We start from the raw sequence: 60,270 nt of genomic DNA on the forward strand, positions 1-60,270 counted from the left end.
GTGTTGCACAAGTCCCTTGGGAGAACGATACTTTACTTATCCACTGTATTACTTGTAACGATTTGGTATACTTGCCAAAAAGTTANCAAGTTTTTGGCGCCGTTGCCGGGGACTTGTGTTCCAACACAAGGCANTTTGGACATTTGTGACTCTTTTAGATTTTGTTGTGAGTTGTTCGTTTTGAATGTTGTTGTGTAATGCAGTTGTNACTACAGATGTTTATACTTTCCATTGGTTTGGTTTGTGCTTAAAACTTGTTTCGGGGTACGCCTTAGAACATGATCTAGTTGTTGGAAGATCCTAGGGATGGGATTTCAGCAGNCGAACTAGCTAAATNAACCCAGATTTTGCAAATTANCANGGATGNGATTGTGAGTTTGGGCCCTCACTGTTCTGGTTCTTAATGCAAGTTTTGATACATTCTTAGGCCAAGGAATTGGGTGAGATGTGTCAAGCTTAGATAGGCACAACAAGAGGGATCTGAGTGTTTTTACCTTAGAGAACAGGGAAAGTAATATTCATCACCTTAGGAAAGTACTAAGCGATCTTGCAATAAGAGGGATCTGAGTGAGGTTATTTAGGAAATCCAATTTGATCATTCTGCATATTAGAACTGTTGTTTGGTTGGTGTGCTCACGTTCTGCAATTTTTGTTATTTTTCCTTGTCTCTTTGTCTGTGTTTTTCCTTCTTCTTTCTTATTTCTTTATATGTTACTTTTATTTTTATCTTTATGTTTTAGTTTTTGTAAGCAATTGTTGAAGTTTCTGTGTGTTGATTTTGTTTCTGTAATTGTTGAAGTTTTTGTGTTGGAGAGGAGGTCTGGAAGAAGCTTGAATGTGCTTTTGTGACGCTCCAGTCGCAGAGCGCACAGCTGAAGTGCGCTCAGNGACCAGAGTATTTTATAAGACAGTGATTTGCTCACACAGGGAACCACATGCGCTTTGCGAGAGAGAAAAATATTTTGATAATTATATTGAGGTTCGCACAGCGCACCACATGCGCTTTGCGTTCCAAAAATTTAATTTTCTCTGATAGGCAAATCGCACAGCGCACTTGATTGGCAAAGCGAGAAGAATTTGGGAGAAATTAAATGTTTAATTAGCATAGCGCACATCTTGCGCTATGCTAACAACAGTTTGAGGGGCTCTGTCAAAATATTCGCTTTGCGAAATTTGACGCATAGCGAAAATCAATGAGAAGAGGGTATTAAATTTTAATTCGCACAGCGCACAGCTAAGGTGCGCTCTGCGAATTCTGTTCCTGTTTAAAAAAAAAATTAAATAAATAAATAAATAACCAAATAAATAAATAAGTTAAAAAAAAAACAAAATGAAAACGCATAGCGCACAAATAAGCAATATGCTAATGAAGCCATAAAAAAAATTAAAACTTAAAAAAAAAAAAAAGTGATCACGCTAGGAATAGCTTACATGCTTTTGGTCATTCTGAACATCTGAACTCAATGCAAAATTATTCATTAAATTAATTAAGGAATTAATAAATTAAGGAATAATTTTAGAACTTGTTTTAAGGAATTAAAGCAAGATATCAACTTGTGAATGCATGAACAGGTCATATATTATACAGGATGTTACTGAGATGTTAGTCTGAAACCAATTCCAATGATTGTTCGTATCATATTTTCATCTTAACTTTTACATTGTTAAATTTTGTGTTCTTTATGCAAAAATTCAAAGCAACTTTCATCAACACGAATTGATCTTGATATAATTTTTAAATTAAATAACGTAACACAAATTCCCTGAGGAGAACGATTCTTTTCTTATCACTGTATTACTTGTAACGATTTGGTATACTTGCCAAAAAATTATCAAGTTTTTGGCGCAGCGAAAATACTTACCACTATACTACAAGGAGAAGAGGGATAAAGAAAGAAGAAAGAAAGAGAAAGAGAAAGAGAAGAGAAAAAAAGAGTATATTTAAAATTTTTTTTATTGCGAAGAAAATCAAATTCCAACCCTAATCAAATAATTTTATTATAAATGACTAACCATTAGAAAAGAAAAACTAAAAATAATAATAAATAACTGTTATTTTGGCCTACAAAAATCAAGTGTAGCCCTTTTGTATCAACATAGTCTACTCAAAACAAAGAAACGTAGATTTATTTTCTGGAAATATGATGGTTGAGTGGGATGTGATAAAAGTGGGTCACTATCATTTTCCCTTTAAGAAAAAACGACATGATATCTTGAGGGTTTGATGGTTTTTCTTTCTTATATTGGATTAATCGCCTCTAATTATTTCGGTCTGCTATAATATAATCCAAAGCGAATTTCAACAATGGAGAACAATGATGAGATTAAACTGGAACACAATAACTGGTGATAAGATTAAACAAAATATATCATTAATAAAAAAAAGAGTTAAGCTAATTAAGAATTACATAAATATCTCCTAATTCTAAAGAAATCCCACTTAATAAAGCTATAAATATTATTCCAGCAAACCGAAATTTGTCTCTATCAAGGCAATAATTAGCTAACTCATCATAAACAAAACAGTGACTTCTGCTTCATATATCAACATAGATAAACATCTCCATCCAACACAATCTCCAGAAAAAACAAATTGTACATTTTTAAAAGATTCAATCATCAATTTTACTTTCACAGCTTATAACCTCCATAAAGTGATAAATTTACAATTATATAAAAGAAAAAGATTGTAAAAGGACGGAATAGAAGTTATAATTTCTCATTCTATATTTGTTTCATTGCTTCAAAGAATATAAATGAGAATTATAGGAATCATAAATTGCTAAACGTTAAAGACTGAGTTGAGAGTCTATTATTAAATAAAAATAAAAAAATTGATTAGTATGTAAAATAATAAAGATCCACAGACGTTAGGTGTTAAAATAAAATTTTATATTAAACGTGATATCACATCACAGCTCTTATATCTACAATTTATATCTCACAAATAAAAATTTAAACAATTATTTGTCTTATTGTCCTACTCAGTTGTAGGAAGACAAATACGTTTCTTGCGGAAATATTCAATAGAAAATTTTCTAACAAAGATTGTTTTATATATTATTCAAAGTTATTGCCAGAGTTTCTTTCCCAATCAACTACGACAACGCCGATTTGTTTAACCAAACTCTTCTTTGAAAAAATGAACTCAGTTTACGAAAGGAGATGTCAGGTCAAATTTTGGCACCATTGGACAAAATAATTTTAACAGTATTAATTTAAAATAAAAAGAGAATAAGTAAAATAATTATAAAAAATAATTTGGTTTTAAAGTATCACCATCCCAAAGTTTACATACCCTAATTGCAATGTCGTATTCATTTTGGAAATTGGAGAATCCTCTCGGATATCGTCATAAAATAATTTCTCGAAAGCACGAGATGCCAAACAACCATGAAAACAACAGAGTTTCACTTAGAAGAACAGGAACTCAGAAAAATATCATTAAAGATATAGTTTATAGACACATTGTTATAAAAGCTGAGAATGAAAAAAAATAAAGATTACTAATAATAATCTCTAAAAAAGAATAAAAATAAATTCAGAATATTTTTAAGAAAAAAATAAAAAAAGAAGTATGAAACTAAGAGAAGAAAGACAAAACAAGAATGATTTGTGATAATAATTTCGAAATGATGAAATGTTTTACTTATAAAACTGGTAAACCAGATCCACAATTTAAAAGATCAAAAACGTATGTCAAAATATATTTTAAGAAATTTATTTTTATTTCTTAAATAAAATAGAAACGTTGCAATTTATAAAAACGTTGACAGCTTGCATATTCGAAACTATCTATAAGGACGCCGATGCTTTGACAAGAAAAAAGACAAAATATATAAATATGAGAAGTTCAAATAATAATATTATAATTATAATTATATTATTTTTTAATTTAAAATCATAATAAATATTATTATATTATTAAAATTGATGTCAAATCATTATTTTTTTAGAAAATAATATTTTGACACCAATTTTTTGATATTATTTTAAAACTGCACACGTGTCAAGATGTGATTGGACGATTTTAAATTAAAAGAAAACTTTGATTTTTTTCTTCTAAATATGTTATTATTTTAGTTTTTTAATTTGAAATCATCCAATCACGTTTTAACACGTGTGCAGTATTAAAATAATGTCAAAAATTGATGTGAAAATATCATTTCCTATTTTTTTTTTAACATGCGTGTCAAAGTAACTTTTCTCTATCTATAAAACAAAACATTGGAATTAAAAGCTTGCTGTACAAGGTCGTAAATGTCTTCCACATTTGATGGCTTCCGCAAGTGATTGTACGAAGATTTTGCAATATTATATTAAAAAATAAAACATGTAACCCCCGAAATGGAGACATTGTTTATACAAAATGTCATTATTAACATATTTGAAAAATCAACAAGTCGAAGGAGGCCCTTGAAACACGTCACAGTTTGGAAATGAGAGATTCCTGCTCGATATCACGATAAAAAAATCTCTTGAAAGCATCCATGTGAGATGCTTGGAGGGAGATGGCCACAATGATCCCATCCCCATTAGCGTCATTCAAAAGAAACGCTTTTCCTTCAGAATCCATGTATCCAGGGCCAAAATACACAGGTTCTCCCCATCCAAAATCCGCATCCTTGAAAGAGAAATTCATCCAACTCACAACAAAAAGATTAGGGTTCCCCTTGTATGCTCCCTTATGAACACTTGGGGCAGGGTAGTGAAAATTGTACCTAATCAAATTCATGTCTTTCTCCTTATCTATGTAATCAAGTGCAGACTCCACAAACTCCCCCGTCACTCTTTCAATCGCCGCCCTCACATTCCCAACCGCATAACTCAATGGCCTCTCCATGATTTCACCAAAAGAGCATGCTGTCATTGTAGGAAATGCTGTGTTCCCTGCGTAATCTTCTGGAAGAGGTGGCTTCATTCGGTGCCTACAATTAACCAAAGTGGTCAACCTCGTAGGTTGCTCCCTTTTCCCTGCATAACGTGCTTTACTCACACATCTCCACAAGTGCCCTGAAATAACCTCAAAAGTTGAATAACGTTGTGAACTAGAACCAGAATTCCCCTTGTGCTTGAGCTTCTTCACTTGTTCACCCGTCAGCTTCACTATTGCAACCGCCACCTTGGTGTCTTTCTCCAATGGACCTAACCAAGGAGGAGGAGGGTGAAACTCCGAATGATCGTGCAACCCCGAATGAGCCTTGTACGAATTCAAAACATTTCGGTCATGGCACGGTGCCCTTTCAATGTTCTCTCCCCGAGCCAACTTGGCCCAGGTGTTCATGAACCGCATGGTTGCGATTCCGTCGATGGCCCCTCGACACAAAGCCGCTCCAATGGTAACGCCACCACAGGGGAACCTCGTAAGCTGCGCAACCAACAACGGCGTGTCCTCAATGGGAACGTCATAATCAATGTTTGGTATGAGCTGTGACACCAAATGGGTAGGCACAAAATCATCCAAATCATCCAAAGTGACATCTTTGCAAATGGCTTCCAAGAGTTGGGCACCCTTGGCGTTACAGTGAAGCTCCCATCGCCCCCCTTGGATCCAACGCAACCTACCCGCAACTGGGTAATAGATTGTCAAGGCCTGGCTTAGAGAGTGCCTAAGAGTGTTGAGAAAAGTTGATGCATCGTGATGAGGGTGTGGCTTGAACACGTAAAGGAGTGGCGCGTGAGTGCGAAGCTTGATTTGCTCGCACAGGGAGAAGAGTGTTTCGTTCGGGGTGGTGTCTGAGGGAAAGACAGTGTATCGAGATTGAATGCTCACCATTCTGTCTGTTTCATTCTTTTCTTTGGAAAGGACGCTTTATAGTACCTTTGATGCCTCCGTTTGATGCTTCCATAGGTTGTGCTCTGCTTTGACACCTCATGCTATATACGTACGCAGAGACGTCATGTCTTGTAAGACACCATGCTTGATTTGAATTCTCGTACTCTTAAATTATTGAAACTTTGAAAACGAAATTAGGCAGGTTCAATTTCAATTCCGTGAGCCGATTTATTTTTCCTTGTTTAATTCTTCATTTACATGTATATCTTACAATATAATGACAATATTTTTTATAACATTTGAATATTATTTTTATATTATTTTGTGTTTTAGATAAATAATATGTAGATAATATTTAAATATTATAAAAATATTATATATTATTATTTATCTTATAACATTAATTCTATCATTCACCTTATTTTCTTGAAAACGGGAACATTTTTTTACAATCTTTTTAAAAATAAATTTGCAATTATAATATGCTATCAATAATTATGATTTTTTTCCAATTTTATGTTTTTATAATTTTAAATTATTTTTATGTTGAATCTTTTCTTATTTTAAGCTAAAAAGAAATTTTCATAAGAAGACATTAAATGCTTCTCCTTATTTAAATAGTGCAATCATTGAAACAACTTATGACAATATTTAATACTGTTATCCAGAAGATGGTATTTTAAATTGAAACTGCAAAATTGAGTTTCATCCTTTTAGTGTGGCTTAAATATTTTTTTTATTTAATAAAATTACCTTTAGTCATGTCAATGCACTGTACACTTGGCTTGAGACAAACTACGACAGATTTGTTTTGTCATATAGCTTCGCTGACAAAAGCAAAACCCTTTATGCGTTTTAAGTAAAAGACAGAAAAATTTCAACTACGTATGGAAGTTATTACATGGATTTTTTCAGCAAGAGTACTGTCACACACTTAAAATTTAATTTTTTAAAAGAAGAATAAAAAGTAAACAAAAATAATATCAAATAAATATAAAAATTTTATGTTATTATTTTTTTTTTTGTATTTAGGAAATTTTGATTACTTAAAAAAAAGTTAAATTTTGTTAATAAGTTAGGTAATATTTACTGAACTGAAAAAGTGGTGATAGCATGAATAATTTTAATTTTGACCAATATTAAAAGGTGAATTATTCATCTTTCATATGATGTTTTTTCTACATTTTTAATCATTATAAGAATATGTAGTTGATTACGTAATGCTGAAATTGTTAGGAGATGTATAACTTTTCTGTATAATTGATTATATATTCGATTACTAAGGGTGTGTTCACTTGGAATGATAGGAGGTGATTGGGAGAGAGTGATTTAGTGGATTTGAAGATAATATTTTTTGTTGTTTATTTGATTGAATTTGGAGGTAAATGAGAATGAATTTTGAAGTAAATTTTTTTAATTTGTCATAAAAACTAAATCATACACTAATTCTCACAAACTTTATTTCAAAATTCCCTCTCGTTTATCTTCAAATTCACTCAAATAAACAACAAAAAAATTACCCTCAAATTCACTCAATCACTCTCCCCCAATCACCTCTGATCACCCTCAAATGAACACACCCTAATGGATGTAATTCAAATTACAAGTAATTGTAATCGATTATAATAATGTTGTAATCGATTATCAGCGACAAAAGATTGTGATAGAGTTTATATAGTTATTAATATTGTGATTGTGATTTATGGTTTATATCCTATTATATTATAAGGTGTCTAAGCGTATAATTAGGTTATAATTGATTATGATTTAAGTTTTAAGTAGATGAAGAGAACCGAATAACATCAATAGAAGTGAATAAATTCATCCACTAAGAAGCACTTTATTAATTCATAAAAGTCAGTGCAAAAACTTAATCATAAAACAAAACATAATATAATCAAATTTAAGAAGGGTTTGGTGGCCCAAAGTGATGGTGTAGATAATTCATGTCTTCTTTGAGGTGTGTAACTCGAGCATCAATGTTATCAAATATGCTCCAAACAAAGTTTGGAAGATTACAGATCTCATTTTTGTCAGCATAACAAAAGAAGAGTCTTGTCGAGGTGGAGATGGTGGGCGGTCATTATGAATTGGTTGGGCATCATCTTATCTATGAAATCATTGTCCATATGTGTTTTTAACAAAACCAAACAAACAAATAACTTCAACACCAATTTTGAAAGACTTCTTAACTGGTACATAAGGCTCATCATCAAGACACTAGTACAAAAATCCCGTACTACGTCACGCAGTCAAAGTCCAATAACATAAAAGACAATGTTAAAAATGACTAATGACATTTTTTTAAATAAATTCAATCGCTCCACGTCATTTACGAAAACAATTCGTTGTCTAAAATGTATTAACGTCAAACAAGGCCCAGATCGACGTAAAACAATGAAATAGTGGTTTGTTTCTTGCAGTACTACTCCTACCCACATAATGTCAGCTAAGGAAACCAATATAGAGCGTCAAATAAGTTGGAGTTAGACATGATGGTCGTTGGTGTATGCAACCTTAATAATCACATAATGTCAGCTAAGGAAACAGCTGACGTCTAATACAAAATAAATAAATACTAAATATTGATGTAATTAATATGACGTCAACTGTAACAAAAGAAGGACGTTGTATATTACAACCAACAGTTTTTTTTTTCTTTTAAATCAACCCATAAAACGTCAGTTTTATACTAGCTTTGACGTTTTATTATTTAGTTCCTTTTTTATTATTTTTTCATTTTCTTTTCAAGCAACTACAGATTGTCGAATTCTTCTATCCATTCAACATTTTATTGGCCAGAAATTATGTTTTTAGTTTTTTCTTTTAAACCAACCGATAAAGCGTCCTTGTAATAGTGGTTTCGACGTTTTATTAAACGGGATGAAGCCAAAGGGTCATTGCATATCACATCGAATTTTGTAGGGATTGGACGTGAAGGTCTCCCACCAATTATTGTTTTTATATAAACACAGTTTCGGAGCCTTGGATAACCTCTACACCTCCATCTATAAAATTTCTCGTAAGAACTCCTTCAAGGTTTCTTTGTGTTAACTTTTTCTTTGTTTGTTTATCAACTCTTTCAAGATGACAAAAACGAGTCATTTCTTTGTGGTTTGGTTCTTTGTCATGTTAAAAAGCTTAAAGGAGTGATAGATAAACAAAGAAGAGGTTGATACATTTGGATTTCGCACCCTTTCAAAACCTTACAACTTTCATTTTGTAAAATTTTTCATAACAATTTGTTAACTACTTTCTTTGTTTTTCTATCAAATCTTTCAGAATCACAAAAGCTAATAATTTCCTTGTGGTTTTAGGGATGCTAGAAAGTATGATAGAAAAACATAGCAGAAAATTAACAGATAATGAAATTACGATATGTGAAAATGGATTCATATGCTAGCTTAAAGCCAAAGGGTGATTCCACATTTTTCCCTTTTTACTTTTTTTTTTCTTTTAAATCACACTAAACGTCGAACATGTTAGGGATATGGTAGAGGAGCATCGTCTCTTAACGCCTTTTGCATTCGATGTATGAGCCCAGTTAATCTCCCTTGAAGTAAAAAGTGTCCATATCAAAATATGTGTAATTGATTACAATGTAAGTGTAATTGATTACTAGTGACATTTTGTGAGGTCCTTTGTTTATGTGCTTGTGTAAAAATTGTCTAGAAAGTAGACTATCTAAGCAACTTAGGTTTTTATGTTTAAATAAACAACATTAAACGAAATATTGGTGTGAAGGAAAAACTATGTAAAACAATAGTGTCCAGTGAAGAAACAGTTCATAACGTCTGAAGACAAGAGTTGAAGTAATGCTTTCAAGATTAAACTATTTAAATGAATTAGAAAATCATAAACAACGTCTAAGAAAAAATGTCTCTCATTGATATCTCTCAATGACCTTATAAGCAAACTTCTTATGAAAACAAAAGTTTATCTCTTATATAACATCAAAGATAAAAAGAGACGTTTCATTCAAAACAGTGTTATATCAAGCAAAGCCTTCTATAGAAAATATTGTCTAATAAGTGATCACCAAATGCTTTAGCCTTGAGAAAACATCTTATGTTTATATCATTTGATGAATATATATTCATCTTTCCAAACGATGCATTTATTGATGAAATGAAAAATGATAAAATGTCATGAACGTGCTACACTACTTAACGTTTATCAACGTTCAAAACATTTAATACACTATACGAAAAAGTACTTTGATGCTTTTATACTTTGTCCTTAATATTTGTGTAGATCAATAAAGTAGAAAGATGTTATCAAAATCACGACACCCAAGAAAACGACGTTATGAGATAAGAAGAACATTCTGGGAATATTTCCTTGAAGCCATTTGCTCTGTCACATCGTACAAGCTCAAGTTTCACATAAAGGATATAAGAAAAAGCTTTGGATCCTACAAAATAGACTAAAGTCAGAATTCACATCGAAAGGCTACCAACTTCTCAGAAGACAACGTTGACTAGAAAAGGATATTTTTCTTGTAGTGAATTCTTGGTCTAACGATCATATTTCAAGAGAAGCTATATAGAAGAAAGCTTGAAGAGAATATGTTGTTAAAGAAAAAGCTCAATAAAACATAAGAAGAATAGCAACGTGAAAATAGAGAAAAGCTTAAAGTATTCTTACATTGTCTAACACTCAATATCTTTTGAGAGAAAAATATTTGTAAAAAGAGAAACAATTTCAAGTATCACAGGTTGTTTTGTATTTGAACATATATACTATCGCCGAGAGTCATTCATCTGTACCTTGTACAAAATCCATTTTTGGATTTATTGTAAGTTCTAGAGAGAACTCAAATACATTTTTTTGCTCAGGTTGAGTTGAACTTCTAGACATTTTTCTAGGGTTAGATTCTGGAGAGGCTAAACTCGATCTAGTCAAATTGACTAGGAAATCAAGAGTGGTATTAATAGTGTGCTTTGTCCTCACTCACACACTTTCCGGGAAAACTTCCCGATTTCCCGGAAGGTCATCCATCCCAAATTACTCTAGGCTAAGCACGCTTAACCATGAAGTTCTTATGAGTTAGGCTACCGAAAAGCAAATGCATTTGTTTATATGAGTAGCCAAATCAATTCTTTTAAGCTATCCTTCAACTGTATAGTCTCATACCTATACAGTCTCTAAATCCCTCTCATTTCGGTGTATGTTCGATTCTTCCACGTGCCCCCCCTTCCCCTTAAAAGTTCTTAAGAGAGAACTGGATGTAAATTGGGTTGAGTGAACCAGTATAAAAATCTGTGGTTTATTGTTTTCTTAGTTGATATGTTTTTTATCTACTCGTATTATAAAACATAGCATCTACTCACTCTAAAGCTCTTACACATTCTCTTTGCAAGATGATAGATGTTGTCCTATGAAAAGCTTTTGAAAACACTATTTACCCCCTTTAGTGTTTTTACTGTAATTTCAATGTAATCGATTATCAGAAAGAATTTTAGCATCTATAACTATTTTGGACTATGTAATTGATTATGAAAAAGAAATATCACTTATGATATTAATTAAAAATAATGGATAACATTTAAGAAATACAAATACAATAATTAATAATAAGTTTTACTAAACATTTGCAATAAACACCATTAAAAAGTAATAAAAATTTAAAATATCCATTTATTTCTTATATTCCCTTGTTCATTTATGAAACTTCATGATTTTATATCTTCGTATTTTTCAATAGCTTTTGCGAGACAAATATCTCTTGTTGGGATGAAAAGTTTATAATGTTGCCAATTCTGGAGACATAACATTGATCGATCAATAGTTTGCGTTTTATTCCACCAATATTTGTACAGTATCAATGTCACATTTTATTTGAACCGTGTCATCCAAAACGTGGTTGTTATGTAAGTTTATTAGACATATGGGACCAATCATGGGTTTGGAATGAATGAGGTGGAGGGTGAACAAGGCATTCAGAAAGGTTATATTTTCAGTGGGACCAAACTTTAAGATTAAAATCGGTTTCAAAAAAACATCCTTCCCAACAATTCAATCTAGGATTTCGCTTCAGACTTCCGATGTGAAAAAGGTGGCAGACTAGATAGAAGGAAGCGACAACATACGGATTCTTGCAAGAACCAATGTCTGTGTTTGTGTGTGGTAGACCATGAAGAATAAAAATGATCCTGCTGCTTTTCGTTTCATTCACGTACGGGGCTCCCCAATTCAAGATATTTTCATTATTTACCTCACACGTCTGATTTCTTTTGTTTTTTTCATTTTATTCCTTCATAGTTCTTCCTCTGAAAAATAATAATTACTCTTATTCTACCGCCAAATATGGATGATATTTTGAGTCTGTCAAGATTTTGGTTAATAAACACCTGCTATTATAATAATATGTCTTATAAATTATATATCAAAATTTCAGCAGTGAGAATTGGAGTTTTATTAAAATAATTCAAAAAATGAAAAATAAGGAAATCATAGTCTTTAATTACAGACTTTACTTCAGATTTGTCCATTATTCAGAATCAATACTCTAACACATATTCATGGTGCTTATTAATTTCACACCATCATAATTTTAGAACATAATTTCATTAACATTGTGATCGTTACTTGATAATTTCACTTAAAACATTAGCGGTAGCACTTTCATAGTTTCAATATAAGACCATAGAAAATTTCCATCAGTTCACTCAGAAAACCAAAGAGCAAGGTTAGCTCCCCTTATTTCACACCAATATCAAATCATCAATTCATATTATAAAATAATAACAGAAAAATGTCAGCTCCCTTACCTATTGATGAACTACTTTGATCCTTTCTCTATAAAATTTGAGCATAACCTCCCTTCTCTACCCTTCAAATATCCTTTTCTGCTACTAAATTCTTACTATCTCTTCACAACTTTCACTCTCATAATGAAAAACGTCATTTTCAAACTTGTATTTATAGTTGAAGTTAGAATTACCATAATTTTTTTGTACTTTAAAAAAAATCTAACATCTCTAATGTAACTATTTTCAAGGATCTTATAGTCAAATCTTTTGTTTGTTCGATCGCATCATACTTTTGAGAAATAGAAATTAAAATTTTCTCAATAATTTTTTTTAAGAATATTTTTCCCATAGGCTCTCATCTAACTAACTATTTCTTTTATTTTAGAATAGTAGTCTTTAATGGTCTCATATTCTTTCATTCTTATTAATTCAAACTCTCGTCTTAGATAATGAAGTTTAACATTGTACCTCATCACTTCCTTGAAACTCCTCTTATATTATGTTCCAAGCTTGCTTTGCACTTATAGCACCAATTATTCTTGAAAAAAATGTATCATCAACTTCTTGTCGAAGAGAAAATAAAGTCCTTGAATCCTTCTATATGTTTTCCTTCAAGTCCTTCTGAGTTGGAATTTATTCTAGAATAGTGAATCCCTCTTCTATGATATCCCATAAATATTGAAAGCGGAAGAATGTCTTCATTTTAACACTAAAAATCATAATTTTCTCATGTAAATATTTTGAAAATCATAATAGCCATGGGTGTGAGAAAATACTTTTTAAGTAATATAGAATGAGTTATAATTTTGTTTGAGGTAGTTGAAAATTGGTATCTACATCCAGTATATGACCAAACGTAGTTCTGATATCACTGTTAGTAATTTGAGGTTATGAAATAAATAGTTGGTAGAGAAAACATGAAGATAGTAAAATGTGAAAGTAGTAATTGAAAGAAATGTATTTTATAGTTGTCTTAGTTGTTATTATAGATGTTATCTTTCTTCAAATAGTGGAATATATGAATATTTATAGATTCGTAGATTATTTTAAAACTTGCTAACTACAATTTGTGAAATATCCTAAATTTTTTTTCTATCTAAAATATTCTTGATTGTTTTTTCTTCTTATTTTAACCTTTTTCTACAATATTCTAAAACTTTAATTGCATTTTAATATTTCTTTTCTACAACTTTCTATATTCTTCCATTAGTTTAATATTTACTGACAGCTTTCTTCATATATTTTATTAATCTTACTCATTTCTTTCTTTCTTTCCAACTTGAATTCCATGTGTAAATTTAAGCTATTGCATGCATCGAAAGATGCTCTTTGTCGGCATCAAACTGATGATGGTGGACCAAACTCTGCGTCTCTATCAGATTCTTATTGCAAATTCAAGTTTAATCAAGAAAACATTTCTCTTACTGTTGCAAAATGACAACCATCATGTGAAGGTTTCTGCATAATCTAACAAATAATTCGATTCTGTTTGAGGTGGAGCGTTTTTAAAGATTTAACGTTCATAGGGAAAATGTCATCTCTAGATTATATAATGGTGTGTATTAATGCCACCTGAATTTAATAGATTATATATATATATATATATATATATATATATATATATATATATATATATATATATATATATATATATATATATATATTTATTGTGTATATATATGTTTTCCGTTAACGTGATAAAGTTATAAGAAATTAAGGAAAATTTAGTATCATCTTTTACTTGCATTTGGTTGATAGATATTTATTCTGTCACTTCTCAGGAATTTTTTAATACATTTATGAAGTAGGGTGTAGTTAACAACATAACTTGCTTAAAATAGGCTTAGTAAGCAAACCTATAAGCTGTAGTTTTTATAAGGAAAATACATCTTTAATGATTTTTTTACAACTCTTTTATAATAGTTTATATGATAAATTGTGATTAGCTCGATTTAAATATACAAACTAATTAAACATTGATACATATTTGTTGTTAAAAAAAAAATTAAAATATCATAATCTTTTTATAATCATAACATTGGAAGAAGAATCGCCCATGTAAATACCATACTTTACTTTCATCTCATAGTTTCATATACATTTCATAAATTAAAATTAGTTTATAAAATTAAATTTTTCTAAATTTTTAAATTATTACTCTTGATGCATGTGATATAACTTTTGTCTACATTTATTTTATTATCTCCATAAAAATATTTAAAGAAAAAATTATTCAACAATAAATTGAAGAATGACCATTCTTCCAAATGTTAATACTAATAGTAGAAATAATGGGAATTCTCATCATTTCATTCTTTTCCTTCACTTATATAGTTTTATCTTTTATTTAATCAAAAATAATAATTTTTTTCCAATTCAGAAGTAACAATCTAACTCTTCATTTAAGAAATAACTTTCTTTTATTTTCATAAAATTAATATAGTAATAAATGTGTATATAATTTTGAAAATAGTGAGTATGTCATTATATGTTTATATATCGAAAGTATGTTAATTTTTGTCACATACAATGATATAGTTTTTAGAGCAAAATCGTTTATGAGATCTAAGTTTGAAATAAAAAGAAAAGATAGGCTTAATATCGTTATTGGTCTCAATTTTTATTAATTATGTTTGAAATGGTCTTAATTTTTTTTATTCAATGTAGTCCTAAAATTGTAATTTGTGTTCAATTCAGTTCTTTTTGCAAACGCTATTTAAATCGTTAACGGCCATTGTTCCAGTTGTACAAACCTTAAATAAGATGACATTTAACTACTGCCACGTCACTATCTTCTAAAACCTTCAGCCCAAATAGAAACTGAACCTAATTTCTCTCTAGCCACCTAACCCCAGCACTGCCACACCTAAACCCTCAGGCCGCCATCGCAATCACCACAAACCTGTAAATGAAACCCAGAAGACCATCACCAGGATGCCGCTGCGGCCATCTCCACGCGTCACCATCTTCATCGCGTGCCTTCACCATCATGTTCTTCCCAGTTCGCGCTGCCACTATAGTTTCGCTGCCAGCACCATGTCGTCATGCCATCATCCTCTCCTTCCACATCAACCTCGTGTTAGACGACGCAAAGCGCACTTCCACGATCATCAACTGCACCAGAAACCTACCTCAAATCCAATCTAAAAAGCCCATAAAAACCCAGAAACAACACCACTGCGATTCGTGATGTCTTTGGGGGTTCGTCCTTCTCCATTGATGCAGCCTAGCAATTTGAAACCCTCAACCTAATCATGCCTAAGAACCACCATATTTGCGAACTTGCTTCTCCCTCGTGCTTTCATCAACCTGCAAGAAAGCACAACCAGCCCAAAAATTCCCAAATTAGAAACCCATAGAACCCTAAAATTGTACATCCACCTAGTGCAAGACCACCAGCATCCATCATAAAGGCAAGGTTGCAACGTCTTCATCTTCTTCTTCATTGAGCCAGCATCACCACGAGAGAGAACAAGAATTGTGACCACCACTGGCGCATTTCCATCATCTCAACAGGGAATGACCCTCAACATGTGGCAACTTCATCCTCAATACCCTTAATTTAATCTTCCACGTGGGCAGTTAAATGCCATCTCATTTGGGTTTTACACAGTTGGAGTTATGGTCGTTAACAATTTAAACGATGTTTGTAAAAAAGGATTAAATTGAACACAAATTACACTCTTTAGGACTACATTGAACATTTTAAAAAAATTAAGACCATTTCGAACATAGCTAACAAAAATTGGGACCAATAAAGGTATTAAGCCTAAAAAATATGTTTTGAACTATTGTGTGAGATAACATACTTGGTAATGAATGGTTGACAATTGATAAAATTGAATGGTGGAAGACATAGAGTTCTAAAAAGTTTGAATGAGTTGTTACATTATTATTGATATATATATGTTATTGGTTATGATGTTTGATGTTCTTGTTAACTCATTCTTGTATGTGTGTTTGATTGCAATGATTGTACATGTATGTCGATATGAGAGCATATATTGTTGCATATGTTGATTTGGATACATAATATTGAGGAGCTTTGAATTTTTTTTTTTAGGAAAGTACTTGTTTTGTAAATGAACTTGTTTTAAACAAAGATTGTTGAGAAGTAATATCCACTCTACTTTAGTTATGGACTTTTTAATCTTATTCTTTAAGTTTTTGAACAAATAAATATAAATTTTAGTTTCCATTAATCTTAAAAGATGGTATCGTCGCAAAATAAAATATTTTAAAATTTGTGAATTTTAAGTATCTTAATAATATCCTAGCAAGGGTGTTACATAACTCGTGTGAGAGTTGAAGATGTGTGTATTCTAAGTTAAAATGGATGAAGTAATTCCAATTTCGGCCTAATCGGTTTATATATGTAATGTGTATTATTGATTAAGTTGTTAATCAACCCTTATGGTTGACCTATCCCGTACAATATTATAATTCAATAATAATATTTTGATACAATTTTGGTTTTTAACATTCATTTCATAGATGATCTTGTTGAATTTCCAAACCATCACATAATTTTAAAATTTAATGACACTTAAAGCATTAAACGAGTGTCTTTGTCAGTGTCAAGGTAACTCTATTACGATTGTAGGCAAACTTTTTGCAATTTGGAAGAAAATTTAGCACAGGATGTCTGTGACTCAGAATCGGATCTTGTTGTGTTAATGGGTATCGAGGAATGTCATAAAGTTGGACTGACCATCAAAGACAATTGTGGCTGTAAAGTAAACAACACGTCACAAACAAAAGAAACACGTCCTGTAGTGGCACAAGGCACCGAACACGCGTTGCATGTACATGACAAGGTGGAGAGTTTAACTCCAAAGAGATGAACAAGTTTTGTGAAGAGAAGGGGATTGTTCACGAGGTTGTTGCTCCATACACACCCCAACACAACGGACTTGCTGAGAGGAGGAACAGGCTGCTTGTAGAGATGACCAGATGCTTACTAAAGGGAAAGAACTTACCACACAACTTGTGGGGAGAGGCTGTCTCTACTGCTGCCTACCTGCTGAACAGGAGTCCAACAAAGGCCTTGATAGACCGCACACCAGAGGAGGCGTGGTCTGGTATCAAACCAACCGCAAAACATCTCAAGATATTTGGGTCCGTGTGTTTTAAACACATCCCAGATGAAAAAAGGAAGAAGCTCGAAGATAAAAGTGAAACTTTCATCATGGTCGGATATCACCCAACAGGAGCCTACAGGCTTTACAACCCAAGGAAAAATGAGGTAACTGTAAGTAGAGATGTGTTGTTTGATGAATCAGCAACATTTAACTGGATGCAGGCAGAGACGAGTCCATCAGATAAAGGTGTCGTGTCCACCTGGCTAGAGGAGAAGGAACCCGATGCTGTCGAAGGGGTAGCAACTGGGATGGAGGTTAATCGTAGGAGATCTCAAAGAACCAGATTTCCCTCCACACGTCTTGTTGGTCACGAGCTGTTCGCAGATAACGAGGTTGCCGAGACAAGAGACATAGTTCATCATGCACTTCTAGCAGATGCAGAGATAATCTCCTGGGAACAAGCCATCAAAATTAAAGAATGGAAGGATGCTATGATTGAAGAACTCTCAGCAATTGAGAGGAACAGAACGTGGGAAATCGTTGATCTACCCAAACATAAGCAAGCTATAGAGGTAAAATGGATATTCAAAACCAAATACAAACCAGACGGCAGCGTTGCAAAACTGAAAGCAAGGTTGGTCGCTAAAGGATTTCTGCAGAGACCAGGGGTGGATTTTGATGATGTTTTCGTACCAGTAGCAAGGCTTGAAACAGTAAGGTTCGTTGTGGCTATAGCTATCGTTAACGGCTGGAGTATAACTCAGATGGATGTCAAGTCAGCGTTCCTGAACGGTCCCCTGGAAGAAGAGGTTTTCGTGACACAACCACCCGGCTTCATTCAGAAAGGTCAAGAACTAAAAGTATACAAGCTGAATAAAGCTCTCTATGGTCTGTGCCAAGCACCCCGGGCATGGAACAAACACATTGATGCAGTTCTCATCAAACTGGGATTTCACAGATGCACCGTCGAGTATGGAGTTTATGTCAGATTCACTGGACAGCGAGACATTCTTCTGATATGCTTGTACGTTGACGACTTGCTTACCACTGGAAATTACTCTAGAGATTGAAGAATTCAAGTTGAAGATGAAAGATGAATTTGAAATGACAAAGTTGGGTAGTTTAAGGTACTTCCTCGGACTTGAATTTGTGTAGACCGAAAGTGGGATATTCATGCATCAGAAAAGATATGTTCTAGAGACTCTGAAAAGGTTTAATCTAAGAGATTGCAACTGCACGACCATCCCTGTTATAGCCAATCTGAAACTTACAAGTCAACAAGAAGAGGCAAAGGTTGATGCAACGTTGTATAAGCAGATCGTTGGCACCCTACGTTACATATGCAATAGCTAACCAGACATTAGTTTTGGTGTTGGATTGGTTAGCAGATTTATGCAAGATCCGAGACAATCTCACCTAGCAGCTGCCAAACAGGTACTTGAAGGGAACAACAGATTTCAGCCTTCTCTTCCCCAAGAAGTCGGAGAGCATGCGTGCTGTCCTGGAAGCATGGTGCGATGCTGACTAGAGTGGAGATCCAGAAGACAGGAAGAGTACTTTTGGTTATCTGTTCAAGTGGATGGGTGCATCTATATCCTGGTGCTCAAAAAAGCAAAACATTGTAGCTCTGTCGTCGTGTGAAGCAGAATATGTGTCTGCATCAGAAACTGTCTGCCAATGTGCATGGCTAGAGGCCATCCTATGTGAACTGAAGATTGAACATGCAAAGCCAACACGTTTGATGATAGACAACCAGTCTGCCATCAATCTGTCAAGAAATCATGTTGCTCATGGAAGGAGCAAACATATTGAAACGAAATTTCACTATTTGCGAGATCAAGTCAGTAGAGGAAAATTGAAATTGATTCACTGCAACAGTGATGCACAGATTGTTGATGTATTCACCAAAGCGCTGCGACAAAGAAGGTTCGAAGCTCTGAGAAAGTCACTTGGGGTTGTATCTCTGAGTAGTTTAGTTTTTAAGGGGGAATGTTATTAAGTGTAAAAAGCAAAACTACTTTAACTCTCTTTTAAAACTGGTTTGTACAGATACGTTTGTACATCAGATATAAATATCTGATTTCTGTTTGAATAATAGTACTCTCTCGTTTTCTCTCATTTTACGAATACTCTCTTGGAAAATGATATTTTAACACCAATTTTTGACACTGCACACGTGTCAAAATGTGATTGGACGATTTCAAATTAAAAAAAATTGAAATAAGGGTATATTTGGAAGAGAAAAACCAAAGTTTTTTTTTTAATTTGAAATCGTCTAACCACATTTTGACACATGTGCAGTGTCAAAATAGTGTCAAAAAGTTGGTGTTAAAATATCATTTTCCTACTCTCTTTTCTCTCTGACAGATCACACTTTGACGCTAATAGTCTTAGACGCTAATAATAAAACAACTCATTAATTATGTTTTATTTGATGTAAAATTTTGTTTTTACAGATATTAATATTTCGAATGTGCGTGAAAAGGACAAATATACGGGTATATTTAACAAAAAAAATATCATAAGTTAACAATATAAATTATTGTTTTGTGAAAATCTATCGCGAAAAATAGAAACATTGTAGAGCAAAGAAAACGAATTGTCTAAAATTATACATGCAAGTGAAGCAACCGCATAATAATAATCATAACACTACGAAATCTACCTGGAATTATCAATGTCAGTTCCTTTTTCATCTGTTTTTCACACTTTGACAAAAACTCTTTCCTTCTCCCTATGATGTTTCTCTTAATTATATTCGTCATTCCGTAAACCAGAGAAGAACAGAAAAGGTTAATCAGATTGCAAAGACAAAAAAAAAAAAAAATTACTGTATTGGAGTTAGCCATTCAGATGAATTCTTCCGACTACGAAACCACTGATTCCATTATCATAGACTCGAACAACACGCTGAAGGTCTGTTTCGATAAGTCTATCTATCCCGGTTCCGCCCTTTGGCTAGAAAATTCTCTGGAGGAAACACTTCCTTCATTTGTCCTGCAATTCGCCATTATTCTAGCTCTCAACCGCTTTCTGTTCGTTCTTGCAGAACAATGCCATGTACCTCGCATTGTTGCCAATATTTTTGTAAGTGCTTTTCGACTTATGATGATGATGTTAATATATGATCACTTTGAATTCTCAGTCTTAACAAGGTCAAGGCAACAGATAAGAAAACAAAGACATAATCAGATAAAAATTAGAAAGCTTTGTTGTTGTAAAATTGCTTTGCAGCCATGATCATAGGGTCTTCGTTGCAATCCTTAATATTGCAAGACATTGCAAAATAATGTAGTTGGTCTTGCAGCAATTGCAGTCTCGACACGAATATTCTGAGATGAAAAGGTTATATCTTACTGTTGCGTATAAGAATGGGTTTGTGTAATACAAAATAAGTCTTACAAAGAAAAGGTCATCGACCATTTATGGACTACCATCATCCTTCACTGGTTACCTTATGCACATATTAGTCGTGAATCATGATCGTATAATCTTTAATTATATAATAACTTCTCAAAAAACTTTTTTTTCTATTATTCTTTTAAACACCTGTTAATTTATTTGCTTTGATTTTGATTGTTGGTTACCATTTAACTTAAACTTTTGTGATTATGTTCCAAGACTGGTTTTCTGTTAGGCACATCTGTTATGGGACGTTGGAAAGTTTTCATGGACCAGTTATTTCCTTACAGCAACATGATACCGTTGGAGACGGTAGGATCGTTGGCCCTTGTTTACTACGTGTTTTTGGTGGGCTTAGAGATAGACTTGAATCCAATAAAGACGTTGAACAGAAAGACCAAAGTTATAGCCATTGCAAGCGCCATCTTCCCCATACCAATAGGGTTTGGGTTGTACTACATGCTTGTCACGGACATGGGGCGAAAACATTTGTCCAGTGACAACGTTAGACCAAAGGGTGCAATGTTATGGGGAATCGCCCTTTCTTGCAGCAGTGAGTTCCCTGAGATTGCAAAGATCCTTTCAGATCTGAAGCTGCTTCTCACGGAGAACGGCCAACTGGCTCTCACAGCTTCTCTCCTTAACGACTTGATTTCATGGACTCTTCTTGTGTTGGCCCTGTCACAATTCTACCACGCTTCTGTGGTATCGTTTGTCATCACTGTGGTGATTCTGTTGTTGTGTTTTATGGTACTTAACCCCCTTTTCAAGTGGATATTCAACAATGTAGGAATGGCCGATAAAGAGTTCTTGGAGTCACAAGTCATATTTGTGCTGAATGTGGTTTTGGTTGTTGGCTTGTTAACTGATGGTCTGGGCGTGCTTTCGATAACGGGGGCTTTCTTTTTGGGTGTTGTGATGCCTCAGGGGTCGCTTAACAATGCGGTCCAGGACAAGGTGCAGGATTTTGTGGCTGTGCTGATGATGCCTTTGTTCTTTGTGATAGTTGGTGAGAGGATTAGGATCCAAGACTTGGCCTTGCAGACACATTGGACAACTGTGTTTGTGGTGGTTCTGTTGGCCATGGTGACCAAGATTTTGTGCACTATGGCTGTCACTTGGTTCTACCGGATGCCGCACATGGAAGGATTCTCCCTTGCACTGCTCATGAACACTAAAGGAATAATGCCATTGATCATTCTCTGCACCGGCAGGGACAGACATGTAAGTTAATTATACCTTACAAACTTAACATCGTAACATGCCATATTTATCATGCATTGCTACAAATAGTCTTGTTCCACATGATTAAGATGGTATTGTCTAATTTTATAAATTAAAAACATGGAACATGTTGTTTAAAGATTGATTGAGACTATCATCAGTTACAAGAATTTCATCAATGAAGCATTGAAGTGTATGAACATATGTAGGAACTGGACAACCAAACCTTTGGGGTGATGGTGTTGGCGTGCTGGTTAATGACAATCCCCGTGGGACCTGTCTCGTCAGCTTTAACAAAAGCATTGAAAAGCAGAATGGTTATGGGAAGCTTACGCAGGACGCATGACACACAACCAGACTCACCCCTCAAACTACTGGCCTGCATCCACGCAAAGCGCGATGCCAACGTGATTATCGACCTCTTAAAAGCCTCATGTCCCTCGGTCAGAAATCCAATCCAACTTCTAGCAGTGGAACTGAACAAAACAACCAATCGCCCCGCCGCGTCACTCATCATAAGGAACGCTCGAAACACATCCTTCACCTCGAGATCCTTGAAGCTAGGCTCCGAAGACACCCTGGGAAGCTTCGACAATCTCAGCCAAGCCATCTTCGCAGAGAAAATGAGTATAATGTCAGACTACAATACCATGCACCAGGACATCATCAACCTCGCAAGACACAGAGGTGTGACACTTATCTTATCCACATTCCACAAGCAACCAACCTACGATGGTTTAGGAGCAGGAGCTGCAACTGCAAGAGCTGTCAACATCATCAACCGCGACCATGCAAGCAAAGACGAGAAGAAAGTGGTGTTAGAGAGTCTAGTTAAGGGTGCACCGTGTTGTTTGGCCATATTAGTGGACAGAGGGGTGAGTCGCAAGCGTTCGAAGGAGCTACGAGTGGCTATGTTCTACGTTGGTGGTGCTGATGACCGTGAAGCTCTATCTTATGCATGGAGGATGACTAGGAGTTCAGAGGTGAATTTAATGTTGGTGAGGCTTGTTTGGGATAACCCTAATGACGAGTTTGATGAAACGGATAAGGAATTCCTGAAGGGGTTTATGAAAAAGATGGGGGATTCGGTAAAGGTGAGGTATTTGGAGAAGGTGGTGAAGGATGAGGACAAAACAGTGAAGCTTTTGAACAAGATAGCGAAAAAAGGGTTTGATTTGTTTGTTGTAGGAAGAGGGCATGGGAGGAAGATGTCATTGGCACAAACGGTGGATCCTGTGTTGGAGGAGCCTGTGTTGGGGCCTCTTGGGGATGCTTTGACGGATCTCAACTCTGCGGCTGAAACTTCCATTTTGATATTCCAAAGACAGGGCGAACAAGTTGATGGGAAGCATGTGAGATCAGCATCATCTCCTGAAGGAAAACTCTTTACTTGCATGATGGAGCAGATGTTAATGTGCCCTTCAACCAGGTCTACTGTCATTTTACCTCAGTCTACCTGAAACTTTTCTAAAATGTAGAAAATTCTCAATAAAATGTTTTATAAAGAATTATCTAATCTAACCTTACTACTTTTCTGAACAAGAAAATAAAACTACGTTATCTATGTTGGAGAAGGAAGATTGTCCATTGTTCTCTTATTTGCTGGATATCATTATTGGACAATCAAAATTGATCATTGAAGACTTGAAACACTTCAATTTATCCTATGTTTAGTTGTTAGTAATACTCGTCCCAATGATACATTTCACACAATATATAATATAAAGTAAGAAAAAATTTCTTTAACAATTTTGTTTTAACAATTTTTTGACAACGCATATGTGGCAGTTTGTGATTGGTCCATTCTAAATATTTTTTTAGAATAAATTCAAACAAACCAATAAAATGGTAACATATGTCCTGTTGTCAAAAAATTGTTAAAAAGGAGTTGTTAAAATATCATTATAATATAAAGTAATAGTCACATTTAAACAAATCAACTTGTCGATTATACTAAAATGACAAAGTGCATATATTAATTTCATCAAAACTTACGTAAAATAACCATTGTATGCATTAAAAAGTTTCTAATAAGTTATATACATGAGTTGTAGTGATGTTATTATGCCGTTCTATTTAAAATGTTTGTGTGAACCACAATTCTAATGAAAGTAAAGACATATGTTAGTAAGAATATATCTATACTTGTCAAATATAAATAAAAATGTAAAATTTATTCTTGTAAGTTTTTCATTTTCTTGACTGGATTTTCTTTGAAGCCAACAAAACCACTTTAGTATGTAGTATTCCCGGGGTATAATTACAATTAATTACCATTGGGACTTACAATGAATGACAAAGAGTTAGTTTAAAACAAATACAATCATTAAAATTGATACTTCAATGTTAGAATGTAAATATGTTTTTATGAGCCACGTATCTTTGCAAATATTTTTGGATTTGAACCTTTTCGTTTCCAAATTTTTACATGGATTAAGGTTCATATATATTTCTTATTCTCCTTGTTCCACACTCAATTTGTTTATATACGAAACGTAATAAATTATAGGTTAAAAGTCATCGTTGTAATATAATAAACATACGACAGTATAACTGACCTATAATTAAATTACTGAAATGTTTAATATGGAGGTTCTCCAAACAACCTCTCATGCATCTATATGGTAAGAAAATATACAGATAATGACAACAATAACTCCAAATAGCTAGTATGAAGTCTCTTTGAATCTACAAGAAAGGTCTCCTTAACAAAGGTAACATGGTCAAAAGTTATGATATGGAATCATCCTCGGCTTGAGTCATGTCATGATCAAAATTAATAAGTTCTCCCAAAAGTTGTTTATCACAACCAACGAAATCCTAAAGAAATGGTGATAGAAATTATAATAATAAAAACTTAAAAAAGAAATAATGTACTTCATGTGTCTATGTTGAGACTAGTATGATCCAATGTGTAGGCCAAGAAAAAAATAGCCTAATGGCTCTCCCACCAATTGAACCTCTTTATTGGATAAGGATCAACATCTTGAACTTCATCAATCAACCCACATTTAATAAAACTATAGAAGGGTACCACTAATGGTTAACCCTCTTTAGCATACAATTCACACTGGTTTGGTACATCAAAGTGAGTATGATCTGCTAAGGGATTTGTTATAACTCAAATCCATTTAGAAATCACTCAAACAGCCTAAAGAGCTATATAAGTTGTTCCTTGAGTCCACTATTGAGAATGAGCAAGAGACTCTAACTTCTCATCAAACTCTTGTTGCAAGGACTATCAGATTTGATTTAGTTTTTTTCTTTAAACTACATCTTCATCTTATGTAAGATATCTTGATTGCAAGAATTATCACATGTCCCTAGTGGTGGACCTTACTGATCACAGAGTCCCCCTAAACCACCAGTACCTCCACACATCTTGGATGCTTTAATCTTACTATAGTCATCAAATAGTCTTGACCATGGAGAACAAATGAGTCTCGTGTGGCCTCCTTAACTACGATATGTACATATGGTGCTTTCATAAGTGATATGTGCAAATTGTGAAGTCATTTGCCCATCTAACTTCATGCAAGCAATTTTCCATGTCTCATAGTGGGAAGGTGGAGACACAAAGTCAACAAACTTAAGCCTTCACGAGGTGTCACTACAAGACGAATTTGAGTTACCTATCGATGCTTACATACAGATTTTAATTTGTAGGTAATGTAAGTATTATTGACGGATTTTGAAAAATTAGTTACATACGAATTTTTACCTACTGATTTTTTGTATGTAAAATCCATATGTAGTTTAGGCGTGTTATGGCGGGAAAATTTGTGAAGGACGAGATCTGTATGTAATGGTATACAATTCTTATGTAAATAAAAACAAATCTTACCTATTGATTTTACATACAGATATTAAAAAAATAAAATTTGTTTTTCCTATTACGGAGCGACCAGTTGGTGGGGTAGGGTACAAGAGTGTGACTTATTCCTTCCATTGTGGTGTTTATGGTACGATGATGCTCATGATGTTGTTCATAACTGGGATAGTTATGATGGTGGTGTATCTATGAAGGTAATTATGGTATTTGAGATGCTCTAGGTGATGCTATGTGATAGTAGTGTTACAATAATAATTATAGTAGGTAGTTAGCATAGGTGTTAATGAGTGGATAGACCAAGGGTCTATGTATGAGATATTAGTGATGACATCAAGGGTTAGAGAGCAAGGATCGAAGATCGAGGATTGAGTAATTTGTTATGATTGAATTGTTTATGTTAGAGGTTTAGCAATCCTATTGTTATTACTACTATACATAGGATGTCTGATTATTGTTGATATAATCAGTATGTTTATATCCTGTTATTATGATTATTTTATTGGTAATTTATCTCATACGTGTTTGTGTTTTGTGTTTGTGAATGAAATTATTAGCGATAATCGCATAATAAGTTATACATGAGCAAATGATGTGGCAGATGGTGTTGAGGTATCATAGATTTGAGAAATGATAGGGGCAAACTTGGAATTTTTATTCAAAGTTATTGTATTTTGAATTTTTAGACAATAATTAAAGTTGTTTTATTTCCTTCGTTATTTCTATTGGACAAACATTTTTTGAACTATTATGTTTTAAATAAATTATGACGTTTAAATGTTAAGCTTTTTGAAAATACGTTTCTGTGCTATGTTAAAGTTTGAAATTTACCGGTTTTGTAATAACTCATGACACCCTGAAATTTGGGGTGTTACAATATACTCGTCGGGAAACTTTTGGGAGAATTTAAGTTTGTAAGTTCTAATGGTTTTCTTGTTGATGAGCATATTTGATCAATAGGCGAGTGTGTTATCAGGCACTACTAGCTGAGTGAGTAGATTTGGTTGCTAAGCGAGAGTGCTTTCATTAAGCGAGCAAATCTAGTGGCTGAGAGAATGAGTTTTCACTAAGGAAGCAGATCTGGAGCTTAGAAAAATACCTAAATTTTAACTGAGTTTTCATATATCTCTTATGATGTGTTTAATGAGTGTGATTATGTGAATGTTAAAAAAAATTATTGGTTTATAATATGACTATAAGTATGTATGGCCTTTATTAATGTATGATAATATGATGACTAGTTTGTGATGCGTAATTGAGATGGTTGGAACCAATCCAATAAGGAATTGGTGGTGATGTTGTTAATGTGTGATTTGACATGTAGGGATTCTAAAAGTAGGTATCTTAACATACTACTAACCATTCAACTCATATAGAGATGAATGGGGTGGGGGAGTGAATGACAAGAGGTCTTTACCTCAGACTTTAGGTCTTAGGTGTGAAAAATTAACCTCGTGGGTAGTAGGGTGATAACCCCTGCGTTTATGATTCAACTGAGTATAAATATTGCTCCAAGTGAACACCTAAATTGAATTGATATGTCAAAGCACATATACAAATAATTGAGTCTAAAGTCAACTGATTATATGTTTATAATTTATAGGATGTTATAAATGTTGAAGTAATACGTGATATGTTAAATTGTTTATGAAGTTTTGTTTTGAACACTAGCTTACCATGTTGTCTCTTTTTTGGTGTGTTATTTGTTTCTTTTGCAATGATCACCTTATTAGTGTGAGCAGATGAGGATAAGTGTTGAAGTATCTTTGGTGGAGGATGGTGATGTTGCAAAGTGTTTTCATAGTTGTTTAGTGATTTACGTTTAGCTCTTTTAGTTATATTTATTATCATAATTATTTTCGTTTAGATAACTACATTAATATTATATCTATAAGTTAAGATAAAAAAAATTTATTTTATCAATTTTATAACTCTTGTACCATAGGGTCGAACGTTTCTAGAAGATATGTAGTCGTCGGATGGTATCGGAAGATGGATAGCAACAAAATGGCTTAGAACTTCAACAGATAAGACCGGACGTACGTCCATGGTCCAGACGGCCTAACTCGAAAAATGGTCATGTCAGCAAAGATTAAGGTAAGCACTGATTAGGAGCAATGGGTTGAGATTGGGCCAAGATTAAGGTCTTACTAATCTCAAGCCCATCTCCAAGGCTATAAATAAATGAGGAAGGTGATCACATTTATTGTGTATTTAATACTATTGCTTTGACTCCCGTATGAATTATTTGTTGACTTGAGCGTCGAATAACCTTTGATAAGTACCCCTTCGGACGGTTGGAACGAAGATGAAGAAAGAACAGATACCTAACTAGCTGAACGACTTTGGAAAGAAAATTATAAAAGTTACTTGATCCTATATGTGAAACAACATCTTACTTTATAAGTGGTAAAAACTAAAATTGAGATATTAAAAGAAATATTTTAAAATAACAAAAATTAAAAAGAAAATCTATCCTTAATATTAGTAAATTAAAGTATGGTCTTAAAATAGTAAAATAATGTTATCAATAATATAATAACTCAAATAAATTGTATAATATAAAAGTATCTAACCAATAATAAACTATTTTCTATCATCATCAATATTTTATTAAATAAAAGATTAAAAAAATCGCCTAGTAAAACAAAAGTCATATCTTGTAAGTGGATGAATAAAAAAAGCAAAAAAAAATATTTCATACAGGTAACGATAATAATAGTAATAATAAATAATTTAAAAATAAAATATAAAAATGCTAGTACTTATGTTTTTAAAAATAGTACGTCTATCATTTAAAAATAATTACAAACCACAAAAAGTATTCATTTATGAAAATACTGATAATAAAACGAAACAATCTTTTCCACGAGTAAAAAGAAAATGAACTGAAATTATCAAATACAAAAATTTCAAATTAAATGGTCGGATTAAATTTCATTTTGAAATATCTTTTTATATTCCGTGTTAGATGCGCATGATGCCATATGCATCTCATTCAAATAAAATGAAAAAGAAAATAAAATAAAATTCTGGACAGAAAAAAAAAATCAATTATAAAAAAGAGGCGAAAAACGAATGTGAGAGAGAAAAAAAAAGGAAAGAGCGGTTAATGCCCTTTTTATTATCCAAAAAACTGATCAAAGCAAACACGTGTCGTTACAACCAGCGAACTCCACCTCTCGTATGGGTCCCACCTTCTACCTTAAACGTCTCTCGTCCAATGGCGTTTTTCCACGCATCCACATCAATTCGCCGCGTGTCGGCCATGATCACTCTTCCGCCGTCGATCTCCGCGTCGCGCCATCACAGCCATCAACTGAACGAGAATTCAACTTTATCTGCTCTCAATTATTTATTTATTTTTTTCATTTATCAACTTCTATTTTATCTTCTGTTTCAATTTCAAGCTCGCAACTTTACATGTGGATTTGCCATCACTTGCGGATAAAGCTCTTTTCTGAGGACCCCTTTCTTTTCAGCGTCTTCTTCTTCTTCTTCTCTCTCTAACAGAACAAGAGAGACTTTTCTGCTTTGTTCATCCGTTGTGGGTTTTGAAGCCGAGGAAAATTAATGGCTGAGGTTTTGACCAAGGCGAGTTTTGTTTCTTCTTTGCTCGGTAGTAGTCATCGCCACCATCGAAGGGGGACGGTTCCCGATTCTCGTAGCTTCGTTTCTGGCGTCGGAGGGTACCCTTCTCTCAAGTTAAAGTCTCAGATTCGCAGATCTTGGTCCTCTTCTGAGTTTCAGGGTAAAAGGCTTCACTTTCATGTAAATAGAGGAATACCCAACAGGGTCAGTTCGCGGTTGAGAGCTTCAACTGGTGCTCAGGTTTGTAATATTTCTACCCCTTTACGGAATTGGCTTTATTCTTAATTCCATTCTTTTTAGGAATTTGAACCTTTTTGTTGGTGGGAATTTTGTTAATTTGCGTGGCATGTTTGTTTCCAAATTGCTTGTATTTTTTTTAGTTTTTATTGGGAAGATTTTTGTGTTTTTCTGACGGGTTTCTGGAGATTTCTTGTGAAGTATTGTAGATCGCCATGTTTATTTTATATATTATGGGAAGGTAATTAAGACGTTTTTCTATTGTTGGGAATTTTGTGAATTTTCATGAAAATGTTCGAAATTGCTTATATTGTAATTTGGGGAGATTTTGTGTTTCTCTCAAGGGGATATTTGGAGCTTATGGAATTTTGATACGTAACTCTTACAATTTGTGATTTTTTGTTTTCTTTTTTTGTATGTTGCTAATTTTCCTCCGAACTTACCTAATTACATATATTGATATTCTAATCGGGCAAGATTTTGTTTTCCTGACGGGGTTTCTGAACCTTTCCTGTGGAATTTTGCAGATGACCCTTAGAATAGGGAATGTTCAGAAATGGTGGGAAAAGGGGCTTCAACCCAACATGAAAGAGGTGACTTCCGCCCAAGACCTTGTAGAGTCACTGTTAAACGCAGGGGACAAGTTGGTGGTGGTTGATTTCTTCTCTCCTGGTTGTGGTGGCTGCAAAGCCCTTCATCCTAAGGTATTCATCATCCCCTTGATCCAATTCACAGATCAACCCACATGACAATTTTTAATATCATGATCTGTTAATGTGTATTGTTGTTCTGATGTTCCTTGGTTTATGGTATGACAGATATGTCAACTGGCAGAGATGAATCCCGATGTTCAATTCCTTCAGGTGAATTATGAGGAGCATAAGTCCATGTGTTATAGCCTCAATGTCCATGTTCTTCCTTTCTTTCGCTTCTATAGAGGTGCTCATGGTCGATTGTGTAGCTTTAGCTGCACCAATGCCACGGTTAGTATACATGCTATGTCAATTTTATATCATATCTTTGGCATTTAACTATTTGTTCATTATTTAATGATTTAGTAACAGCATTCAATTTGATTTAATTACAGATCAAGAAGTTTAAAGATGCATTGGCCAAACACTCCCCAGATAGATGCAGCTTGGGCCCAACCAAAGGGTTAGAGGAGAAAGAGCTCCTTGCTCTTGCTGCCAACAAAGATCTTTCGTTCACCTATTCACCAAATCCCTCACAACCTGAACATGCAGATGAAGAGTTGCTTTCTGCTTCCACTCCTGTTCCTAGTTCAGAATCTCTTCATTCATTGACTCTCATTTCTGAGGTCTCCAAAGAGAAAACCTTGACCACTTCTGGGAGATGATATGGTCAGTTTGTAACCAAAATCCATCATATGGTTCCATACCTTGTACAGTGTATAGGTTTGTTTAAGTGCAATATATCTTCATGCAGTATACTTGTGAGAATGAAGATATCATTGCAGATAAAGTCAAATAGTGTGATATATAGGTATAGTGTATTCCTCCATGGCATGTCTTTTTGGATCCATGCCTTGCTAGGATTAGGGAAGATAAAAGTTGGGGAATTAGTAGTTACCCTTTTTTTGTGTGTGAGAAGGAATCATCTCCCATTGTTGTAAAATGAATGTCATTTTATTCATCAATGGATAGTTTGTTTCTTTCTCTGAGCAATACTTGTAATATTTAATTATTTTCCCTAGTTGTGTATTTTTTCTGAGGTAGTAATCACGCCAAGTGCATGTTAAGATATGAGGTATTGTGGTTCTGAGATGACGTTCTGGTTTGAAGAACTTGTGGTTGAGTTTCTTACCTTAAAGAAGGAAATGGGGTACTCCATATATTTGTGAGTTTTTAAAAGATATCTTTATTATTTTCTGAATTTGTTTATCCGAGTTTCATCATAGGAAACAAATAAGTACTCTAAATTGTTTATGTTAGCATAAAGTTGTTGATGAAGTTTCAAAGTTAAGTTTCAAGTCTTTTAGAAGATCTTTATGATGATTTATTTTGTTTTAAAATTTTTGTAATGTTTTAAAATTTTTGTAATTAGGAAATTTATATATAGGATATGGTTTGTTTTTTATTTTATGTATTGTTTGTTTTAGATTGTGATAAAATTAGTTTTGAATAAAAAAAATTTTATATTCAAAATAATGAATTGTCAAATTATAATAATCGATTAATAATCAATTATGATTTGTGAAATCGATTATAACGAGTAATTATAAGAATTTTTAAGTAAATTTTTTTATTGTTGTGCATTTATTAAATGTATAATTTATTACTATAAGTAGATAATCGATTATTACACGACAATTAACTAACAATAGAGGTATTATTGAATAAGATCTTTATAAATTAGATTGAAATTCTTATTCTAAAATACGTTTATAGTTGTATGTTTTGATAAGGGTGTTCTAGGATGCTTTGACTTTGAGAACTTGGTGATGGTATAAAATGAGAACTTTCACGGGAGTTGTGATTGAATATTATTGTTGTTGTTGAGTTAAAGTTTATCATCTTTTGTGAAGATTCAAATGAAGTGTTCATTCTTTGTGAATCATTTAGATGAAGTGTTAATTCGTTGTAGATTTTAAGGAAAATGAATTTCATCTTTTAAAGTAACAAGAAAGACATTCTAACTTTAAACCATTTTATTTTTTTTTGTGATTGTAACAGTTTATTTGTTTATGATACTGAAATGTTAATTCATGCTTGAGATTAAAAATCACTTGTGTAATAAATATTTAATAAAAGACACCTTTAAACTGGTAAAGGTAAAAAAATGGCACAATATCTCAAAAGATATGGAAGATTTGGTTGGAAAGAAGGGTTTGGAGTAATGGGAACAAATGGAAAGAAGTTGGTGGTTGAAGATTTGGAATTGACATGAAACCAAAAGAAAGAAGAAAATTGAGGTATTGAAGAAGGGTGAACGTGGCCGTTTTAGCTTTGCTCAACTTTTCAAACATTGCAGATTTTTTAAGCTCCTTTTTTTCTCCTCAGTCTCACACCATTCACGTGGTGATGTGCTATTCCACCCATTTTCTTTTATACAATAATTTCATAATTTAAAGATTGTGTTTTTAGTACTTTTCTTTTTTGTAAATATTGTTTTGGTCTTATATAGTTGTGTCATGTAAATTTAATTACCCATATGTATATATTATCTGATATTCTAAAGTTAAATAATTTTGATCTATTGTTAATAAGTCAAGTAATTGCTAACAAAAAAGAGATTACATATTTGTAAATAATAACAAGACCAATTACTAATCTATCAAAGATATTAATAGTAAAGTTTAATAACAAAATTTTAGTATATTTTATCCTTATAAATAAGATTATATTTTCTGATAAAGATTGAATGATAGTGACGGATGAATCAACAATTTTACAATTTAAAGAACTGTATATATGATTAAAATATTATAAGAAGAAAAATTTTAATGTTCAAAAATTACAAAAATTACAAAAACCAAAAATAGATTTAAATTTATTTTTTTATCCATAGAAATTAAAAAATATGTACACAAATTACAACAACTCACAATTATCAAGTACTTTAACCAACTGAAATAAATAGTATTTTTAGCACTCATCTTTTTGTTTGAATATGATTTTACTTCCAGTACTTTTTATTAATTTAAATTTCAATTTCTAGAAATGTGTGAATTTATATTGCTTTCAGTTTTCAACATTTAGTAGTGATGGTATGAAAGATAGACTAAATTCATATATTTTTTTAAATTAAAAGATTAAATTTGTTATTTGAATACCTAGAGATAAAAATCAAGTTTAACACAAATTAAGAAACATACTTTCTTTTATTGTATTAGTTTCGTCAATGTTCACTTGGAGTGATTATATTGTTTACGTAGTTTGACAACGATGATTTAAAATTATTATGCGTTCAATTGAAGAGAAATGGGCGATGAATTTGAAGGGAAATGCGGAATCTTTATATTGTTCACTCACCCGCGGATGTGGTGAGATTTAGAAGAATGGAATGTAATTTTTCTGAAGTACTCCTATATCTAACAAGAATTCCCAGATGAATTTTGATACTTAATATAATCGGTTCTAACTAAGTTGGAATTGATTCCAATTGCATTGCATGTTTAAAATAAGAACACAACTACATTTTATTGTGCACTCACGAGTATTACTGTGAGGAGTTACTTTTTGTGATAAAAGTTGCAAAGATTCCTGAAGCTCTGAAGTTGCTTCATACAACCATTGCACAGAAAAGATTTGTTCCTTCACACACAGCCATTGCACAAAAAAGATTTGTGCACTATTGACAATACACTGTAACATTTTGAATGCTTTTTTACCGTAGAACAAGCATTCATATGTGGTTGGTATTTGGTTGTTGTTGTCTTAATTGAGGCAAAAGAGCTTTGTGTATTAGGTTGTTGTTGTGTTCATTGAGCCAAAAGAAGGAGTTTATGTTGTGCAAGAGCATTTTGTTTTGCAAGTGTATGGAAGTGTAATGTACATGCGTTAGGTGCGAAAGAAGAGAAAGTTGAGGTGAGGTTAGTATGAGTGTAATGTTGTTAGGCAAATATTTCTTGTCTATTCTTTGCAAGGTTGGTGGTAGATGAAGATAAGGTTGATGGAAGATGAAGAAGAAATTGGTTGATGAAGAGAAGGACTATTTGAAGCTAGAGAAGATGAAGAAGAGCCAAGCGTATTCGGTTCCAACGGCATGAAGAAAAACAACGACAAGCTGTATTCGGTTCCATTTGAGGAGTATTCAATTCCACGTAAAGGAATCGAAGAACTGAAGCTGTACTCGGTTACATTGGCTGGTATTTGATTCCAGTGCTATGAAGACAAAGAAGGGAAGTTGTATTTGGTTCCCCTAGTTCGTATTCGCTTACCCAGCCCTCCATCCGAAGTTGTGTATTCGGTTCCCATGGTTGTCGACGTTGGACCTTGTATTCGGTTCCAATGGGTGTATTTGGTTCGCATGGAGAAATTTCCTTGCAAGCTTGGTGGTTATGGCGCCATATTGACGACGGTGGAGGTTGCAAGGTTGGTGGTCTACGCATCTAACAAAGGTCGACGATGTAGCATGGCATTTGGTTATTTGGTTGGTGGTGGAAGCCTGACAGTGAAGGATGCAGTGACCATGACAAGCTCATTGAAGCACTCGAGGAAGTTGTCCTTGATGATGGAGGATTTAGCGTCATTGACGATGGAGGATGCAACATCGTTGATGATGAAGACAAAGGTGTTCGTGATGATGGAGGATGCAATGAGCATCCCATGGTAGATGATGATGAAGACGAAGGTGTCCCTCATGGTGGAGGATACAGCGATGATGGCATGGTCGTTGAAGCAGTGTACGAAGCTGGAGGAGGTGGTTCAAATAGATGCCCTCATATTTAACCCTTTGTTTGTGATGTAGGTGTTGAGTGGAGGTCTTGGAGGTGTTCTCAACGTGATGAACCTACGAAAACCGTGAAGGTGGTGAAGATTGCGTAGCTCATGGAGCATTCATGCTGCTGTGTAGGGTAGGCAACGACAAAGAAGTTCATCAAAGGTGTTCTTTGTAGTTGGTATTGTATGATTTTTTGATTTCGAGTTTTGTTTGTTGATAGGGGAAGTAGTTTATGATGTTTGTTTGATGATATTGTGAAGGTGGTGGAAGTGTGAGGAGGTTATTTGTTTGGGTGGACATTGTTTGTAGTTATTTGTTCGTATTTTTTGACAGCAAAGATGATGATGTATATATAAGAGGTGGAAGATTGAAGCAATTTTGAATCTTTCTCTTCAATTGGTTGTTTCTTTGTCTGCACTTGGTTGAAGGTAGATTCTCATTTAACAAAGTTATTATTTTATCATTTGTTCAAGCATGATGCAATATTGTCATGATTACAGGTTTGGTTTAGGGTGACTTTAGTCTTTCCAAATTGACATTTCAATCATCTATCTAATTAGAGAACATAATTTGAGAAAAAGTGAATCTTGGACAATCTGTGAGTGACATTGGTTGGAAGTCCAATGTTAATTTTTGGCTTCATCTTACTTGAAATTTTTATAAGTCTTCAACAGGTAAGTGTTAGACAATGTTTATTTTTAATAAATCTATGAATGAGTTTATTGTGTTACGTTATTTATAATTGTGGAAACCCCACATATACAAAGAGGTTGATGGGACTTCCACCACACAAGAGGTGGAATAAGTTATGTAAAATAATCTCGGGTGGTGATTGTTAAAATGCCATAATATTAGTTGTATTACTATAATACAATTAGATGTACCTGTGTTGTAATTATGACTTCTTGGTTTTTAACCATCTTCAATATTTAAGTTATGGTTATGACTCATTAATGGTTTGTCTTTTCTTGTTGTTATTATTAATATTGAATATGTTGTTATGACTTAACTTGTTATTGTTTTTATTTATGGTTTTCTTGAAGTAAATACTAAATGGCCTCATCATCAACCAAAAGGCCTAGAAAAAGTCGTAAGGGAAAAGAAACTGCAACTGAGCCAGAAGTTGCTACCTATGTCAGACCATCTGTTGCAGAACAATTAGATCGGCGTCGTTTCTTTAGTGAAAGCCATTAGATGGAACACTATGCAGCTGATTTCTACACAAGAAATATTGTTGTTCCAAAAATCATGAATTTTGAATCATTTGTTGGTTCAAGCTTATATTTTCAACAACATCTTCTATTTCAAGGAGTGGTAGAATTTCTGACATTGCAGGGACCCTTCTATCCGGATTTGATCAAAGTTTTTTATTCAAATCTGAAGATTTCTGGAAATGGATATCTTCTCAGTGAGGTTAACAAGAGAAGAATCCTAGACGACTTTCCCTATGACCGGGAGATGGCATTAGCTACTATGGTTAGACCATAAATGCAGGGTCAACGTGTTAAAACGGTTGGTTGTTTGAATATTAATAATAGACTTATGCATTATGTTATTGTGCACATGTTGACTCCATGACCTGGAAATTTTGCAAATTTATCGCAGGAGGATATCTTTATGTTATGGGTGCTTAAAAATAATATAGTTATCAATTAATCTCATCACATCATGCAGCATATGCTTAAATGCAAGGCCGGTGACACACCCCTACCATACGATTTCCTTATCACCTAAATCATGCAATATTGTGGAGTTCATGTTGATGTCGATGCTAGCACTCATATTGGGGTCAGACATCATTTTCAATTAATTCTTTGAAGAGGTTGAATATTGTTAATGTCAACGAAGTTTGGCAACACGACGTCGGTGATGATGACGACAAAGAGTAACCACACCATCATGAGAACCTTGTGCAACCTCCTCCACATCTTTCAAATCCTAATATGATGACTCAAATGTGGGAGGGGGTACAAGACTTGCAACAGAATGCAGGGTATGAAACAAATGCATGTGCGAGTTCAATGTATTGAAGATAACTTGGCAAACTTATCCCTCGACATGAACCGATAATTTGTTCACCTAAATCAGAATGTTAACTTAATTCTTCACCATTTAGATGATTAAGTTGCTTACTATTCCGTGACTGTATTACATGACTTATTTGCTTAAATTGACTTATGTGTTTGATAACTTACATTACCTATTTTTGAATTCTACTTGCTTTGACATCAGTTTTCATACTTTTATTTATTGTCAACTTAATGAACTTCAAATCAAATGGATTCTCGAATTATTGATGAATTGCTCAAAGAACAAAACTATGTGCAATTCTTGAACGACAAATACAAGCCATGATGCGTCGAAATTCGCTGTTAACGGCTAGGATTCAATCATCTAATCCAACTTCAGAAGAAATTCATAACTTATTACAGACTATGAAGATTCAAGATGATAATTTATTCAGACAGTGCTTCGACTTTCAATCTTCACATCCATCCCATACAAGACATCTAATAGGGATGTCAATACAATATTGTTTCAATAGATTGCTTACATACCTCACTGAAGCAACTTCATCATAAACTATTATAAATATATTTGTATGTTATTATGTTCGCTCTCTTTTTTCATGTCATGTAATATTATAACTTCGTTGAATTATTTGTTTCTTCAAAATTAATCAATCTCACTTTCATAACAAATAAATTCATAGTACTTGGTAGTAAATTATATTACAAACAAATACTACATTTAAAAATAAATTCATTTTACTAAATTATAATTTTTTTTACTTTTTAAAAATTAATTTTAATAATTACTTTTTAATTTTTTACTCTTTATAAACATTTTTACAATTAAATATAACATTAACAAATATCATTTTATATTACTTTAATAACTAAGGACATTTGATAATCTTTAAATTCTACCAATTAAATAATTTTTTTAAATTTGTCACATCAATCAAATCTTACACTAATTCTCATAAACTTTACTTCCAAATTCACTCTCAATTACCTTCAAATACACTCAAATAAACAACAAAAAATTTATCCTCAAATTCATTCGATCACTCTTCCACCAATCATCTCTTAAGTGAATAAAGTAAAGAACTGTTAACGGCAACTTAACTTATCTATAAGTAATGTCTCATCAGAGCAAATGGCCAATCATAAGGTTTTCATTGTGAATAGGTAGTCATTTATTTTGATGTTGTATACGTTATGCTTTATTACATCAATTTTAAATTGTTGTTATAATGTGTGCTTCAATAAAAACAATCATATCATCCATACTTTAATGTTTTAAATTTTAACAGACTTTTTTTTTTTAACTTGTGATGTACATTGTTATTTAAGATTTAAATTCTTAAATTATAAGAACAGATCATGGTCATAAGATTTAAGTTACATGTAGATAAAAAATTTATATTAAATATTATAATTTAAGTTTATTTGTTCTACATTGCTGTCAATAAATTCATTTGTTATATATTGATGTCAATGTCTTTTCCTATTTAAATATTTTCTTCTTTATTATCTTCATCCATGAAAAAAAATTTAAGAAACTTTTTGATGTTAAAATATGGAAAAATTTATTATTTGAGTTCCTTTATTCATATATAGTTATCTATATAGATTTTCTTTAAAATTTTAAGCAACTTTTAAACTCAAATTTTACTTCCTTATGAGTTTGGTTTCATCCTTCGGGACATTTCTATTTCTTCAATTATTCTTCTTTTTGTAAAAAAATAATTTAAACTTTTAGTAATATATAGTAGTAATGAACATCAAATTTGATTAAAACAACACTTCAAATAAGACTTATAAAATAAATCATTTAAATATAATTATATAAAGTATTTATCAACCATTATATAAAGTATTTAGCATGTCTAATATATCAATATAACATTACTTAAAAGTCAACATTTTTAAATTTTAGTACTTGCTCTAATTCTAACTTTCTCAGCTATCATATAAATGGTATTCTCTAGTTTAGAATTTGGAATTCCATTACAATTTTGTCTTTTAAAAAATACGGATAGAAAACAGAATAAGTATTTAAATTGTCATTGGTCTCGACTTCTAAGTGACGTGAAACTATGATGTATTGAAACATAAGCCTTTCAGTCTTAAGAATAGAGGGTTTAAGAGAACTAATGGTTTGTCTTTAGAACCTCATATTTGGTAAATGTAATTTTCTGATCCGAAATTCGTCAAACTGTCATTAATTAAGATCAATCACCATGCATCTAAGATATTGTTTATTTTGAAGCCTATAATTTCGTCACAATTTTTTCTTTAAAAAACATTTAGATGATGAAAAAAAAAAAGAAATATTTAAACTATTTTTTTGCCTCCACTCTTAAACAATATAACTATTGGACGTACGTCGGCGGTTAACTCATCTATATCAAAGAAGCTTTTTAAAGAACTTCAGCAGGAATGAGCTTACTCCCTTTTCCACTGCTTCTTTGGATATCTCTTGTCTCACCACCCGCCCCTTACTCCTTTTATACCTCATGTTTTGTTTAGCCTAATTTCCTCACATCCCACTTTTTTCTCCCTCTACCAAATACTTTTAGATTTTCACCATATATAATCATATATTATATAAATGTTAAATTCACAGTTTACTTATTTTTATTATTGCTAAAGGGTCCTTGTTTGGAAGTACTGAAATTTCTATGTCTGGTGAAACTGGTGCAGGTTAAATTTCAACATTTCATAACCAACTATTTCTGTTGATGTTATGTATAAATAGATCCATAATAAAAATTGGCTATCTTGGCATGTTAGGCTACTTTATTTTTGTTGGAAATAATTTAATTGTAACATTAAATATAAATAATTGTTAAATATTATATAAGAAAAAATATTTATTTATTGTTTTGAGATTTTGGATTAAAAGTGATGTGAATTCTTTAGATAGATTAGACTTATTAAATTTATGTAATTCCTCCTCAATGAAATTTATTGAAAAAAAAGTTTATCAGTGGTATAAGAACTGATGGTTGATTTTGGTGACAGGCTTAGACCACAAACAACGAAGATATATATAAGTATACTTGAGAAGAAATATACTCATGTAAAAGGGACTCACTCGTGATAGAGAGATTGTTGGGAATAATTCAAGTGTGAATTTAAGTTTCACATAACAAAGTTAAACATCATATAAGAAAAAATATGATAGGAAATCATCCAGGTAGCTTGTTGGATGTCCATCTAGGGAGTCAAAACTTGAACCAGGACTAGGAGAATGGAAGAACAAGAAGGACTTCTATTCTTATGGAAGACGATGTTTTCAAGCTTGTTCTTTCCTTCTCTTAAGTTTTGCATATATGTATATAAGTCTTTTCTTTAGGCCTTGTATTTTGGCCAAGTTTTCATGTCATTTAGGTTTATTTTTGGCCATTTTCTTGATAAGTCACTAAAATAATCAATTATTCCAGTCAGCTTTGATCATTTCCTTGTTAGACTCACAACAATAATCGATTACCATGACCTATAGTCGATTATTTCTACCAATTTGTGATAGCATGCTAGTTTTAAGCCTTTTAGACTTACCTCTTGAATGGAATGAACTAAAATGATTTTGGGCTTTCTTGGGCCTTAAGGAACCTCCAGGAACCTTGTTTCAATGAGAAGATTCTCATACATTGTATCCACTCTTGAAGAAGTTCAAGAAGCTCTCAAGTTTAGTGTATCTTTTCTAATTCAATGTACTTTAGTTCCATCAGGTTCACTCTTGTATCCTATAAATAAGAGTGGCCACACCTTGTACAAACAACTTGGAATATATAAAGAGAACCTCTACCAAAATTAACTGTCTCATTTTCTCTAATTTCATTAGGTTTGTCAACTACTTGACTTCTCCTAACCCTTTTTCCTTCATGGTTAGTTTAACCTCCTTCAAGATGCACTTCCAAAACCACTCTCCACACACTATTTCCTTCATTATCACATGTTTTAGCATCTATAACTTTCTCTACATGGAGTCTCCTTCAACTTGCTCGAAGAAGGTTTCCATCATTTGGTATCAAGAACAAAAGCTACTTCTTTCGATCATGGGTTTCATTCATGGGTCTTCAAGGGATAAGTACCTTTGAAACTTTTGATTTATATCCATGTTATTTATATCTTCTTATATGTCTTGTGGTGTGTTCGAATGATATATATGTCTCGTGTGTCTGTAAATTTGGTTAAACACAATTTTTCTTCTTGAGTCATCCATTTGTGTGTAGTAGGATTTCATTTTGTTTGTTTAAATATGTGTATATGTTTTTTGGTTTTCAATAAGTGTAGTTTTTTGTTTTGGGTCTTATCTTGGATTTTATGATCTTGTTGTTTTGTCTTAAGTCATGTTAGTCCAAATTGTCATCACTTTTTGGTTTAACCCTTTTATTTTTGTTTCACAACATTAAAATCTAACATCTACAAAATACTTGAGTTTTGTTGAGCCTTTTGTATTTTGTATTGCACCTTAAGTTCATGCTTGTTAGTAGAAACATAACAAGTTCTTTAGAATTAGGATTCTATTGAGTCTTTTTATGTTTTCATAATATTACTTGAATCCTTAGGACTCTCTCCATTTAATTATGTATTTGCCTTTGATCATGAGAATTAAAGTTCAAAATCATATGCTAGTGTTGTTGTTTTTGTGAAGTGATACATTTAGTAAAAAGTAAAACCCTTCTACAAAATTGAAAAAGAAGATTAAAAAAGCCATAAGGGAAAAAAATTTAAAATATATGTGAACATGAAATGATAATTGATTAACACCATAAGTAATCTATTAAAATAGCAACTAAAAGACATTAAAATTAAATTTGTTATTGGAAGTGAATCTTTACACTTTTATAACCTTTTTTGATTAAATTTGTGTCTAGCAGGGATCTTCCTTGAATTTTGTGTTTCTTCACTTTTAAAACATTAAAAAGTTAAAGACATTACATCATTTGGACTTCTATTTGTCTTGTATCATATCAATTCTCTTTGAGTTTAACTTTCCAAGTCTTTGTTGCTTTTCTTTCTTTGGCCTCTTGAGTGGTTTACACCTCCTTATAATTGTAGTTCTTTTGGAGTTTTGACTAACCTTTCAAGGTAGCATCCTAAAAGTAGAAAAAATCTTGATAAAGATTTTCCTAATAGGCTTGGACAAAGGAGGCTACAAAGAAACACTTTTTAGTGACACCAAGAGAGAGTAGACACTTGAATACTTGAAGAACAAGACAAGTTTTGACCATTGTTTCTTTTGTGTATGTCGTAGAACATTTGTATATTTTGCTTTATTGTTTTGTAATTTTTTTTTCATTTTTTCTTTCTTTGGTTTCTTAAGAAAACGTCTTTGGTGCAATCTCATCTCCTTGGCTAAAACTTTGTAATAGTTTAAATACATAATAGAAATGAAAGTATCATTTACACTTTCATATAGGAGTCATCTAGTTTAGTGAAGCACTTTTACTTTTCCTTTGCAATTCTTTTTTTTTTTTTTCTTGTTTAGGTCTGTGGTATATAGAGTGTTCTTTATTATAAAGTAGATAAATCTTTCTTTGGTTTTAAGAAACATTCTACATCTACTAATAGAAAAAAAAATTGGAAGATTTTTATCTAGAAACTTTGGTAAAGATAATATAAGAAAACTCTGTCTAGGAAGGACTTGGTTTCTAAGCTTGTTCATTGGCGATTCACCTTTTCTTCCTTGAAACACTTTTGCTAATAGCTTCTTTCTAAAAATCCTCCACCAAAAAGGAAAATCTTTTATGAAAATCTTTGTCATTCATAATTGTAAAGATTTTGAAAACTTTTGTGAAACATTTTCTCTTTCACAACATGAATGAACATTCTAATCATTCTAGTGTAAATGGTAGTGTAAGGGATAATTAAGAATGAGTACATTTGATTGATGAAGTTCAAAGATATAAAAAAGATATAAGTGTATTGAAAGACATGTTTACCCAATTCATGGTTAGTCAAAATAAAGACAAACAAAAATACAATTTTTAGCATAAGTAAAATACTTTCAAACACACGATCTTTTATAAACAATCTATATTGTTTTAGTACTTGCAAAACTTGTCAAAATAAGTGAAAATATATCTTTTGTGTTTTTCAACCAAGTAATAAATGTTTTTTTTATTTTTTGGTACTATTTTTTGTTTTAATGAATTATTTATTAGGATATTTGATTATTCCAAGACTTTTTCTGAAATTAATTATAATAATCTACTATCACTTACTTTTGATAATTATTATCTGATAACTTTTTTTAAAAATTTGAAATTAGTTAATGATTATTAATTATCTCATAATTTTTTCTTACAATTAATATTCTTTAATGTTTTGTTACTTGTGTTTTATCTATTAAATTCTAATTTACTAATTTTAAATAAAATATATATACAAAACTTTAACAACTAAATTATTAAATCTCTATACATTCTAAAATTCTTTAAGTCTTCGTCACTTCTTTACGAATCATCATTATCAAAAATCAAAAAGTTTAATGAAGCAAGATATCCGTCTTTTGAATATATGTTTTATGTTTTATAAAGAAAAGCATTTCTATCATTCATCAATTTTCATGTTTTAGTCTTTTTAATTGTTTGCTGAAAAAGTAAACACTTTTATTCAAGAGGATTATGCTTTTCATATTTCTCTCGTCTATAAAATCCCTCAAACTTTTTAATCGACTGTTGCTGCAGTATATGTAGTTTGGCATGCTAATATATGGTTTTTAATTTTCATAAACTGTAGCGGTATGAATTTTTTCCTCAACTCATTTTCCTGTCTGTGTTATTAATGGTATATAGCGTGGGTTGCAGAATCTATCCAGTTTGGTCGAAATCCTGCTGCATGGAAGTCTTACGAAAACATTGAGTATAAAAGGCAAGGAGATGTATCAAATCAAAATCAATATGTGAAGTGAATCAGTAAGTGAAAGTTTTATTCTCTTTCTCTGTCTCCTTCCCGTGTGTAAATGATTTTCTGTATGCAATAAATATTTATATCTTAAAATGTTTAATACAGTGTGTGTTATCTACTTTTTTTTTTGTCCGGATTCACAAAATGTTAACCATTCTTGCTAACGTTTGCACCTTTCACATGTTTCGAGTCGAATGTCTCCAAAATTGCTCCTCTGCCCGTCAAATAAGAGAGACCAGAGTCTCGATATATGCATGTGCCCAAGTCATTCAGTTAGGAGAAAATCATTCAGAGATACACAGTTAGTTGGATATTCTGTTAGATAGGACAATAAGTATTCTTGTATCCTCTTGGAACTAGCTTTCTTTCCCTCACTTTCATTCCAATCCGATTGCTCTGATTAAAGGCCCTTGAATTATGAATTATAATCTACTCTTCACCTCCACTTCTAAATTGTATTGAATTTTTCGACAGCCGAAACATAATGTGCAGTACACAAGTGTATCATTTCTCATTCAAATGGAAGGACAACTTTATTCCACAAAACAACTATAAAAGAGCAATCAAAGTATTTATATTATGCAGTATAGTACAAGTGTGTCATTCAAAGCTCCTGTACTTCCTTGTTCTTGTCGCTGACTACATGAGCCTCAGCTTCAGCTTCTTTTATCTGCCTTTCTATATCAGCTTTCTTTTGAAGGAGCGGTTCTATTTTTGCGTTAATTTTTTCAAGTTTTTGCTTCAGAGAGCTAAGATCCTTGGTTTTGTCCTTTCCAGTAAGTTTGTTCTTCTCCTTCTCCTTCTCTTTCTTGTCTTTCTTCTCTTTGTCTTCTTTTTTCTTCTTCTCTTTCACTTCCTTCCCACCGTCTTTTTCTTTGTCTTCCTTTTCACCTTCCTCTCTGACTTCTTCTATAGTAATATCCCTTACAGAGACTTCAACCTTGTCATCCTCTTTTTCACCCTCCTTTTCATCATCTTTCTCCTTTTTTTCCTTTTTGTGATCCTTGTTTTTCTCCTTATCTTTTTTCTTCTTTTTCTCAATTTCTTCTTCATCCTCACCTTCATCATCTTTTCCCTTCTCTTTCTTTTTGTGATCCTTATCTTTCTCCTTCTTATCCTTTTTCTTTTTCTTCTCATTTTCTTCTTCATCTTCACCTTCATCGTCTTTTCCCTTCTTATCTTTTTTCTTCTTTTTCTCATTTTCTTCTTCATCCTTACCTTCATATTTTCCCTTCTCTTCCTTTTTATGATCCTTGTCTTTCTCCTTCTTATCTTTTTTCTTCTTTTTTTCATTTTCTTCTTCATCCTCACCTTCATCATCTTTTCCCTTATCCTTTGATGTGTCTGTTTCTTCATCCTTGTCCTTTTTTTCCTTTTTCTTCTCCTTCTCTTTCTTTTTCTTCTTATCTTCATCGTCATTTCCCTCTTTTTCTTTGTCCTTCTTTTCCTTTTTCTTCTTCTCCTTGTCCTTCTTTTCACCCTCCTCCCCATCATCATTTCCATCCTTATCATTTGCTACATCAATTTTGTCATCCTTTTCCTTCTTCTTTTCTTTCTCTTTCTTTTCCTTCTTCGCATCAGTTGTGTCATCCTTGTCTTTCTTTTCCTTCTTCTTTTCGATCTTCCCTTCGTCATCTTCTTTCCCCTTTTCCTTTTTCTTATCCCTTTCCTTTTTCTCATCACCATCCTTCCCTTTAGCTTTTAAATTTTTACCTTTCTTCTCTTCCTCTTCATCTTCCTCTTCCCCCTTTTCTTTCTTCGCTTTCTTTGGTTTACTTTTCAGTTCCAGTTCTACCTTAATCTTCTGTTCATTTAAATCACCTGGCTTGTCATCCTTGATACTAATGTCATGGGAGATTTCCATATCTTTATTATCTTCACACACTAATGATGAAAAAACCTCAACTAAATCTGACAAGTCCCTGAAACATGCACATGTGACACAGTCAAGGCATTAATTTAAACAATTGCGTAATACAACTACTTGCAAGACATTAGTTAAACTCCAACATACTGCTTAAACAAAATACACCTTCAGAAACAATGACAGAATACACAGCCCAAGCTAAGCAAACAGAAACCCACCAAGTCCATAATAATACCCAACTAGGCTAACCAAACCAAGTGCAAAATAGAAGGATGACAAATTGATATATATGAACATCTACAATAGATACAAATGAGTTTCACTATTATTAGACATGGAATTATAAACGCACTGAATTCAGTAAAATCATTAAACAGATTGAACTAATTTTAATAAATACACAAAATCAAGCAAAACACTACCAATCAGTTTGCATTTTGTTTTTTCTCCATTTTAGTTATGTAAGAAGAAGCATAAGACAATAACATAACCAAAACAAACTACATTAAAGGGGGAGAAAAAGGCAAAAGCTAGATCACTAAACTTACGAACAAGATCCGAGATCATAAACAACAGATTTAACCAAATAATTAGCAAACAAAACCTATTAACCACACTCTCCAAGTCTCACCAAGCACAAAAGATTCCCAACGAGGGACGCACAAACATTACATTTACATATGCTAATTTGCTTAATTAAACATGCAGACCTCTGCTGTACAAAATCCAACATTATCTTTAATCACAATCATCCAAATCCCAATCAAGTCCTCCATACAAGTAGTGAATTGCCTCTTCCTCCAAAACATTCTATAAATTTTACATCTTCTGGACGAAAATCATTAATAAAAAAATCTTACGAACGAAATCTGGGCGTGAAAAAAGAATCCAACAAGATCTACCAACATTCGATTCCGTTAATGATCATAATTTAAACACAGCTAATTCAATCTTCCACTGTGGAAAGCACAGATTATGATCTGAATCGATAAAAGTAAGAGTATTAGATGAACAGGTAAAAGTAAACGTACCTGTTGTGAAAGCCTGGGATGGGAGAAACTGAAGAGGAGCTTCTGGAACGATGGTGACTAAGTAGAAGCTTTCGTTTGATGTATTTATAGCATTTTCCCGATCTATTGAGTGCGACATTTTGTAACGTGTCGGTTGCACAGGCATTGACGCGTACACAAGGAAATATAATTGAAGAAGCGGTATTCATTTCTACAAGACAAAAGCCTTTTTCTTCCCGCACTTTGACGGTGCTTTTTTCTCTCTTCTTCCGTGTTCCAGACGCGCAATTTTCCATTGGATAATTATTACAATTTTATAAAATTATTCATAAATTTAAATGTTCTTAATTAATTTTTTATTTATTAAATATTTAAAATTAAATTTTATATATTAAATTTGCAAGGTTATTTTATATTATTCACGAATGACGTGAAAACAACATAACAAAATATCATTAACATAAACTCAAATGAAAAATTTAAGAACTCAGATGATAAAATAACGTTTAAGAGGGACACAATATACTTTAATTTATATAATTTAGTGGCTGCATAAAAAAGTAAAAAATAAAAAATAAAGAAAAAAGAAGGTACAAACACTTGTGACTTGTAAGATTGTCTTTGTTCTGCTGCTATGCCAAACACAAGGAACGATTCCTTTAACTCCTCTTTACTCTTTCACCACGCAAAGAACAACCCTTTAAATTCATGATATAAACCCTTCCTTCGATGAATCAGATAATTAAAAAAGTGTATTATTAAGTATTATGTTCTTATTTTACTGAAGAATACAAATAATGAACACTGGTTCTTGAATGATGCTATTGTACAAAGTTACCTTCACAATAACTTGCATAAATCTGAGTTTAATTTACATGCACTGTTAATGTAAAATAGTTTTATACAAACTTTCAGTGAGATTTAGCCATGATAAATTCCTGCTGAATGTGTTTGTATAAAGATATTGCACACTGATATTGTATATAAAATTTTCCTAGGAAATTTTTATAGAGCTTCGTCTAAGCCATAATTCATACATAACCATGTAAAACACATCAAAGTCGTGGGGGGGTGAATGCCATTGGAAGTGTTTCCTGACCTTTAAAACATTCTTTTGTAACATCAAGTATTTGTTAGAACTGATGATATCGTTGAGGATCTTTTTGAGTGAGGGGATGTCTGAGGTGGTGACAACAACTGAAAAGCTCTTCCAGTTCAACACATCAGCGAAGGGAAGGTCATAGTAGTTGGCAATGATCACTGGAACACAACCATAATATAGAGAGTCTCCAATACCAACTGTGTTCAATTCAATGCCCTTAACATGAAGGCAGAACTTGCTTCCTAGCAACTCATCTGCATATGTTGTTTTAAGTCTTCCATGGTGCACAAAAATTTCTGAATCATTTTTCCATGTCTCAAGAAGCTTTACACGTATTGGGGAGTTAACTCCCCCTGCAAAGAAAGCTAGCCTTTTCCTGTGATTCAAAATCAAAAAACAGCAAAATGATTGTACTTGATATACTGAATAAAATCATTGTTGTGATGCTGCTTCATATGCTACCAGGTCACTAATTAAATGAATCCATTTGTAATTTGTAACTGAACAAGTACTGCTACCTCTTTGATGAATCAAGGTTTGGGGGATTTCCTTTTCTTGGCCAAATCTGTGGTAGGAATGTATCCTTATGAGCAATACACCCAGTAAAGAAATAACTAGATGAGCATACAACTTGAATAGCATTGAATTTCACATCAGGTGCTTTGTTCATGGCAGGCCTTCCGATTGAATGACAAGCAACATAAAAATGATCAGCACCACCTGTACGGTTCCAATATGGATACTTGTGACTGATGTTCTGAATGTAGTCTCTAATGAAGTCTTGTATACCTCTTACACCAACTCTTCTGTCATGCAACAATCTTGCTATGGAAAAGGGCAGAAAGAAAAGACCCGCTTCTGTTGGTTCAATTGTAATGAAATGGCTCTTCATAAGTGCCTTTTTCAGGTAACTTTCACTCGCATAATTGCCATCAGGTTCAGATTCCGGAGGCAAAAGCACGTTTGCAAAAGGATCATCTTCCCTGTGAGGATAAACATATATCTTTAAGCTCCTATTCATTTCTTTATAGTCTTCCAGAAAAATATCTCTGTCATGGAACACGTCGTTGTTATTCTCAATTTTTCCTGAACCATAAAAAAAGCATTCCCCAGATACTGGAGTTAAGACAGTAAAGTTCATACTCCTGAACCCAATAACACCGAAGTTTGTTTTATGATGAGGCACCTGAAGCTACTAAATATACAACATTAACCCTTCAAACTCTACTCCTTATATCTCTTAATATAAACAGCATCGTTATACGAAAAATGTTGAGATAAGCTTAGCCACTGATCGTTAAGACCTAACTACTGAGTAAAACAGTAACCAGAAAATGAGTAAAATCCCAAAATAACAGATGCTAGTAGAAGAGGATATCGTCTCACAAGTTTTATTTGAATCAAGGGTTCTGTATTTTACAGTAAAATTCTTCGTAGGGTTGCCTAATGAGTCATTTTCTATAATAAGAAGGTTGTGTACTTGACATATTCATATTCTTAACATTTATTTTACTGAAATTCTGAATTCAGTTTACCTTTAGCAAATTAGTTATATACTTTTAAAATCTTCCGTGTTAGAATTACACATGTCCATATCCCAGATACAAGTATCATACAAAATCTACATAACCTTCTCTTATTGAATAGCAATAATCAATGTAACCAGCCTCTGCATAAACCATATAGAACACCTAATATCATGCCAAAGTCAAACAAATCCAGGTTCCCACAGCCTAGTACAGATGTCTGCAGGTCCGACTAACATCCTCAACTTCCCCTCGCACTAAAATAAACAAATGAATCATTCAACTAAGACTGTTCATTTGACAACGAGAAAGCCACACAAAAAAAATTCTCCCCAGAAGCATATAAACCGAAAAGAAAGGTAAAAAACGAAACTTTTGCGTACCCTTTGGGCTGAACTGCGGTGGAGGGGGAAGACCCCGTTGACTTTGTGGTCTTAGTTCATACCCCAATCGGAAAGAGTTAGACTTGGTGGAGTCAGAAGCATTGTTGTGGAAGATAGGGTCAAAGTGGGGTGTGGTGGAAAAGAGAAAGGGTGGTTTGAAAAGAGAAGTGGCATGGTGGTTGTGATGGGAGAAGAGGTTAGAGGTGGAGTAAATGTAGAAGAGAATGAAAAGAGAGGTGAAGAGTGCTAAAGTTGTGGGGATGAAGAAGAAGCCGCTGAGAGGGCCTGCAAGACGGCGTTGAGAGTAGTGGTAGAGGAAGGAAGAACGAACCATGGCATGAGGAGCGAGCCAGAGAGAGACGGAGAGAGAAAGAGAGTGGAAGGAACAGACAGAGACCAAGAATAAAAGTCAGAACACAAACGTTTGTAAATCACTGTGATTAAGTAGTTTTTCTCTGCATGAATCTTCAAGTTAGATCACAATACATGAATTACAAACCGATGTGATAGAATCTTTCATATCACCAATGAACTACTTAATTTTTGGAAAATGATATTTTAACATCATTTTTTGACACCATTTTGACACTGTATATGTGTTACATTTTGACACGTGTGCAGTATCAAAATGGTATCTGGTGTTAAAATATCATTTTCCTTCATTTTTAGGCTTAAAGGTGAAATTTTCATACGATTTTTATGGTTGTTCCTAGATCAACTTTATTAAATATGCATGTTTGTTTTATTTTTCAAATATTATATTCCTTGTAAATTCGAAAAGGGTTATTTTTCAAAGGAACAAATTCATTTTCCAAATAAAATGTAATAAATGAGCTACTAAAATTGTTATATAAAAAATGGAATTTTTATAAAATTTTATGATTATTAACTCAACTTGATAAACATACATCTTTTATTTTTTCAATATAATATATAAATTATCCTTTGTAAGAATTTCGCAAAAGAACTTATTACCAAATTCGGTTTCCAAAAAGTAATGCAATTGAAATAATGAGTTATAATTTTCTCATTAGTGTTTTAAGTACAACACTTTGAATTCAATGACAAAAGATGTTAATATAAAGTCAAGCATAATTTTAAAAAAAAAAAAAATCTAAGGACATATTACAACAACATGCAAGCTACATACATGGAATCTAACTTAGACATTTATTGATGTGATCCTAAAATGAAAGTTTTCAATAAAATATGAGATTTGGAAATACTTTTAGAAGAAAAGTAAAAAAATAAGATAAAATAAATGTAAATCATGTTTGAAAAAGTTGGTTTGAATATATTAAAATAAAGTTAATCTAGGTTAGACTTGTTAACCTCGAATTGCTTATGTGTAAAATGGAATCTCACATCTTCATTTAGAGTATATGAAATGTAGTTATAAGCAACTTTTATAATTTTAATTGAATGACAAAAATAAAATATATTGAATTTTATGATTTTCAATATTTTCACATATATGAAGAAAAATAATTTATTTGGATTCATTGTAAAGTTTTCTCAATCAATTGTTTTCTTTTCTCTTACTTTTCTTATTTAGCTTCTTGATGATATAGAAATTATCAATGAAGTCTTCTTATGTCAAAATCACAGTTACTCTCTCTTTCTCAAAACGTAACTCTTTTGCTCTCTTTTTTCATAAACTTAACATATTAACAGAAGTAAAATTTCTTAACATATTAACAGAAGTATATTTTATGATATTTTAAAAACTTTAATAAAATACCAAAATGTTCTTTTGAAGTGAAAAAAGAGAGAGATTAATTTTAATAACTTTAAAATAATCTCTATAACTTTAATACATTTATATTATAATAATCATCGTTATAATCTTTACATCAAAGTTATTCTTTAAATTACATGAATCAAATATTAAACTAATATAATTTAATATTCTTCCACTTGGTTCATGTGATAACTTGAAGATCTAAAACTAAACTTTAAGTGTGCACCATTCATTAGAACTATCAAGTCATCATTATATGAATTGAAATGATTGAATCATTACTAGTGGAAAAATGTTGTTTAACGTCACCACATAGATGTCGGTTGTTATGTGCACTGATGTAAAACGATGACCGGTGGCAACTTCGTAATTAAGTAGGGCAACTAGAAGTCGGCCCCTGCTCTAACCGATGCCTGAAGAAGTCTAGACGTCGGTCCCCCTATAAGGCGATGTCTAAAGGGCTGCCAGGTAAGGTGAATAGTTGACCTATAGACGTCCACAAGACAACCACCAACGTCTATAGGTCTCAGAGGTGGTGAAAAGTCGCGAGGTAGACGTCGGTGCCCCCTAATGGACGTCTATAACTTGACAGGTAGTTGAGTGCCATTAATGTCTGAGACATAGACGTCGCCTCCCCCCCCCCTAATGGACGTCTATAACCTAACAGTTAGGTGAAACTGTAATGATTATGCTACAAACTAGACGTCGGATACCATGCAACCGACGACTATGTCCAACTAGACGTCAGTTGTGCAGATACCTGATGTCTATAATCCGTGCCAATATTAATATTTAAATCATATAGACGTCGAATTAGTGAGAGCACCAACGTCTATAACCTTACAGACGTCTGTCGCGATAGCTAACCGACGTCTATAATGACATAAACTTCAGAACGCGAACCCGCGAGCAGTTTCCACTATTCACCGTCTTCTTCGTCGAGAGCTTTTCTCCATCGCGTCATTAGAGGTTCGTTTTCTGTGTTTTTGACCGTTTAAATTTAGTTTTGCTCCGATTGAATTAGTCTTTGATGAAAAAGCTTTCATTTGAACCGATCATAATTTCATTTCGTTGCGTTTTGTTGCAGTTTCAAACATCTTGTTGGGTTGCGTTTTCGACTGTTTTTGGACTGCTTTTCTGACCTATATTTGGGCGTGCACTACGACAGCTATCTCATTTGGTTATATATAATCTGCTAAAAAGGTTAGGTTGTTTGTTGAAAACTTAATTTGTATGGATATTATTGGCTTTTGTGTATGATGTTGGCATTTTGAATTTGCATTTTATTGGTTTTTTTTTTATGATTTCATATTGACGTTTAGGTATGCATGTGTTTGCAAATTGTTAGTATATGCATGTGTTTGNAGATTGTTAGTATATGCATGTGATTAAGTTTAGTTGTGTTATTATAATTGACATGCATTAGTATGAATTCACTGAGTGAAACTTAGTTCCCGTTTGAAATTTAACACAAACGATTAATCTTTTAATCGTTTGTATTAAATTTTGAATTGTCCGATTGTCCAATTTTATACTGATGAAGTATGTTACGAACATAGTATGGATCGAAGCTGGATGAATGCATGTCGCCTCTCTGAAGAATATGAGAAGGATGTTTCGGTGTTCTTGCAATATGTTAAAGAAAAGACAAAGTCTGTGAACGGGACATATTTTTGTCCTTGTGTTCGTTGTCTTAATCAAATACGACAAGACTTGGGCAATTTGCATGATCATCTATTCATGTTCGGCATAACGAGAACGTATACGGTTTGGACTTGGCATGGAGAAGTATTGGACCAACCTATGACATCACGAGGAACAAATTATGTAGAAGAATGGATGAGTGATCATTTAGATGACATGATACGTGATGTTGGTGAAGATAACTTTAGAAGAGCTAATTTGTACGATTCTGTAATCAATGATTTTGAGCAACCGTTGTACCCAGGCTGCACGAACTTTACATGTTTATCTGCAACTTTGAAGTTGTTCAGTTTAAAAGCAAGGAATGGATGAACCGATAAAAGTTTCACGGAGTTGTTGGAGTTGCTGAAGGACATGCTTCCAGAAAATAATACTCTTCCTATTCGAAATTACGAGGCCAAGAAAGTTTTATGTCCAATGGGTCTTGAATATCAGAAGATACATGTTTGCCCCAATGATTTTGTTTTGTACATCAAGGAGTTTGCTTCACTAAAGTATTGTCCAACATGTGGTTTAAGCCGTTTTAAAAAGAAATCTGACAAAAACATTAGTGAAGAAGGTAATGATGGTGCACCTAGTAAGGTCATGTGGTATTTGCCTATAATACCTAGGTTCAAACGTATGCTCTCTGTTAAGGAGGATGCAAAGAACCTTAAATGGCACGTTTTAGGAAGAAAGTGCGATAATCTTCTTCGACACCCAGTAGACTCATCATAGTGGAAGAAGATCGATGTAACATTTCCAGAATTTGGTGCAGATCCAAGAAACTTAAGACTTGCATTTGCAACTGATGGCATGAATCCGTACGGGAACTTAAGTAGCAAACACAGTTCATGGTCAGTTATGTTAATGATATACAATCTTTCTCCTTTGTTGTGCATGAAGAGAAAATACGTCATGTTGTCAATGATGATATTCGGTCCTAAACAACCTGGCAATGACATTGATGTTTACTTGAAACCTTTAATTGATGATTTGAAATTGTTGTGGGAAGAAGGTGTCGAAGTGTGTGATTCAGATGTTGAAGAGAATTTTCGTTTGCGTGCAATGTTGTTTTGCACTATAAATGATTTCCCAGCCTATGGAAACTTGAGCAGTTATAGTGTTAAAGGACATTTTGCATGTCTGATTTGTGAAGAAAACACTAGTTACCTTCAATTGAAGCATGGTCAGAAGACGATTTATACAAGACATCGAAAATTCCTTCCTCGCAATCACCCTTATCATAGATTAAAAAAGCATTCAATGGAAGTGTCGAGGATGAGGTTGTGTGCAGACCCCGGAATGGTGAGGAGGTGTACCACAAAGTCAAAAACATTGAAATTGTATTTGGAAAACATCGTAAAAGTACATATCCAAAAAATGTTTGGAAGAAACGATCAATATTTTTTAATCTTCCTTATTGGTCTTTACTTGATGTGAGACATTGTATTGATGTGATGCACGTAAAAAAAATGTTTGTAACAGTGTCATCAAAACTTTATTAAACGTCAAAGGGAAGACCAAAGATGGAATAAAAGCAAGACAAGATTTGTCTGACATGGGAATCCGAACAGAGTCACATCCACAGACAATAGGTAGACGCACCTATTTGCCCCCAGCCTGTCATACTCTTTCTAAAAAAGAAAAACAAAGTTTTTGTAAGTCTTTAAGAAGTGTGAATGTTCCACAAGGTTATTCTTCTAATATTAGTAACCTTGTTTCTATGTAAGAGCTAAAGTTAGTTAGTTTAAAGTCTCATGATTGTCATATATTGATGCAACAATTGTTACCAGTTGTTATTCGAGGCATATTACCTCCTTCTGTTAGGGGTATTCTGACACATTTGTGCTTTTTTTTAATGTCATTTGCAAGAAAGTTGTTGACCTTGGATGTTTAGATCAATTGGAAAATGGAGGAATAAGACTACTATGTGAATTGAAGATGTATTTTCCACCTTCTTTTTTTGATATCATGGTTCATTTGATCGTTCATCTAGTCCGAGAAATTCGAATATGTGGGCCGATTTACCTAAGGTGGATGTATCCTATTGAAAGATAAATGAAAATCTTAAAGGGATATGTCAAGAATCAGTATAGACCATAAGCTTCAATCATTGAGCGATACATTGCAAAAGAAGTCATTGAATTTTGTTCAGCTTACATGCCAAGTTGTGAACTAGTGGGTCTACCGAAGAGCATACATGAAGGAAAATGTGAAGGTAAGGGTCGTGGTGTGAGGATTCAACGTGTGAGTAGACAAGAAGTTGATCAAGCTCATTTGTACATCTTAAACAACACTGATGATGTTATTCCTTACATTTCTAAACATGTTAATGAAATAAAGGCATCACACCCAAGAATGAGTGAAAAATGGCAGCTTAATGAACATGTCAAAACCTTCTTACCATGGTTTAAGAAAAAGATTTATGCGACTCCAAATGTTTCTGAAACTCTATTGAGGTTATCTCGGGGGTCGAACACAGATGTCATTACATATGGTGTGTACTATATTAACAATATCTCTTTTCAAACAAAGGAAGAAGATGACAAAAGTAGAGTTCAAAATAGTGCGGTTACACTAAAAGCTGAGTCGGTTCACTTCTCTAGTTCTAAAGACAAAAATCCAATCACTACATCAATTAGTTATTTTTTAGTAATACAAGAAATATGGGAGGTGGATTATGTCAGGTTTAGAATCCCCGTACTCAAGTGTAAATGGGTTTATATAAATTCTGGAATGATTACAGATGGCTCTGGTTTCACATTGGTAGATCTTAAAAAACCGAGTTTCACTAATGAACCATTTATTATGGCAAGTCAAGCAAGGCAAATATTCTACGTCAGCGATCCAGCGAATGAAAAATGGTTAGTGGTTTTGGAAGGGAAAAACCACCACGGTTTTGATGATGAAGAATCTCTTTGTGTACTTCAGCCAACATGTAGCACATAAATTCCCATTGAAGACTCAATTGATGACGTTGTCGATGACATACATGCAATTCGTAGTGATAATGATGAAGGGATCTAGGATAAAATAATATCTTAATAAGTAACGTCTTGTTTTTTGTTTAGACTTTCTACGAATTTATATTTACATGAAAATTTCAATTTCAATTCATAATAGCTAACCTTGTATATATTTTTCAGGTATGTCAACCTCTGGCTCCGCATCAGCACAGAGCAGACGTACAAGACGTACATCCGGACAGGTTCCTGGGCAGAGGAAACATCTTGAGATTGAACCAAGAACCGGTGTGGCCTTAGGGCCAAATGCTGATAATTTTAGTAGTTATCTGGGTAAGATAGCCAAAAGCCATGTTTCTATCCTTCATGCAACTTGGGATGATGTCCTAGAGGTCGAGAAGAACCTTTTATGGCAAGATGTTCAGGTATGGTTACTTAAAAGAAATTTGATATAATTATTTCTTTGATCTTATTATGTCATTCACACATTCCTTGTTTTAAACAGCTAAAATATGATGTTCCAAACACCCAGGACATGAGGTAGAAAATCTTATCGCACATATGTAAGATGTGGAGGGATTTCAAGACAAGGCTGACACGTCTGTATATATTTGGAAAAAGACAACATGAGAATCCATTTCAACATTATTCCTTCACAAAAGAAGAATGGATGCAGTTTCGTCAATCTAGAGAGACTGAGGAATGGAAGGTATTTATCTTAACCAACAACGTCTTCAAAGCAATTTTTATTATTATATATTTATGTGTAAAAATTGTTTTACGGGGTAAAAGGTAAGCCGCCCAAGAAAGGCAAAGGCTAAATGATGCACCACACGTGTTATCACGAGGTGGTTATGCGAAACTGGAGAAGAAACTTAGGAAGGATCGAGCAGATGAGTTGGGCCTTGAGTCCCCGGACCTAGCACCTCCACCTACAAGGTACGAGATGTGGAAGGTTGCTCGGACGAAATCTGATGGAAACATGACATCTGCCTTAGCCGTAGCGATCTCACAGAGAATTGTAAGTTGAAATTGTAAACATTACTTTATTGGCTTTTTATCATATCTTGCAATTTAAGTAACGTAAATTTTTTAATGTGCAGGATGAGTTGGTTGAGCAGTAGACACAGGAAACATTTACTCCCCAGGGCAGAGAGGACATTTTAACAACGACCATTGGCAAACTGGAGCACCTAGGACGTGTACGTGTAGTTCCTAGGTCCATTGGTCTTCGTGAGTACTTTGGCCTTGTAGAAAAATCAACTCAATCAACGAATCAGGAGGCATTGAAGCAGATGGATCTTCAGTGGGAACAAAGAATTCGTCAAATGGAGCAATGCTTCACTCAGTAGCTAGAAGAATAAAAACAAATACAAAGAGCGCTGGAAGAGAAGCTGCAATCCATGATGCAGGCCACCATGGGTGTGCCCACTGAAACTCCCACACCACCTTCTACCAACACTAAAGGATCCTGCTCTACTGTTGAACCTACTGACTACATTGGTCAGTATGACTTGTTGGTTGATGGGGATCCCGCACGCATTGTGGTTGTCAAACGAGTAGTTGAGGGAGGCCAGACTATTCACGGTGTTCCCATATCACCCGACCACGTGCGTGTCATGATTGACGAGGCTCGGGATCCACAGGCTCAGGTGCCTGTACCGACTCCTGAAGTTCGATTTGTGGGGGAGGCGATAGGAACTTTTTTAGCCTGGCCTAGAGCATTGGTTATCACACACATTGGTACACAATAGGTATAATATTGTTATCTTCACTAATTTTATATTATCAATTAAAAATATTTGTTCATAACTTTGAAAATTTTATGTTCAGTTCACACGTCCTCAAAAGCAGCCAATGCATGACGCACCAATACCTGAATATGATGATGCTGATGATGGTGATGACACGGCTGAAGCAGAAGATAATCTCATAGCAAAGCTAATGTCAAACATTCCCAAGTTCAACAAAGGATCAATACAAATATACTGGGAATTACGAGTATTTGGTCTCCCTCCCCCCTATATGCCAGTATATATCACATTCAATGATGTCTCGGAGATCATCCAGGGAGACAGAATATTTCCATTCTTCAACTCTGGTGCATGTAAGACAATTAATTTTGTCAACCATAATAGTTTAAGTTAGATGCCTACTTTGTAACAAGTTAACTTTGTTTTTATAGGTACATGGACACAGTCATTGTAGACCAAGGTCGGTCTTCCATTTACGGATTTGTTGAACCTCGGACCATTCAACGTTGTGGTAACACAACTCAAATCAAACAAGATTATTTGCAAACATGGATGACTGAGTCAAATAGAGACATATACCTTGTGTCATACATTGATGGGTATGTGTTGTTTTATGTAAAAGGTAATTAAATGTTTCCTTAATTAGTTTACTAACTATTTATGATGTTCCAAACAGGACTCACTAACAGTTGGTGGTCCTCATTCCCAAACAAAGTATAGTTGTCTTCTTCTGTTTGCTGCAAAGGAAGATGAAAAATGACTGGAAAACCATGCTTCAAGGGTAAGTGTATCGCTAAAAATGACTTTTAAATTCATGTAGGCCTTAATTTTTTATGATTTCATACTTATATTCATATTACTTTCTGTTTTAATGTAAATAGAGTAATGGGTAAATCTCGAGGTCAGCTAAATCAAGTCTTGTATCCCAAGGTTTGGTGTATTTATAGTTTTAATTCATTTATTTTCGTTATTCAATGATCTTAATTCTTGACTATACTTAGTTTGTCATTTTAGTGTAATAGACAACTAATTTCATGGGAATGTGGGTATTATGTGATGTCTTGGATTAAGACCATCATTCGAGCTGGCATTACACATAGTTGGAATGAGGTAATAATCAGAAATCAATTAATTCTTTTGAACATATATAAAACCATAATCAATATTTCTTAATTGTGCAGCGCTTCAACAATATATCTGCTTTACCCGAAGACACGATAAAGCAGCTAAGGCACGAGTGGGTAACTTATCTTCTCCAAAAGTGGAACTAGAGCAAGACTTATTTTTGTTGTTTTCAATTACTTAGGTTTAGTTTAAGTTTATAATTTCATTTTTTTTATTTTGATTGAATTATATCTATTTATAGCTCAAATAAACAATTCTTTATTATAAACAATTGTTATGGGAAATTTTTCTGAATTTCAGGTGTGGTTATATTCGAAAAATAAAATTTTTATTAAAAAAAGAATACCTAGTAGACGTCGGTTCATGCAAAACGGACGTCTACAGACGTCAGTCAATGCACAAAGTGTCGTCCAATAAGTAACAGTGGACAAAACGATCCAGCGCGCACTGACGTCTATGTTAACGTCTATTGTGGCTACGCCTGACGTTTAAACTTGGTTCATCCGGGTTGAATCCGTGGTGGGCCGGGTTAGCCCACTAACCTACCTACCTAATTTTATTTTATTAAAATTTAATTTTAATTTTATAAAAAATATTTATTATTTTTTTTTGCTTGAAAAAACTATTTAAGTTCTTTATTTTCAAAAATAATTAAACATCACATGTTAAGAGTGAAATTTGATTAGATTTGAATTATATAAAGTTTATAATTTTTTTATTTAAAAAAATTGTAATTAAATATTGAGCCAATCCGTTTACCCACTAACCCATGATGGTCAAACCGGGTTTAAATTTTTTTGCTCACTAATAAATGAGTCGGGTTGAGTTGGCTCACTAAGAAGTGATCAACCAGTGGTGGGTCAGGCCGAGTGACCCATTTTGACAGCT

The 60,270-nt window shown here is 33.2% G+C and overlaps 5 protein-coding genes across 8 annotated transcripts; 2 read left to right on the forward strand and 3 right to left on the reverse strand.

Moving 5' to 3' along the window:
* Positions 1-4,310: 4,310 nt before the first annotated feature.
* LOC106753861 (spermidine hydroxycinnamoyl transferase-like) lies at positions 4,311-5,884 on the reverse strand. The gene has a single exon (XM_014635729.2). It carries the CDS (start codon positions 5,774-5,776, stop codon positions 4,427-4,429), a length of 1,350 nt encoding a protein of 449 aa, XP_014491215.1. The 5' UTR covers positions 5,777-5,884; the 3' UTR covers positions 4,311-4,426.
* A 14,457-nt stretch (positions 5,885-20,341) lies between these two features.
* On the forward strand, positions 20,342-23,698 carry LOC106753734 (cation/H(+) antiporter 15-like). The gene is made up of 3 exons (XM_014635586.2): positions 20,342-20,699; positions 21,234-22,238; positions 22,448-23,698. The coding sequence occupies exons 1-3, from the start codon at positions 20,466-20,468 to the stop codon at positions 23,696-23,698; spliced, it is 2,490 nt and encodes an 829-aa protein (XP_014491072.1). The 5' UTR covers positions 20,342-20,465.
* A 5,779-nt stretch (positions 23,699-29,477) lies between these two features.
* Positions 29,478-31,762, forward strand: LOC106753673 (thioredoxin-like 1-1, chloroplastic). The gene is made up of 4 exons (XM_014635518.2): positions 29,478-29,898; positions 30,423-30,599; positions 30,714-30,878; positions 30,983-31,762. Exons 1-4 carry the CDS (start codon positions 29,641-29,643, stop codon positions 31,250-31,252), a joined length of 870 nt encoding a protein of 289 aa, XP_014491004.1. The 5' UTR covers positions 29,478-29,640; the 3' UTR covers positions 31,253-31,762.
* A 12,909-nt stretch (positions 31,763-44,671) lies between these two features.
* Positions 44,672-47,432, reverse strand: LOC106753735 (cylicin-2). The gene is made up of 2 exons (XM_014635587.2): positions 47,124-47,432; positions 44,672-46,147 (listed from the first exon to the last, which is right to left on the reverse strand). Exons 1-2 carry the CDS (start codon positions 47,396-47,398, stop codon positions 44,830-44,832), a joined length of 1,593 nt encoding a protein of 530 aa, XP_014491073.2. The 5' UTR covers positions 47,399-47,432; the 3' UTR covers positions 44,672-44,829.
* A 69-nt stretch (positions 47,433-47,501) lies between these two features.
* On the reverse strand, positions 47,502-50,627 carry LOC106753819 (probable glycosyltransferase At5g03795). 4 transcript variants are annotated; one of them, XM_014635679.2, is made up of 4 exons: positions 50,114-50,627; positions 48,723-49,320; positions 48,202-48,580; positions 47,502-47,822 (listed from the first exon to the last, which is right to left on the reverse strand). In XM_014635679.2, exons 1-4 carry the CDS (start codon positions 50,445-50,447, stop codon positions 47,781-47,783), a joined length of 1,353 nt encoding a protein of 450 aa, XP_014491165.1. In that variant the 5' UTR covers positions 50,448-50,627; the 3' UTR covers positions 47,502-47,780. The 4 variants fall into 4 exon arrangements, with proteins under 4 accessions (XP_014491165.1, XP_022633504.1, XP_014491164.1 ...); XM_022777783.1 differs by having other exon boundaries at positions 47,502-47,826; XM_014635678.2 differs by lacking the exon at positions 47,502-47,822 and having other exon boundaries at positions 47,860-48,580; positions 48,723-49,290.
* Between the last annotated feature and the right edge of the window lie 9,643 nt (positions 50,628-60,270).

This window comes from Vigna radiata, unplaced genomic scaffold (assembly GCF_000741045.1).
Source record: "Vigna radiata var. radiata cultivar VC1973A unplaced genomic scaffold, Vradiata_ver6 scaffold_7, whole genome shotgun sequence".
Classification (NCBI taxonomy): domain Eukaryota; kingdom Viridiplantae; phylum Streptophyta; class Magnoliopsida; order Fabales; family Fabaceae; genus Vigna; species Vigna radiata.

Bases quoted from the DNA above. Each gene is read 5' to 3' on its own strand.
- LOC106753735 (XM_014635587.2), bottom strand. From the start codon at position 47,398: ATGGAAAATTGCGCGTCTGGAACACGGAAGAAGAGAGAAAAAAGCACC. The intron at 46,148-47,123 runs GTACGTTTACTT...TGCATGTTTCAG, and splicing joins ATCCCAGGCTTTCACAACAG to GGACTTGTCAGATTTAGTTG.
- LOC106753734 (XM_014635586.2), top strand. From the start codon at position 20,466: ATGAATTCTTCCGACTACGAAACCACTGATTCCATTATCATAGACTCG. The intron at 20,700-21,233 runs GTAAGTGCTTTT...TTATGTTCCAAG, and splicing joins GCATTGTTGCCAATATTTTT to ACTGGTTTTCTGTTAGGCAC. The intron at 22,239-22,447 runs GTAAGTTAATTA...GAACATATGTAG, and splicing joins GCACCGGCAGGGACAGACAT to GAACTGGACAACCAAACCTT.
- LOC106753673 (XM_014635518.2), top strand. From the start codon at position 29,641: ATGGCTGAGGTTTTGACCAAGGCGAGTTTTGTTTCTTCTTTGCTCGGT. The intron at 29,899-30,422 runs GTTTGTAATATT...GGAATTTTGCAG, and splicing joins GAGCTTCAACTGGTGCTCAG to ATGACCCTTAGAATAGGGAA. The intron at 30,879-30,982 runs GTTAGTATACAT...ATTTAATTACAG, and splicing joins TTAGCTGCACCAATGCCACG to ATCAAGAAGTTTAAAGATGC.
- LOC106753819 (XM_014635677.2), bottom strand. From the start codon at position 50,447: ATGGTTCGTTCTTCCTTCCTCTACCACTACTCTCAACGCCGTCTTGCA. The intron at 49,321-50,113 runs GTACGCAAAAGT...TCTTAACTCCAG, and splicing joins ACCGCAGTTCAGCCCAAAGG to TATCTGGGGAATGCTTTTTT. The intron at 48,581-48,722 runs GTAGCAGTACTT...TTTGAATCACAG, and splicing joins AACCTTGATTCATCAAAGAG to GAAAAGGCTAGCTTTCTTTG.
- LOC106753861 (XM_014635729.2), bottom strand. From the start codon at position 5,776: ATGGTGAGCATTCAATCTCGATACACTGTCTTTCCCTCAGACACCACC.